Raw genomic sequence first — 72089 nt, 5'->3', positions numbered from 1 at the left:
CTCTTGCTCAGCGGAAAGTCTGAAGCGATTGGAAAAAAGCGCGGATGACTCCTCTATAAAAGAAGGATAAAATAAAATGACTCGTAAAATTGCAGCCGATATCCTTAGCGTCGGTTTGCTGCAGATTTCTTAAACAAATTCTCACGCTGCATATGACAAAGTTTCTTGGGACGGAAAAGCTACTGCCCACAGATCACCACAGCTTTAGAAAGCACCGCTCGAGCGAAACACAGTTTGCCCTTTTTGCACGTGATACCCAACGAACTATGGATGACGGACAACAGGCAGATTCCATATTCCTAGATTTTTGCAAAGCATTTGTCAAGATGCCTTAATGCAGATTGTTAACCATGGTACGAGCATGCGAAATACGTTCCCAGATATGTGAGTGGCTCCAAGACTTCTTAAATAATAGGACCCAGTACATGGTCCTCGACGGTGAATGTTCATTAGAGACAAGGGAATCGTCAGATGTGCTCCAGGGAAGTGTGACGGGGCTGCTGTGACTCTCTGTATGCATAAATGATGTGAGCGACAGGGTGAGCAGAAATCTACGGCTGTTTCCTGGTGATGTATTGGTGTACGGAAAGATGCCGTCATTGGGTAACTGTAGGAGGATAGAAGTTAGACAAAATTTCTAGTTGGTTTGGTGAATGATAGCTATTTCAAAATGTAGAAAAATATATGTAGAGGAGTAGGAATCGCATGACGTTCGAACACAACGTTAGTAGTGTGCTGTTTGACACAGCTGGTCAATTACGTATCTAAGCACAACGTTGTAAGGCTGTGTGAAAAGAAATTTGCACGTGAGTACAGTAGCGTGGAAGACGAACGGTCGACTTCGGCTTACTGGGTGCATTTTAGGAAAGTGTGCTTTATCTATCTAGGTGGCCGCATATAGAACACAAGCGGGACCCATTCTTGGACACTACTGGAGCGCCTGGTTCTAAAAATGGTTGAAGTGGCTCTGCACACAATGGGACTTAACATCTGTGGTCATCAGTCCTCTAGAACTTAAACCTAACTAACATAAGGACATCACACACATCCATGCCCGAGGCAGGATTCGAACCTGCGACCGTAGCGGTCACGCGGTTCCAGACTGAAGCGCCTAGAACCGCACGGCCACAGCGGCCGACTCGTCTGGTTCTCCATTAGGTCGGATTAAAAGAAGATACCGATGCAGTTCGATGGCGGGCTACTAGATTTGTTACCATTACGTGCGATCAAGACGCTGGTATTACGGAGATGTTCGGGTGTGAAATGACAATTCTTGGTGTGAAGGTGACGTTCCTTTCGAGGAACAGTATTGAGAAAAGGTAGAAAAACGACATTTGAAACTGACTGAAGCCAACGTACATTTCGCGTAATGACACGAACATAAGAGAAATTAGGGCGCATACGGACGCATATAGAGAGTCGTTTCTCGCTCTCTCTAATCGCGAGTGGAACAGGAAAGAGAAATGCTTTTTAGTGGTAGAGCTTACGGTGGCTTGCGTAGTATGAACGTAGATGTAGACGTAGGCGGATTTTGATGCACTCTATATATACAGTGTATTTTAACCATAAAGCTTTGGACCACTTTCTACTGTGAACTACGAGGCTTACCGTCAAGGATATAGGCAGGCGTGTGAGCAGACCTGGCCAGCAGGACTCTGTGAAGCTCGTGATAGTCATAGCTTACAGAATTAAGTGACGCCACATGATACTCATGCTGGCGGAAACGAAGCAAGGACCGAAATTACAGCTCCTGTGCAAACGAGCTTCAGTGAGAAGTAGAGCAAAGAGGCAGAACATCTGCAGACATAGTGTGAACAAGATCCTCGAGTCTGATTAGTCATATGTACGAAAACCTGAAACGCCCGCTAGCCTCGCTGGTCAGAACAGGTAATTAGGACTGGAAAGGACCAAATAACGTTGGGGTCAATTTCACCTCCTAATTGTAATTTATTATAATTTAATAACACACTTACAACCAAAGCGGAACATAGCCTAAACTTTACCAAATGCAACTCTTTCACGGCTGAAGGCATCCAAACAAGAAATCTTGAAAATCAGCAAGATGAAAATGCAGTTAAAATAGCAAATAAAATAATTGAAAAAAAAAAAAACATATCACAGCTAGGTGGAAAGCCTCAAGGCAAAGTAGATGGAACAAGCATATGCAAGGTGCAATACAAATGGCTGAAGGCCACAATTAAATTTCAAAATTTTAAAATACATTACCATAATCTTCCAAAGGCAGAATGCCGTAAGATTTAAGCTTGAAAGATAATTTTAAGAATAAAGTTGAAAGGCTGAAAGCCCCCAATTAATTTTCCAAACTTTTTAAAGAAATTTCACCGTATGCCTTAAATTTTAAATAGCTGAAAACAGATAACTAAAAACTGGTGGGGAAGACAGTAAAGACAACGGCACTCATAAGCCTCCAGGGAGGTCGGTCTGCCCTTGTTGACTTAGGTGAGACAGGTGGTGAGCCCAACTACAGTTGACCCGTCGGAACCCAACCAGGGGACAGCCACAGACCGACCGACACAATGACTTGCTTGCCACCAATGAGTACATGAGAGCTCAACACCAAAGGTTACGAACGTGATACTCCACAATGATGTATATACTAGCTGTCAAAATTACACACCATGTTGGAAAGCGACAACAGGTGAGGAAAGGACGCTGCGTGAAATGACGTTAGTGGCCAGGGTAGGTAACCGGAACACTAACAGCCACAAGGCAGAAAATGGTGCACTCGAATTGTAGTCCACCAACACAGTTAATTGTACCGCATGACAGCTAAATTTCAGCAACAGAAACATTCAGTTTTGCTCACAGGAAAACCCCCCCAATAGCGAACCAACGAAACGAACCACCACATTATGAATAGACGTGACTTGAGTAGCTGAAACCACTACTCAACTTTGACGCCATAGGTCGGTGAACCACGAAGCTTGTAGCGATCGGAAAGCGCCACACACGCTCCGACACTGCACAGGGACCGCCAGCGGACCCAGCCGACTGCCATGCGAGGAGGTAACTTCCCTGGTCCACAGCAACCGACCGACTCCCCTCAGAATGCCGACAACATCTAGAATAGTCGTCAATGGAAATAACGCCAACTACGCATACAACCTGACAAACACTTTCACGAATACCTGAACGATACCCAACAGTAACTAAGCACGCATGAAGACAAATCTGGGGTCGATGCACACACACACACACACTGCCGGCTCATGAACGATCGGCGAGCCAAAAAGCGTCGTCCAGCAGGACGACCGACCGACGATCCACCAAGACCGTGGGCCGGCTCACGTGATGCGTGGCGGCAACGGTCCGGCGAGCCATGTCGACGCAGACCTCACTGCTGCTCCAACCCGACGACACTAGTGCCGCACTGCAACTCCCCGAACTGGCTGGTCGGGACTACGTTCCCGACGCGGTCCGAGTGACTGGCCGCCCGAACTCGCTACCTGAACTCGCGACCTCGAACTGCTTACGACGGACAACGACCGGGAAGTTATAGAAGTCAAGCAAAGATACCACGAGCGGGGATATATTGCTACACGCTGTACCGCCGGTCGCGGTCAGGAGAACCGGCAACTCAGTGACATTGGTAATTTAAAGTAACGTAGTGAGGTGGAAGTACGTTAAAAAGAGCGTGTAAAATACATAATGGGGGAACACGAGCCACGCACGGCTCTAATTGCGAGTGGAACAAGAAAGAGAAATGCTTAACAGTGGTACAACTTAAGGAGGCTTGCGGAGTATGAACGTACATGTAGACGTACATGGATTTTGAAGCTCTCTATATATACAGTGTATTTTAACCGTAAAGCTTTGGATCGCTTTTTACTGTGAACTACGAGGCTTCCCATCAAGTATACAGGCAGACGTGTGAGAGTACCTGGCCAGCAGGACACTGTGAAGCTCTTCATACTCACAGCTTACTGAATTGACGCCACATGATACACATGCTGGCGAGATTACAGCTCCTGTACAAACAGGCTTCAGTAAGAAGTAGAGCCAAGAGGCAGAACATCTGCAGACATAGTGTGAACAAGATCCTCGAGTGTGATGAGTCATTTATACGAAAACCGAACTCGCCAGCCACGCATCTGTTCCTGAGGTAGGGACAAATACGAGGAGACAGGGAGCGTGGCCAGGCATAGGAAAGAGTCCTCATTGTACTGGACATTCTAGTCTGAAGAAAATCCTCAACTATTCTATTACCCATGTGACCGAGAAAGTAAGGGATTTCAACTGGCCAATATACTATTCATTTATTACCTACAAAATTGTTATTAAAAATGGGCATTTAGAGGGACATTTTAGCAAGATGAGGAGAATCACCACACATTACAAATGAAAAAAAATCTGAATTGGTTGTACGAGAATGTAAGCAAATAAAACTGTAATCTTGTTCCTAGCATAGACTAAGGATTCAGATACGCGAACCTTTTGTCACTAACACTTCCTGGTGCACACCATGACTTCAACAAACGATTTGTTGATATGAATTTTCCTGCGGCATCAAAGAATAGTTAATTTGGTTATGGGGGGAAGTGCGAGGAGGGAGAGGGAGGTGAAAGGTATTGAGGGAAACAACTGTTTTACTGAAGGTTCCGTGGATGCAGGTTCTACTAGCTATGCGGAGATGAAGGGACTTATACGTGATGTATTAGCGTTGAGTGCCGCTTTTTGTAATATGTTACAGTACTCTAATTGTAATATACATGCTGAAAATTACTGAACAATATGAAAAAATACGTAAATTAGTAACAAACAACAACATGCACACACTTTATTTTACATGTAAACGTTACTACAGATGTTCTGATTTAGGTTTTGACATGTTCGATATGTCTGCAATCATTGGCGATGATGTGACGCAGACGAATACCGATATTCTGCAGGACCCGCTGAAGTGTCGGAACATCAGTGCTGTCGATGACCTCCTGAATGGCTGTTTTTAGCTCAGCAATGGTTATGAGGTTATTGCTGTACACCTTTTCTTTAATGCAGCCCCACAAAAAGAGTCGCACCTGTTTATATCCGGAGTATATGGCGGCCAATCGAAACCCATGTCAGTGGCCTCTGAGTACCCAGAGACAGAATGCGGTCACCAAAGTGTTCCTCCAAGACATCAAACACTCTCCTACTTCGATGGCGTCGAGCTCCGTCTTGCATTAACCACATATTGTCGAAATCAGGGTCACTTTGGATAATGTTGATGAAATCATCTTATAAAACATTCATGTACCATTCGGTAGTCACTGCACCATCAAGGAATATTACACCGATTATTTCGTGACTGCCAACCGGTATGGCCGTGCGGTTCTAGGCGCTTCATTCTGGAACCGAGTTACCGCAACGGTCGCAAGTTCGTATCCTGCCTCGGGCATGGATGTGTGTGATCCCCTTAGGTTAGTTAGGTTTAAATAGTTCTACGTTCAAAGGGACTGATGACCACAATGTTAAGTCCCATAGTGCTCAGAGCCATTTGAACCATTTCGTGACTGCTATTTGCACACCACACAGTCACCCGTTGTCAAGAGTCTTCTCGGTCGCGAAATGCGGATTCTAAATCCCCCAAATCGTCAATTTTGCTTATTGACCAACGCATCCAAATGAAAGTGGGCTTTGTCGCTAAACCAAACCATGCATGCGCGTACTAATTCACATCAAGCTCGCGACCAGTAGCGCAGTTTGAACGTTGTAACGCAAGCCGTTCAGAAGTTATGACGATTTTATTTCCTATAGGTCAACAATAGTCACCTTAAACACTTCACATGATGAGCAAGTGTTGATAGTTGAGAGGATGAAGTATAAGACTCGCTGTAGCGTCTCAACTCAACCAAAATCATGACCTAAAAGAATGAAGCAAGCTTTGCTATTAAGAAATAAATCATTGAGAATATATCGGAACTTTCCTGTTTGAACTTTCTGATTATTATAATTCACTGCATCGGTAAAACAAAGATATCCGATTTATGTGTTTCATGGACACAGTACAGCGAAAACATAGCAACAAAATAATGAAAATAACTCTACGCAAGCAGTTAATGTAGCTATAGTACCATTATTGCTCTTAGGAGTTAAAAGTGGGCTGTAAAGTTATGCAAGCGAATGAAATACAGACCATATGAAATCCGTGTACAGCAGATTATTCACTGCTTAACCACAACGAGGTTAAAAACATACGAGAACAGCTGGGGTTAGGTAATCATTGATAAAACAATAAAGTACACGAACAACTGGTTACATCGCTTACAGATCACGCCCGAATGTAGAATGGTCGAATTATCTTGTCGACAGAAAATAGTTCGAGGGCAGAGACCCGTAGAAAAGTTGGCAGAACCGATAACGAACTATCATACTGTTAAAACTAAGAAACATTCTAATCGCTTCGATGTAATGGTGGTTCCGAGGTGTGAACTATCTTTCTCGAACAAAAACAGATAGATAAGCGGAAATATAATTTGGGAGACGGGAAAAATGTTGAGGCTATGTACTAACATGCTGGACTTTGGAGTTGCGTCCTAGACTGCTACTTTATAAAATTTGGAAATGAAAAGGCGGTTATTTGATGTATCAGATAGATCGGCTGCAATCGCGATGATACTGTAGATACTTTACATACTTTAGGGATCGATGAAACTTCGAAGTGCATCCGGCGAAGTCTACGGTGGTGAAACCGAGAGACCCATTGGCACTCGCGTGTCGGAGTATGAACGCTACGTGAGTCTGGGGCAACACAACAAATCAGATGTAGCTGAGCAGCAACACCATTGTGGCCGATCCGTTAATTTTGAGGAACCGCTTGTGTTTCTCGGCAGCAGTGAATGCAGCAGCGGAAAATAAGATAGGCAATGAAATAACTAAACTCTCTAACGGCATGAACAGCGGAGATGGCTGCAAGTTCCCGACAGCCAGCCCATTCGGCCGCGTGTATTCGCCAGCTAGCACTCGACGTGACCTGGGTTCAACAGTATGAACAAACTGCCGCAAGAGAGTGCTGTGCGGCATTACCGTCTCTCTGCAGGAAAACATTACCTGCGTGTACAGTTTCTGATTAGCTGTTGTGAACCAGTCACCTGTCCGAGTAGCACAGACAGTAGCGTACTGTACACCTTCCCCTCCATATCAACCTTTACCTCCATCTGGCAATGGAAGTAATACAGGCTTAGGGTTAATTTTTTTGTTTAGAATCGGAGGATTAACAGGGTTAGTATTAGCAAATTCATCCCTTGAAACTCTACTTCACGACATTTATAGAGGATGATTCAACTGCCTTCACCACTTGTTTTTATGTAACCCACGACGCCCTCAAATACCACGCTCAGCGCTTTCAAATTATCCCGCTCGCAATGCACAAACTAATAGTCCTACAGAAAAAATGGAAAGGACCTTTCTGTAAGAAATTTAATGTAGATAGATCTTGTACTGGAATAAAAAAGGGTTTAATGGTTACTTTTGTACGTTTTTTATCAATAGTTCTGAAACTACGGCCTCTAGCGAAAACGACTTCCGGTATAAAATTTAACTAAATTAAATTTCCTACAAAAATATCGCACTCATTTTTCCTGTAGGACTGAAAGTTTTTGCATAGCGAGAGAGAGAATCGTGATTGTGGTATTTGAAGGCTTTGAGGGCTGCATAAAACCCAGGGATGTGGTCAGCTGAATCACTCAGTATAGGAAACGACCATAACCAGAAACCAGTACTTAATCGCCCGGAAGAGGACCGCTGTAAAGATAGCCAAAAAATCGGAATTTTAGTTTTAGTGTCTCACAATGACGTTTCCTAATACTCGTTAAAGATGTATGTGTGAAATCTTATGGGACTTAACTGCTAAGGACATCAATCCCTAACCTTACACACTACTTAACCTAAATTATCCTAAGGACAAACACATACACCCATACCCGAGTGAGGACTCGAACCTCAAATGCTGTCATTCAAATTAAGACAGCCCTTGGAAGTCAACGATCGATAATGGTGCTTTTCATTTGGACACAGCTTTATCAATTCCTGAGCTATATCACACGCATTCTGTACAGAATAAGGCAACTGCTTGTGATAACAAACAGAGATTACAGGATGTATTCAACATATTATCCGGCACGTTGTAAGGTTGCTATTTAGCACACCCATACCAACACATGCATCGGAATGTTAGCACAAGCATCAGAAGTTCACTCCCTGAGTTTTGTAAAATCTTCGTTACTGATGTCTGACTGACTTCAGTTTCATACGAGATGAGGTGAATACTGCGCTTTGGAGTGGGCATGTGAAGACTGTTGGGAACATGATGAAGATCAGAAACTGTAACTACAGATTTCTGATTATACACCTTTTTTGTTTTGGAAGGGCGGTTCCACAGCTACGTACCGTCGTATGTCGATGGCTTTGTGCAGTGCGAGCGTTGCACATGCTGAGAACGCGGCTTCCGCTTCATCCGGTGAGGTATTCTGTGTTTGATTTCATGCTGCCGACGTCACACTTGCGTGGCATGCAACTTCGTAAACAAAGTCAGACCACAGAGGGTGGGGCGAGCAACAGCAGAAGCAGACGATCCAACCCTACAGCGGGAACTCTCGAGCCTGTAGACGGAGTGGAACGGCACGTGGCGCGCAGCTCATATCGCTATCGATTGCGGGTTATGTTACGAGTCCAGCGCATCTACAAGGTATTCTGTTCACGTCAAAAGTGAGTGTGTCTGCCGTCAGCATGTTTCACAGATTTCTTTCACGCGGAATACCTATGCTGTTTTCTTCTGTTTTAGATAACTGGCTTTTTAGTAGGAAATTCGTAAGAGAACTAAGTTCGTTATATGTTCATTTGATAATTTGCATTGTGCATAGTGATGACGAAGTAAGATTCAATTTATAGACTACTGAATGCTGCTGCCGGCAGCCCGAAAGTTGATTTGAACGCCACCAAGCGTTTCTATAACGGTTCCTCTTTTACCGACCGAGGTACGGAATCCTAATAAAAAAAATAAACAAATAAAATAAAAGATCACTTAACTGCGGTTCCCAACACTATCTTCCTGCCTGGCATGGAAAAATATTAGAACACGCAGGTAGAGAGAAGACACTCCGCAAAACACGATAATACCCCGAAATTATATGAAAAGTGGATTGAATGATGGCTTTCAAACAAATCACGTTATTCATGTGAAAATGCTTTGCACAGAACTGACTGATGGCGTTGTAGAGAAAGCAAATCGACTTCTGGTCGTTGCCGCAATGGTACTCGTGCGTATACAGCTTGTACGTTAATGAAGTTTAGAGGTTCATAGTACGAATTACAAGGTCAGAGTTGAACTGCAACAACTTCACAGATATTAAAAGCAACTTCCGATCTACAGCAAGCTATAAAGCATGACCATTTTACACTTCCCTTATTGCTAGAAGAAATCCAGCAAAGAAATGGGCAGTAGATGTCGACAACAACATCATTTCATATATTTCTGAAGATCTACGGTGAATCATTCAAATTACGCCTCCTGTTGGTTATCGTGAATTTTCGTTAGTGAGTGACGAATATGCTACATGAATTCCGAACACGCACCCGTATTCCTCCAGTTCACTACCCTCAGCGGCCTCTTGAGTCGTGTAGAAACTTCTTTTCTAGCACGCTGTTCGTGCCGACTCGCTGGTTTTCGAATTCCTCCAATATCGTACTCTCATCGAAACAAGTCCGTAGTGTCACGGAATAGCATTTGCTCAGACACCATTGTTTCTTAGAGTATGCAGTTCATGTCGTACTCGTGAGCTTCCAAGTCCTTACTCCGTGATACGTTTCACATGTATCCTCTGAATTTTAACGCAGTGTGCGAATAATAAGTTATATCAGTGACTTAAGCGGCAACAGCATTGCAACACGCCACTGGGCTAGGGCTAACATATAAAGTACCTTTGATAGGAATTGAGTGAACCGTTCGACATTCTGTTCGTCCCCCTATAACACACAAGTATGTAATAAATTGTGAGCAAACGAAACTGATGGAGAAACTGTGGCTCAGACAAGTAGGTTGAGGGTGTGATTGTTGCTGAGTTTAATAATACTAAGAGAGATCAAGAGATTCATCTACAAACACTGAAGTGAAAGAGCGGTAACCGAGACTAAAATTTATGGGACAGTATTTCACAGAGGGAACAATGCATGACAATGCAATGATTAGCCCACTCACACACGGGGAGGTCCAGAAATCGTGACATGAGCTCCGCAGTCTGGTGAGTCTCCAGACACGTCGCCGTTCTGGAATTTCATTGACTGGAAAAGAATTATCTCCAGTGATGAGCCCCGCTTCGGAATGAGCCCTCTCGAGCAGTGACATCCCGGACAGTGGTGAGATAAAATGGTTCTGACCACTATGGGACTTAACTTCTGAGGTCATCAGTCCCCTAGAAATATCTACCTAAGGTCATCACACACATCCATGCTCGAGGCAGGATTCGAACTTGCGACCGTAGCGGTCACGCAGATCCAGACTGAAGCGATGGTGAGATACCAACCTGATTTTCGCCCGCCGTACGGCCTGATAACCATGAGCAGTTGTCTGTGGTGCCATTTCGTTTGATAGTAGGACCCTTTGGTTGTCATCCGCAGCAAACTTACAGCACAGCGGTATGTCGGAGATATTTCACTCCTCGTTTCTTTGCCGTTCATAGTAAGCTGTCCTGGGGTTATATTTTAGCAGGATAATGCACACGTCGACAGTTTCTACTGCTTGTCTTTGTACTTGCCAAACCCTAGTTTAGCCAGTAGAATCGCCAGATCTCTCCCCAATGACGGACGTTTGGAGCATTGTGGCCAGGCCTCTCCAACCAGCACGGGATTTTGACGATCTGATGCAGGATGTATTCCTGAGGAAGACATCCGACAACTCTATAAATCAATGGCAACCCGAATAATTGGTTGTATAGGGGTCAGAGGTTGACCAAAGCGTCATTGACTTGCTCAGTTTGTGAAGCCCATCCTCTTGAGTATATCACCCAAATTTTCTGAAATTGTAATAATTTGTTTGTATGTACATATACATCAATCTACTGGTTTCCGTCCTATTCGAATAATTCCTTCGTGGTGCGTACTTTAATTTTTTCTTTGTTTCTTTAGTATTACAGTATACAAAGCGCCACCTTGCAACGACGGCGCTGGTTACCAGTAAGGTATAAAATTTAGTCGCTACTCCAGAAGCACAGGAACCTAATTTCATGACGGCCTCTGCCTCTGGCCCAGTGAAAGTGGGCAGCCTTTTGCGGAGAAGTTCAGTGCAGAGGCAGGGAAGACGCAATCACAGCCTGGCCGCTGCTTAAGATTCCGTCGACCGCGCCCCCTGGAGGCTGCGGTCTTCCTGCCTTCCCCCGGGGGCGGATGGTTGGGAGGCGGGGAGTGGCGGGCGTGGGTCACGGTGGTGGCGGCTCGAACTGCAAACGAGCGTCCAGACCCGGCCCCCGCGCAGCTGAAGAGGTCGACCGAGTCCTTGGGGATCGATGAGGTGATGATTAGGGACTCCAAGGCCCGCGGGTTGAGCGCTGCGTGAGCGACGACTCTACTGCGGAGCTGCAGCATGTTGTGCCTCGCTCCGCGCTCTGATCCTCCATGTGCTACTCCGAGAGAGTGTAACAGGACATTGAGGATGCTCCACTGAACAGTTTGAGGTAGGTTAACCTGGTGTCGGAGAAACCACCTTAACGAGATAGCAGGAATTAAATGACGTTACTGTTCACTTTTTTATTTACATTAGTTAACAGCAAGTACCGTCATTGACACAATGAACGCACCGTTTGCAATATACGTTAGAAAATGTGCTGAAACAGACGGCCATCAACCACAATGTAGACATGACATCAGCGTACATGTTTCTGACACACCCTGAGAAACATCCATGGCGTATTTCGAATCACGTCACACGCAGCTACAATCTGGCACTTAATTCCGTATCCAGTGAGGTCTCATACACAAGTGACTTTAGATATCCCCATAGGAAATAATCAAGGGGATTCAGGTCAGGTGGCCTCGCAGGCCATGCAACAGGACCTCCCCTTCCAATTCAGGGACCAGGAAATACTTCTTAGTAATCTGCCTCGTCCTCCTCGTATCCTTGCATCAAGTAAAGAATGTGCATGTGAATAAACAACAAAGTACGTGTACACTTGTATGCATGTTAGTTGTAAATAAGCTGGAAAACAGGAACGCTAGACAAGTTTATTTCCATATCTCCTTCTCCGACCAAGTTGTTCAGTGGAATATTCTCTATTTCCTGTTACATTTCTGCACGCTCTTACGAAAAGAAACTACATATAAAATTATTGCATTACTAGAAGTTACGTACACTAATGATTACGTTTGGCATACACAGAATAATGATTGCGGCATTTGTCGTAGATTGAGGCATTTGTCGTACGTGCGGTGTAGCATTGAAATGCTTCTTGAAGTTGCTTTGAAGCTCCTCGTTAGTTTGCCTTCCCAGTCACTTCTTCAGCTCAGGGAAAAGATTAAGTCACTCGGCACTAGGCTGAAATTTCGTGGCGGCTGATCGAAAATGTCCCGTTGAAATCGCCCAAGGAGCCGTTCAGTTGCACCAGCACTGTGGCAATCGGGCGTTTTCGTGGATCAGAAGATTTTCAGAAGTCAGCATACCTGTTCTATTGTTTCGAATGCGCATGTTTAAGTGACTGCATCTGTGAATCAATGACAGAACATGTGATACAGGAGATACACAGTAGGCTACTGCGCACGCCATCTGCCTGCCAATTGTCCTAAAATATGTTACATATCGCTCAATGGTTTCTCAAAATATTGTCTTTCTAAATTACTAGAATTTTATATGCCTTAGAAACAGTTCTGGAAATTTTACTGCGCTCTGATGGAATAAAAAAGCAGAGTGGTAATAGCAAGAAAACCGTTTCTGGAAAACAGAAAATTTGTTAACATCGAATATAAATTTATTATTCCCACGTCTTTTCTGAAGGTATTTATATAGAGAGTAACCTTGTCCAGAAGCGGAGAGCGGAGTAAGAACTTCACACAAGAATGTAATACAAGTTATTCAAATGTGGTGCTACATGAAAACGTTGATAATTAGGTGGTTGGACTGAACAGCTAATAAGGAGATACTGAACTTACATGGTGAAAAAAGAATTTAGTGGCACAGCGTGAATAAAAGTAGGAATCGGTTGATGGGACACATACTGAGACATGAAGGAATCGCGAATTCGGCAATGTTAGGGTGTGTGGACGGGTAAAAACTGTGAACGCAAATCAAAGCTTGACCACATACGTGAGTACGGAGTACGTCGCACTAGTTACGCAGAAATGAAGAGGTGTGTACAGAACTAAGTACCATAGAGAGCTATCTCAAAGCAGTCTTCAGAATGAAAACCACAAGGACATCAACAGAAGGCGTTGTAGCGTAATTTGGCTCATCTTATCAATCATGAAATAGCATTCTTAAAACCAAGTCATTAGTTCCTACACTTTAATTCGGGTCTCGACAGGCCAATTCTAAGGTAATACAGGAAGGTGTACGACAAATTTTTATGACGCCACATCAATCCTTATGTTTGCATTGCTCCAGATTACCCGAATACCTCGAGGAAAATGATGCTTCAATGGGAGCTGTGAGGCGCTTAATTTCCTTGTTAATGCAGTTCCTTTCACTACCTAATTTTCTTTTAGTGTATTAAATGATTCAGGTTAGGCTTATTCTCAAAATAGAACATACACTACTGGCCATTAAAACTGCTACAGCACGAAGATGACGTGCTACAGACGCGAAATTTAACCGACAGGAAGAAGATGCTGTAATATGCAAATGATTAGCTTTCAGAGCTTTCACACAAGGTTGGCGTCGGTGGCGACCCTAAAACGTGCTGGCATGAGGAAAGTTTTCAACCGATTTCTCATACACAAAGAGCAGTTGACCGGCGTTGCCTGGTGAAACGTTGTTGTGATGCCTCGTTTAAGGAGGAGAAATGCGTACCATCACGTTTACGACTTTGATAAAGGTCGGATTGTAGCCTATCGCGATTGCGGTTTATCGTATCGCGACATTGCTGCTCGCGTTGGTCGAGATCCAATGACTGTTAGCAGGCTATGGAATCGGTGGGTTCAGGAGAGTAATACGGGACGCCGTGTTGGATCCCAGCACCCTCGTATCACTAGCAGTCGAGATCACAGGCATATTATCCGCATGACTGTAATGGATCGTGCAGCCACGTCTCGATCACTGAGTCAACAGATGGGGACGTTTGCAAGACATCTGCACGAACACTTCGACGACGTTTGCAGCAGCATGGACTATCAGCTCGGAGACCATGGCTGCGGTTACCCTTGACGCTGCATCACAGACAGGAGCGCCTGCGATGGTGTACTCAACGACAAACCTGGATGCACGAACTACAAAACGTCATTTTTTCTGATGAATCCAGGTTCTGTTTACGTCATCATGATGGTCGCATCCGTGTTTGGCGACACTGCGGTGAACGCACATTAGAAGCGTGTATTCGTTATCGCCATACTGGCGTAACACCCGGCGGGATGGTATGGGGTGCCATTGGTTATACGTCTCGGTCACCTCTTGTTCGCATTGACGGCAGTTTGAACAGTGAACGTTATATTTCAGTGGTGTTACGACCCGTGGCTCTACCCTTCAAAAGTGGTTGGTTCAAATGGCTCTGAGCACTATGGGACGTAACGTCTGAGGTCATCAGTCCCCTAGAACTTAGAACTACTTAAACCTAACTAACCTAAGGACATCACACACATCCATGCCCGAGTCAGGATTCAAACCTGCGACCGTAGCAGACTCGCGGTTCCGGACTGAAGCGCTTAGGACCCTTTGGCCACCGCGGCCGGCTCTACCCTTCATTCGATCCCTGCGAAACCCTACCGCATGTTGCAGGTCCTGTACGGGCATTTCTGGACGACTGCTGCACAGGCCAGCACATTCTCCAGATCTCTCACCAACAGAAAACGTCTGGTCAATGGTGGCCGAGCATCTGGCTCGTCACAATACGCCAGTTACTACTCTTGATGAACTGCGGTATTGTGTTGAAGCTGCATAGGCAGCTATAGCTGTACACGCCATCCAAGCTCTGACTCACTGCCCAGGCGTACCAAGGCCATTAATACGGCCAGAGGTGGTTGTTCTGGGTACTGATTTCTCAGGATATATGCACCCAAATTACGTGAAAATGTAATCACATGTCAGTTGTAGTATAATATATTTGCCCAATGAACACCCGTTTACCATCTGAATTTCATCTTGGTGTAGCAATTTTAAAGGCCAGTAGTGTACAAATGTAAACTATGGCAGCCTTGGCTAGAATATAAAAGCCCTGAGGTGGAGCAACCTCGTAACATATGTTAAAATGTGATTCTCAATGACGGATTACAGATTTTAAAATACCAGGACGAGCATACATTTTCATTAAGTTAAGATATCCACAGAACCATATACGAACATCGGTGCCGTGTCCTATACATGTACGACCGGTACTTGTTCTCATCGATGTGTAGACCCGAAGATGATGTGATTGGAGCACGAACGTGTCGCCCAATAAAACAATATCGAAATAACAGCTGGTACCATATTACATTTCATCAACCAGTCGCAGTCCCTTCGCCCCACGCTCCGAGCCCGAGATGCATTTACATTTACAATTTTTTGTTGTTGGACAGATAAATATATGCACCTTGACGGCAAATAATGGTACCTTCTGTACAGATGCACTCTTAATTTTATCTCTTGTGGGAATCAGGTGAGCCCTCGAGCAGTGATGACAAACTACAGGGACACTATTTGTGTAGTGTTTTAGACATTGGAAATTGGGTTGGACGGGAAGCATGCTGAGAAATCCGAAGTGGTTTAAGCAACCACCCTATAAGCGGAAAATCTGGGCTCAAGTTCCAGTCCAGCATAAAATTTTCGTTTGTCACCATTGCATTTATTTCGGGGCTGTTAGCAGCTGACGTCTGAATTTCCCTGTCGTCATGTCAATACGGTATAAGAATCATGAATGATATCTCCTCTTTTTGACATGCCCGGAAAAAGCAGTCAGCTACTGTGTGAGGTCTCGTTTGTCAGACTGAACGTAATCATTCCGCACTCGATATAGAAGTTAATAAAAACAAATGTGTGAAATTTTGCGAATCTAAGTCTGTTCTAAGCTGTTATAGATAAGCGAATTCTGAGCTATAAGAAAATAATTCAGTTGTCCGAGGTGATTATTGACAGAATGACATTCGATATGATTTTTCCTGATGCATTTATGTAGCTTCGAGTGATACCTGTTGACTGCATACTCGCTGGGATCAACATTACTCTCTCCATCATTCCGCTCCTGTAGTTGGAAGAACGGCTGACCTGGCAGGTGGTTGGGGCTGTGAGGGTAGCGACGCCCGCATACGAACTGTGGTCTTCATTTTCTGCACAGTCAGACCTCACAGTACGGAAATATTTTGCCTTTTCTCATCTCACTGCGACATTAAAGAACCTATTGAAATTAGGGTGCCAGAAGATGTAATTATCGAAAACAGCAGTCTGCAGCTGAGTCAGGTTTGAAACCCTGCACTGGGCTGAGAGAAAACGAAGTGTTGCCAAACAGTGAGGTCTGCACACGTAGGCGATACTGTAGAGACTGAAGCCCACTGTTTGCAACCAGGTGTCACTCTCCCCTCCCGCTCTCCAACGCCTCAGTCCACCGCAGCGGCTTCAAAACAGCGACAAGAGCGGAGTGAAGGAGGGGTAATTACCAATGTATATACGATGCCGACCGAAGAAGAGTAGCAGTCATCGGGGACCACTTGAAGATGGCAACAAATCTGCTGGATGATGTAATCTAGGAGGACACCCAAGAATCTTGCAACGCAAAAAATGACACAATGATGCAACAAATAACAGAAACGTAATAATAAGGATGTTTCGAACACACCACAACACTGAGATATGGATTTCCAGGTAACACAAGGAAAGAGAAGGGCAAAGAATCAATATCCTGACGATGCCGTAGTCTTCAGGGATGGAGCATAAACCCGGATGTGAGTAGGGTGGGGAGGGAGATTGGTCGTTTCCAATAAAGCATAATGACATTCAGAAAAACCACAGGAAACGTAAGGCAGGCTTGACACGTATAGATTTGAAGCCTCCAATGTGTGAAAGCAAAGTCTTACACCGTAAAAGCCCACCCGATGAAAAACGCTGACGACCATTGTTGGCAAATGGAAGAAAGTAGGACATATGACAAAATCGAGGATTCAGAAATCGTCTCTGAAAATTAAAATGCTTGTACAAAGACTTCAAAGAGATAAGTGCAGACAGGAAAATCGACGTGTGCCATAAAATTAGTTCTAATGTTATCTGAAATACAGGTGGTGATGATTACAGATGTGTCGTTCAGGATCAAAATAATTCGAATGAGCTATTTTGGGAAAGGAGCTATAAATATAATTTTTTATATATATTTTTTGGTCTTTTTCGTATCTGAACTTTACACACACAGAAGAGAGATAACAGTACGCATTATTAATTATGTTTGATATTTTACAAACTTCGCTTTTTTATGTGCTTGGGCAAGGCATCTTTGTCCGTTATGTTAATTATGACCGCGTTCTTGCAGATTCACACACACACACACACATTATATATATATATATATATATATATATATATATATATATATATATATATATGACTTCTTATTTGAGATCAGCACCCGAAGACGTCGATGGTTCGTGCTGGACGACTATCTTTTCAATTTACGATTTACGGATCCTTTCTTTGCCAAGCCAAGACACTCAACAATCTCACAAATAACTAGTGACACAAAGTAAAACATACATGGATTAGTAATAATTATATTCTGAGATAGAAACATAGTTTAAAAATACATTTATATCATGTGATTACGAGTACCAGTGATTGGAACTCATGAATAACATATTGAAATAACACAATATTAATGGCGGTGTGCCACACACGTACGATCTGTACAGGACATATCAAACAAAAAGTAACCTATACTTTCGTCATCTGACGATCGTAATTCTTCCTTTGTTTTCCAGCGGCTGCAGGCAATACTTGCACAGCTGTGGATTTCATCTGCGGTTTTTTAATATATCTTTATCTTTCAACTTATAACTACAGCTTTTTCCTAAATAACCGCTCAGCGTGCAAATGTGCCTTTAGAAAACTGTGCAGAGAAGTCATTCTTTCAATGAACTGTCGTTTCTTACTCCTTGTTTGCCCCACTTACTAGAAGTTAAAGCACACCTAATCACGAATACCTCCTCTCTTGATACTACGTCCCAGTCCCAGGACATAGCACCACCCCTGAGGGTAAAATGTATGAACTGCATCATGTAGGAAGACAAACTATTCCATTACTGCACTAGTTCAGTTCAGGCTGCAGTTTTGAACTGTGTGAACTACTTTGAATCAGAAGATCTAAACCGTTCTCTTAGTTCATATAATTAAGTTCTGGCTCCAGTTGTGAAATTTGCGGAGAGCTTCACAACAGAAGACCAAAACCATTCTGTAGTTCACTTAGTTCCGTCAGGGTGCAGTTTCAAACTGCAAACTGCATTCGATTGGAAGACAGAAACAGTTTCGTTATTTCAGTTAGTTCACATCAGGCTCCAGTTCTGAGCTGTGTGAACTGCTTAAAATTTGAAAATCAGAACCATCGCCTTAGTTCACTTTACTGAGTTCAGGCTCCAGTTCCGAGCTGTGCAAACTGCTTCTAGTAATAAGAGCGAAACCGATCTGTTAGTTCACTCAGTTCAGTTCAGGCTCCAGCTCCAAACTGTGTGAATTGCGTCAGATCGGAGGACCAAAACCGTTCTCTACAACTGCGTGTTCTGTGTGACTTAGGGCAATATCTACCTGCAATCGTTAACAGCAAGCCTATGAACACCACAGCTATCATATGACTTCCAACTCACGTGTGATGAAACATGTCCATTGATGGAGAGTCTGTTTCGGTATCCTCCTCTAGACAAACGGGAATGTACGCGAAGTGGTCCATTTCTCAGCCGCATCTTGGACGTGAATCGTGTCTTCAGTTTCATGTAGGTACGAAGCGAGTGTTACTATACTTTTCATGCTTGTTCTATCCTAAATGCATGCAAGTGGATCATAGGGGAGAGGGGAAGTTTAGGATTTTTTATTAGGTTGGTGTATAAGATGCTCAAATGTTCTTGTGGAAAATGAAACAGCATAGGGGTATGTCAACAAAGTGACCGTGTATGCATGGAATGTGGAAAACTATAGAAAAATATGGAATAAGACATAAAACCGGCAAGATTAGAGGAAACCCTGGGATAATCACGAAAATTTGATGTGAGATACATAACAATTGAAGTAAATACAATGAAATATGTAAAATCACGAAAACCAAGTAAACCTGCGGAAATTGATTGAAGTACATAAAATAACAAGCAAATAACAGGGAACGAGTACTGAGTAAAAAAATAGTATTTCTTGTCCTGGAGGTAGAGAGTAGACTGATGCTACATACTCGTAATAGTGGAGAGAGGAGGCATTCTAGAGACGCAGCGTCAAGGCGAAACGGCAATATTATCTAGGACACGAGCAATAGAGCCTAACATCGGACCATGGCTTCTGTGTGCAAGAGGAAGGTAAGCAGAGGCGCTGGTAAGCTGCAGTAAGACTGTTACATCTCCTCTGGTTTTCTGGTTATGGTGTTTATCTCCTCGTAAGACGACACTTTTTTTCGTATTCGTTTTCGGCTGTCCACGATTATGCCATAGGGCTGTTGTGAACATATAATAATTTCCGAATCGTAACCAGGCTTGAACAACAGGTGTCATACACCTCTGGAAACCTATGTAGTGTTTCTGTTGCAAAGAATCGAAGTTTTCTTTGGTGTGACAGGTAGTAGTTTTATCACTTTACAGTTCATCACCATACTTGATTCGTAGAGGAACTAGCAGGGAGAATGTATGTCATACACTGGGAATATATTTCTTACATTGGAATATTAACTGCGTTGCATTACCCATGAGCAATAGGCCGGAAACCGCACACCTCTAGCATTACAGCATGTTTTCCGTACAGAACTGCGTAACCATAGGAATGCATGTGTTTACGTTCCGCGATCATTTTTCTCTTACCAATACTTTCTCGGTGCTGATCCCAGACACTAGAACAGTACTTTTGAATTGACAGCGCTGTTGATATACATAAAGTGCTTCAAACTACATCCGCCTGGAGCTCTATCATGCATAAAACACGTTCCTTCTTTATAAACGCCTGTTATGTAATCACAACAGTCTCTTATCTGCTATACACCGATAAGGGGTGTTAACCTTCTCGCCAAGCGCGCGTCTGGAGAGATCTTGTGCTCTTTGATGAGCGCCATGAGTAGGATTGTTGGGGAACAGTCTTCGCTGAGCAGCTTGGCTCGCTGTGTTCCTTCACAAGGTGTGAAATGTAGCACGTATAGCATGTACCTGCCGTAGTAAGTTATGTCTCACACGTTAAACCAGCAGGCTGCATCTGAACAGTGTCAAAGGCAGCATGAATACGCTGCTTCTCACCTGCAATGGGCTCTGCGTACACAATACTTTTGAGATGGCTCCATAACCAGAAATAGCACAGGTTGAGATCCAGTAAATGAGCAGCCCATGCAACTGGAACCCCCTGTCTGATCCATAGACCACGGAAGACACAATGAAGATGGGTTCCGGTGTTAACGGGAAGTGGGCTGGAGCACCATCATGTAGCAGCCACGTAATCCTTCGAATCATCAATGGCGCTTCTTGCAGCAGAGCAGGCAAAGTTACCCACAAGAAACGCCGCTTGTGAGGTGAAGTGTAAGGAAGATTGGTCCTAGAATACGTTCGCCAATTATTCTGGCCCACACTTTCCGGCTGCACTTAGGCTGATGATTTGCTGTCACTGTGGGAGTTCAGCATACTATCCCACAGATGACAGTTACGGAAGTTGAAAATAGCGCTCTGCCTAAAGTTGGCCTCATCTGTGAATAGGGTGGATACATAATCATTATATACAATGCTGTATCACATTCACTACTAGGTGAGTGAGCAGTAGAAGTGAATCAGACACAACACTACCAATTACTATGTCAGGAAAAGGCGCTAGGGCATGATGTACGAGGAAGAGTAGCACCCTTTAGAAGGAAACCATGCATAGTGTAAGTGTGGCTGCATGGTATAGCACCTATTAGACCGCAGTCTCCGTAACACAGTATGATTGAATAAATGATCTCTAGCATGTAGACCATGCATTTTTGGACAAAAGTTCATTAGACATTTTTTATTCTGTATCCTCTCATTAATCGAACGTACATGGTCGAAAAAAATCACTGTGTATATGTTTAAGAATTAACAATGAATGGAGAGAGTCTTGGTGGGAACAACACCCTCTGGGGATGGCATGTACTGAAACAGGGTAATTCCCATAGGTGTTGGTGAGGAGGAGCGAGAAGAGGGGAGGCAGGAAAAGAAGTAGGAAAAGCGGTGACATGGAAAACCACTTAACCGAACATAGGTTAAAACCTGTCAATCGAAAGGACTTATTATCACCAAGGGGTCAGAACTTGACGCAATGTTACCTTGCTCTGTACATCCGGCACTGATGTGCACTTCCTGGGGCTTCTAACCACACGCTACTCTTCCCATTTGTTCTGGCGCCTTAAGGAAATTGTAACTAGATACCTAAACCCAGATATGGTGCACACAGAAGGGTCGCAAGACAGTGCAACCCGGCTCATTGTTACTATTCAGACGCTGCCAGTTGTGGTGGTGGCTGCTGCAGCAAGCTTTCCGTAGCTTGGCTCAGGTCTCAGGTTTAAATGGTCTGTCAAATAACGAAGACTTTGTCGACGTCAAGGATTTAATATTGTATAGGAAACGAGGCCAAACTGTTGGCCGTTTCACGAATGATGGCAGTCCGCGCAAGTCGGGACACTGACGGGGATTGCAGTATTGCCGGTTCCAAGCAACAATTGCAGTACGGACATGAGGTGTTTTGCTCTTGAAACATTCACGTTTCCTCCAAATTATGTCTCTCGCTAACTAATTTTGTACTATGTCTCTAGCTTAGCGATGTAGAATAAGTCGCTTACTACCATCATCAATCATGACAGCTCATAATATATGGAATAAAAATTATTTAAATAACTCGCTACATTAAAGTTTAATGTTCAAACTGTCTACAGCGTTCAGCAAAGGGCACTCTAAACACTGCTGTACGTCATTGGCTGTCGGACTGTAGAAAAGGCATGATGTCAGGTGCGCAGGACGCGCCTAAACTCGATCACCATCGCTGTCGGCTCCGGCAAAAGCAGTGGCGTATCCGTATACACCAAGACGGCCAATTGGGCAGTCCCTCAGACTGTCGTAATTCCTGAGCATGGGTGCCAAAGCCTGCTTCCTTTCGGCAAGTTGGTGTAATTCAGTGAATCAGCATCACAGCAAATTGTTTGGTGCAGCCAACGGTCATTTACCTATGTTCTCTTCGTGTGTGTTTTTTCTTTAATTATATCAGGTGCTAATTTCTCCACTCCTCATACTGTTAGAGGAATGGGAACTTTCCGGAGGCAGTATACACTAATTTAAACGTCGTGCTTCGGATGGTTTGGTACTACACAAGTAAACTTGTGAAATAGTCTTCAAGCACTACTTGTGAAACAGCTGGGCAGACAAATTGAGGTGTCACTTGCTCGCTCATCAATCTGCTGACAGACTATACAGCCATTTCCATGTGGTGATTGTTAGGAAGAAGATTGGTGTCCAGGGAATTGGCGACTGTCTCCAGGTGCTGGGAAGAGGTAAGGCAATTTTTCCACAGCTAGATAATGGCGTTTAAGATGGAGACGACAGAGGAAAGGATGGCAAGGAAATCTCAGCGGAACCAAAGGTAACAGATTTATTAATTTCAAACAGCATAATAAGTGAAAAGTACCAAGCCATTCCGCCTGTCTTCTTTCATTCAATACGATAATCGATATTAGCTAGAGGATAATGAGGAATCACGATCTAACTATAATAGTTCTGAAGAGTAAATGTGACTCAGTGACTGTTTTTGCCGATTTCTTAGTAACATCTTGTCTTAACCAGAATTTTAACGTTTAACCCGGTGTGAGACTATTCTTTCGTTTGCTGAGAGAGTTTTGCGTTAGCATCTGTGATAGACGAAGGTCGGGCAGTGTGAGGTTTGGCAAGAAAAAGGGGCTTGGTGTGCAACACAGGCATCACAGAAACAGCACCTGGCGAGGTTGCAGGTAATCAGAACTGTGTTGTCCACATGAAATTTGTGTGGCTGCGCCATACCCTAGAGGACAGCACCTTTTGTTTAGCTTTATAGCCCACTTCCACTATGACTGGGTGAACAGAGCTGTGAGATAACGGAACTTGTATCACGGGAGGCCAGTACTCGGACACGTTGTGAATAGTGTCTTCATCAGATAAAAATCTCCCGCCTCCCAAAAACCATGAAGAGGCCCCAGAACTAACCCCAGCCTTGGGCACAGTTTTTTAACTTTCCCAAGAGATGGGAAGTGAGGCTATCTGCCGGGCAAGAAAACAATCCATTTGGTAAAAATACATGTGAAATAATGAGACCAGATCACTTAGATCAGTTACACCACTTCCGGACAGAAAATGGTTGTAAAATGATTGGTGGTGATGTCTTGTTGGGAAGAAAGAGCAGGCTGCTCAGTTCTAATGGATAAGGAGAAACCTCGACATGGCTTTTGGAACTGAATACGTCTCTGCAGACTCTGGTTGCCCCTGCAGCAACTGAGCGAAGTCCAGTGTTTGTGTCTGCAGATGCCTGATAGTTCAGAGAGTCGAGACGGAACTAACACTCTGCTCGTCTCCTGCTGGTAATATGTGGCGAGTAGTAACAGCAACACTGGCACGTTACGACAGTCCCTGGTCAGTCTGAACATTCAGAATTCCGCCTGAACGTCGGAATTGTCTGCTATTCGCCTATCGTTTCACTGGCAGATTCGTGCATCTTTCCAGTTTGACAGTCAGCCGAAGAGTCACTGTCATCGATTGGTGGGAAATCGTGAGTTCCTTCAGGTCAGCTGTATTTATAGCTGCCCTCTGCATCTTTAGGAACAACCTCTCCAACACGAAGCTTCACTACATTTGGAGTTTTACATTTTTATGTTTTAACATCGTTTATTGTCAGAGAGATGTTTTTCATATTTGTGCTTGTTTGCATAAATTAATCTGTTCATTCAAGCTGGGCTTTATTTGCGTTAAATATTTTCATTTTGATATTAGGCAGTTTTCCCCATTGATCAACAGCTAGGGCATTAGCAATTCATTGCATTTATTAACCCATTTGTGTATCGTAATGTGTCTGTCCCATAATTTTCTGATTCAGTGTTCTACATTCAACACATGTGTGGTTTTGCATAAGTAGGAACAAAATGGGTATGTCTTGAAGAAAAGAGACATTATTTACATGGAACCTAGTTGCCTAATTTGAGACATGTGGCATTCATGGCAGATTGTCAATAATTCTGCCTCCAATGTAGAGACCGTAACACTGTCTCAAGGTTCATTGGGACGTGCACAAGGGCCTGTTGTTGATGTTATGTTCAGTCCAGAGGCTGGTTAAATGTAGCTCCAGTCCATCATGTGCAGGCCTCTTCATTTCAACAGCGTACACCCACTTGAATCTGCTTACTGTAGTCAATCCTGGGTCTCCCTCTACGATTTCCAACCCCATTGTTTCCCTCCTCAATCAAGCTGACCGTTCAATGATTCCTCAGGAGACTTCCTAGCACATAACTCTACAATACATATTTATATATTTCTCCTTTTCATAAAAGCTTTTCTTCCTATTGCCAACCTGCATTTTATCCTCTCTACTTCGGCCATTTTCAATTATCAAGATCCCCAGATGGCAAAATACGTCTACTATTTTTAGTATGTCGTTTCCTAATGTAATTATTTCAGTAGATTGGTTTTATAGTTTTTATTTGCGCATACGAACTACATATGTTGAGCTCTATTTCCTGCTTCATAATTTTAATGATGTTTTCAGTACAGTCTGACTACTGTGTGTAGGTACATAATGATGCATTGCTGTTTGTGTACTTCATGTATTAGTGTTGGTTACAGAGAATGAGGGTTGCTCAATTTATTACCCTTTAAATTCGGTTTGGGAGCTCACTATGTTTGCTTAAATATACAGTCATTTTTCTTGGCATTGACCATTTGCAGTTTTATATCCACAGTCACTTTTATGATTGCGGCTAGCACTAGGTGCCTATGTTCAACCCCACCCTAATATCCCTGTGTTAAGTTTATTAATAATTAGACGAATATATGATTTTACGTTTATCTTTGCATATTTATAAATTCTGCTATCTGGTAATGGATTAGACATGGCGAACATTTTTGAATGTTATGCTTTTTTCTTGACTCCCCCTTTTCGAATGCGGAGATTTGCAGTCTGTTACAAGCAACATGCCTCTTACAAAAACTGGTTGCAGGTACTCATGAAAGCTATGAGGTGACGAAGTATTGGTCACACAATATTAAAATGTGTGTTATTATGTACCATCTGTTTGTAGGAAAGTAATAATAGTTATAATACCAACCGAAATCTTCTGTGGATTATTTTGATTATATGATGTATGTTCACTGGCACGGTTAAATAAATAATTGAAGTAGGTCATAAGGAAAATATGACTGACTGACGTAGCGTACGGCAAGAACTGTTTTGATTAGAGCAAGCAAGCACAGAAGACGATGTGGGCCGAACACAGCCTAATTCAACAGGCTGCCTGCACAATTTACTGTGGCCGAGCACGGAAGGTGTGCCCAAATCATACTTAATGTCTGACACAAAAGACGTTAAATGCGTCTTTATGCATGTACGACTGTGTGCAGCACAGGCTTATCGTCTGTGGTTCACATGTCTCTGTTATCACTCAGCGTGAGGAAGCAACAGCAGAAGTAAGACTGGAACCACTGTGTACACATTGAAGAAACGAGAGAGTCTACAATACAATAAGTCGAACAAATTTCTGTTGGTTGTACATGGAAGCGGAAGATCTGCTGGACACGTTTATGCTGTCCCATAAACATTATTCACTCTCCGATCGAAGTCCACCAGCGTTTGTCTTTCGATAGCCAAGAAAATAGTAATAGCACGTTGGTCCGGTTTCAAGTTTCCACGTTTACCGCACGCATGTTGGAAAGTCACGAATAAAATTCTAATCTCTTGCCTACATGCCGATGCTTAAATACCCGCGTTGGAGTCGTGTAATGCTGCATACACGCTGCAGCAACGTCCTCAAACGGAATGTTTTTGATGGCCACTTCCATAAGTCGACATATCAGAGGACGGTTTGATATAGTTCAAAAAACGAAACGCCTTAAGTTGTAATGGAAGTCATAATCAAAACACGTGTTGTGGCAATTGATACGTGGACAGAGTAGCAGAATCATGAGTATTATATGGCACTTAAAGCACATTTCATAAGCACAAATTGACCTAAGCACAAATTGACCTAAGCACAAATTGACCTAAGCACAAATTGACCTCTTGTGAATAATTTTTTATTTACATTTTAATTCCCGGTTGCTAAACGATGCGATTAAATATTGTGACAGTAAAGAAGGAAGGATGGCTGATTGGGACACATCGTCATACATGTTGCATAGCTTTTTTTTCTGTTTTCTTCTCCCAACGAGTCCGCAGCTCGTGGCCTCGGGGAAGCGTTCTCGCTTCACGAGCACGGGGTCCCGTATTCGGTTCCCGGCGGGTCAAAAATTTTCACCTGCCCTGAAATGACTGGGTGTTGTGTCGTCTTTATCTTCATTATTCATTCCCATTAAGGTCGGAGGAATGCAATGGCAAACCACCTCCGCTGGGACCCCGCCTAGTACGGCGGTGAGGGACTGCCGCATCGTTCCCGTGCGCTCTGTCATGGAGTGTGGGACTTCATGATCAGCATCATCTTGTGGCGAGGGTTCCAATACAATAAAAGCCTTGGATACCCACGAGAGGGTTCCTCGTGCTCTTCACTGTATAAACATACCATTTAGTCACACATTCGGTGAAAGTATCTTGCTACATCACGCCCCAAACGTTGCAGCAACGACAAATGCTGCAAAATGCACTGTAAAGTACTTGAAAAAAAGTGGTTACTGTTCACCTCTGAAATTAACCTTGAAACAAGAAGTGAGCACATGCTGGTACAGCTTGTGCACCATGATGGACTACTTACACGTTCAGTATAACCAAGTTACAGCTTTACTGAAGGAAAAGAATTCCTCTTCTGGATTACAGAATTGTGATAATAAGCTTGCAGAAAGAATGTTGAATTTCCGAAGCCATTTAAAGAGGCCAAAGGTGAATTAGAGCACAAAAAAATACTCCAATCCCGTTAGTTTTTCAATTGCATAAATTTAAACTAATCTGTACTGTTTATGACAATGACAAGTGAGTTTAGTTAGGGCAGTTACAAGTACTGTTTCATTGCGATATGGGGAAAGGATAGATTTGTAATGTAATAGCGTTGTTCACGTATGCTAATAGATACGTACTTTTAACAGGAGCCACAAGGAATTAAAAATCAGGCTCTAATTGTTCTACTTGAGAAGGTCGGCCGGCCGTAGTGGCCGAGCGTTTCTAGGCGCTTCAGTCTGGAACAGCGCCACCGCTACGGTCGCAGGTGCGAAACCTGCCTCGAACATGGATGTGTGTGTTGTCCTTAGGTTATTTAGGTAGAAATAGTTCTACGATCTAGTGGACGGATGACCGCAGATGTTAAGTCCCATAGTGCTCAGAGCCATTTGAACCATTTTTTAAGAATTGCCTCATACAGTCTGCTACTCTACATTTAGGGCATGCGAATATATTCGCGCTCTTTATAAGATGCAATTTACATCTCACTCTCATAAGCTCACACTCACTAGTCCATAGTTGTAAGTCGCTTATACCCATCCACTCCCACATACCATTCCCACCCATTCTTTCAAACCAAGTTATTCTCATTATCACTTTGTGTCTCTTTAATTGTCGCTATCTGCTGTCTCACATTCACAGCATCCTTGTTTCTCTCCTACTCTGCCTCCTCGCACTGTCACCGTCTCCTTTCGCTCTCTCTTAATGCCACTATCTTTTTCATTCCTTCCCAATGCTGCTGTCTCTTCTCACTGTCACTACTCTCTCTTCTTCGTTGTCGTTGTCCTAGACTTTGTCTCAAATTATCACTGGCTCTCACCCACCTCTACTTTATCATTATCTGTATTCCTCTAACACTTTCACTGTCTCCTTCACTCTTCGCCTGCTAATATTTAGTCAATGATAACTGTGTTCCACTGCTACTGTGTCCCTCTCTTTCTCTCATACTGTCACCATCTCCTCCTCACTTTCTATACCACAACCACTGTCAGCTTCCTGCCAGAATTTATTAATTTTCCTTAGCATAGCAGATTATGCACTCCTGGAGGGTTACTCAAGTAAGAATGATATTAGACATTCACCCATCAAATATTAAAAGCCTTAAATAATATAATATTCCCTTTTGTTATTTTTTTTATCTTTCCAAACCATTTGACGTGTACATCATGCTGCACTCATCGAAAAAAGTGGAAATATGTGGTAAGTCCTATGGGACCAAACTACTGAAGTCATCGGCCCCTAAGCTTGCACACTACTTAATCTAACTTAAACTAACTTACGTTAAAGACAACACAGACACTCATTCCCGAGGGAGGACTCGAACCTCCGACGGGAGCAGACGCGCGAACCGTAACAAGGCGCCCTAGACGGCACGCCTACCCCGCGCGGCACTCGTCGGAAAGCTAAGTCTTATGGAATTGTTGGCTTCACACAACACAAATGATTTGGATGATGTTTAAAAAACCGAATGCAAAAGGTTGTGATGAAAAAATCATTCTATTTTAATGACTGTAGAGAAATCACCAAATGAGCCCCATAAGGCTGACATGCAATGGGGAAAGTTTCAAAAATCAGTCATATCGGTACCACATTCTCGAAGCCAAACTCACAAAATCAGTGGGTGGCCATATGTGCATGACTGCTTTCTCATTATCAATTGACTAGTGAACAACACCGATCATTCCCATCCTGCATCGTTACTGGTAACGAGAAATGGTATGCTAAAATAAGGGAAAGATAGGAATGGCTGAGTCCAAGGAAAGCAGCAATTCCACAAACAAAGAACTACGCACATCCTTAAAAAATAATATTTTGCATCTGTTGGAACAGTGAAGGTGTGATGTACTACGAACAGCTTTCCTTTTTAGTGTTCAGTTACATCAAAACATCATTCCACTACATGTTATTGGGTGGAAATGTGCAAAACGTCTCAGGAGGTCTATTTATTTGTTTTCATGTGTGGCAAAAGCAGCTGAATTTAACTGTTTGAGAAGCCCAGTAATATGCTTTTCAATTAGAATTTTCATAAATATGTACACCCAGATATTTAGAGCATTCTACTCTATTCAATTACTCTTCTTCGCGTGCTTAATCAGTTGTTGTATGATTGTTTGTTGAAGAGAACCGAATATAATGTGCATCCTGAAGATTCACAGACGGTCAGTTTTCAGAGACGTATTAATAATGCTTTGTAAAACGTCGTAAGCAGTCCTCTCTGTTGTTTTCACTCTAAAAGGATTTATCATACTAGCAGTATCGTCGGATTTACCATTCCACTATATCTTCAGCAAAAGGTACCAATTCTGCTTGTCAAATGTTAATTGGTAGGTCATTGACATATTTAATGAGTAGGAATGGACCCAAAGTAGTACCTTTTTGGGCTCATTTTGTGATTTCTCCCCAGTCGCTAAAGTACCTATCATTTCCCTCAATGTCTGAAATTTCATCACAACCTTTTGAATTCCGTTTAAGTATCATTAAAACCATTTGTATTGTGCGAAGCCAACAATTCCACAGAACTTGGATTCTCTACAAGTTTAATGTGATTTACACATCAAATGGCTTTGAAAGATCACAAAAAATATGAAATGGAAGTATTATATAATTTGAGACCTTTAATATTTGATGGTAAATGTGTAAATAGCATTCTCACTTGAGTAACCCTTCTGCAGTGCATAATGTGCTATGTGAAGTAAATTGTATCTACTTGAATGTGAGACTACTCTTGAGTAAATAACTTTCTCGAATATTTTGGAAAATGATGCCAGTAAAAAATTTGACGATTATTATTTACGCGTTTCTCTTCCATTCATTATAAAGAGGTTTAACAATTACCTTTTTTAACCTACCTGGAAAAAATCCTGTGCCAATGATCCATTACATGTTATTGGAAACATTACTGATTAAGTTACTTGTTAGCATTCTGTCTGAAATTCCATCAACTCCAAATGATATTTTATTTTATATAATCTCAATAATTCTTTTAATTCCAGTGAATGATGTTGTTGTTATTTCTAAAGGCTTCAAGTTTTGTGAAATGCCGCTTTTAGTGTATTCTTTTGATACTTACACTGAAACTTTTAATCCTGCCTTTGCTGTTGCATTTAGAAAGTAATTAAAAATCTTGCAACTACTTATTTGTCAATAACAACATTGTCATTTATTTTACTGTTATAGTATCTTGTTCACTGACTAGCTGTTCTGTCCCCGGTTGACAATATCCCATATCGCTTTAATCTGATTATCTGTATTACTAATTTCTCTCAGGACGTGCATATTTCTGGACATTTTAATGACTTTCTACTGATGCAGCGTACGACTAATTAAACAAGTAAGTTCCTCAATAAGAACACCGAAGTAGGCAGTCAAGATAAACGCACTCTGTTCACTGAGCAGGAAGAGTCGTTTCCATTAATCTCCACTTCACTGAAAAAGTATAGTAATTGTCTTTAAAGTGCTGTATGCAACACGTCTAAGTTATCCTGCATGTTTTCTGACACGTTTTTTCCTTAGCCAGCGGCGTGCCGAATGCCCTTTTATTTTGACTAGACGTGTGCTCTTTGTTTATGACTGGGAATAACCTATGTTGGGTTCTACGTTATCTCCTCGCTAGCGACTTCTACGGTGCCCCAGACTATCGCTAGCACATTTTCATGTTCCTACGTGAATAAAGCATTTGGCGTTAATATTCGTATCAGAACACTCCTAATGGTATGTTAGGGTGTCAGCCACATTATCCTTATTACGTATTGTTAGATTTTTGCGATAGACGAGGCTGGAGCAATACTGCACCTATTAGTCTTGCACTGCTGTATTTCGGCCTTTTTTTAAACAGATTTAACTATGAAAGAATGTCGAAAGCTGTAAAATCGTTTTTATAGCTCTTAATTTTGTAATACACAATCTGTTATTAATGAAGTGCCCTGCATAACCTTTGACCCATTTACAAATGATATATCTTCAGTTCACAAACTATACATCTCATTCAGCTGATCTTACATGTACTTTCCCGTCTCTGACTGAATTCCACTCTTTTCGGCATACAGTATTTGATCAAAACTATACAGACATCTATTAGTGAACATTGAAATGGGGTTTATCCACTTTCCGCATGTATGACGGCCTGAACTCTGTTTGGAACACTTTCACTGACGAGTCTGAATGTCTGTGGAGGACGGGAAGCCCATTCTTCCTCAAGACCCTAAACCAGAGAAGATACTATGTTGAGAGCTAGGTTCTGGAGCGAAGTCGACGTTCTAGCTCATACCAAAGGTATTACATTGGATTCAAGTCGGGAGTTTGAGCAACCAGTCCATTTGAGGAGTGTTACACTGCACAGACCATTGTCACTGCCTCATGACAGGTAGCATCGTCATGCAGGTACAGTAATCGATACGATTTTTCACAAACACTCTGCGCAGTGCTCAACAGTCCCTGTTTGCTTGTTGGTGTACATTAAGTATGTATGGTCTTTGTTTAGCTGTGGTTATTCTTTTGCTTTTCCATTTCACAATCAGATCAGCAACAGTCGAATTATGTAGCTACAGGGGTTGGCACTGATTGATTTGTTACTTTAGGTGATGTCCAACGCTTAGTCAAGGTTCGAAGACACGAAGCTATTCTTACCAGCTCCACTGACTACACGATCTCCGTGCCCCCTTTTATATTGACTGCTCGCCCTGTAGTGACAAAGTTGTCAATTCCACATTACACAGTAGTCTCCAGAATCCTTCCATCAGTTAGTGTACAGGGAACAAATTATCACGCTCGGTACGCAGATGTAGTACGACAGGTCGCTGATGAAGTTTCCTCCATCATGTGCCGTATGATGGTTTGTCTCGTATATTTGTAGATGAAGGAGCAGGTAGGTGTCATCTTCCGATCGGGAGACGACTAGCACAGATTTATGCATCGTAGTTCATATGACATATAGTACTACCTTGTAGAATATAGCACGTTCCTCCAGAAATATAGTGCACATGCAATACTCGCATTGGCAGCTGCATGGTAAATCTGCCTTTCGATCCAAAGTAGAGTCAGCACAGCAGTTGGTGTCAGGCGCTGCCCACGCGACCAATGTTTTCAGGAAAGTCGGTGACAGTCACGCTCCAGCGGTAACAGTCCGTGTAAGGAGCACGGGGTAAATACGAGACGTGGGTGGGAGGAGGTACGGGGTGGGGGATACTAGGAAGCGCCTCTGCTTAATGGACGGACGGCAGAGGGCGCGCCGTGTCACCGCCATCATTAATTCAACCGCGGGCGCGCTGGCAGCCATTTCCCAGCCTGAGGGGAACCCCCGAGGGCACAGCTGGCAGCGGCACGGCACTCTGCAGGCGGGCCGGCCACCTAGCCGCCTGCGCACTGAGTGAATGCGCGACGCGCCCCCGCCGGATTAAAAGGGAAGGCTATTTTTTGCTGCTCGCGAATAACTCGGCTAATGGACTCACAGAATGGCGTCAAATGACGTTGCCTAAAGATTGCCCCGTCCACCTCATTCTGCTGCTCGTATAACAGACATTGCTTTCATCTGAGGTAGCTGGACGAGAAAGCCCCCAGACGAGATGCACGGCTCGAGGGTTCAGTTCTGGGACGATTCTCAGTCCTCTCACTCCATAAAAAGTCCCACCATCGCCACTTTTAACGAGCTACAGATGCATACGATTTTAGTTATAACACTAAAAATATTTAAAAAAATACTGTGAGAATGAATGAAAGTACATTCCATATCTACTACTACACTACAGGGTCGATTTCAATCATTCTAGACAGAAATATCACTATCAGGAAAGAATCACTGTGGGGCTAACAACCCCCTATCTCCATTAGCAATAGTGGTGGTGGTGGTGAAAGAGGGGTGACATAGATTCATATCTCAGGAATACCTGGAGCAATTTTAATTGAATTTTATATATAGATCACTTTTTATTTGTTTTATTTGTATATTAAGTTGTATAAAAATACTCTGCAGGAAATACATGCCTACCATTTCGTGACACTGTTACGTGCGCATTTCTGTCAAAACTGCCATATACCATAATGAGATACCAGTGAATTGGCAAATCCAGGTTGGAAAGGCCAGTGAGGTTGGTGCTTGGGGAGTTGAAGAGCTAGAGTGTCAAATATTATTCACACACTAACAATATTATTAAAATAGTACAGAAATGCGGTAATAAGTAATAAGTCACATAATGTTGCAATAAATGACAGCATGTGTCCAGTTACTCTTAACTTCGTTTTGCAATCAACGGAATGTGGACAGGACTCAAACCTGGCACCAGTTCAGAGATCTGGACGCACCGTTCTGCAGGATATGTCTATATAGCACACTCACTAGTATTTCTGAAACCTATAAATAGAACACATTTAACAAACAAATATTAACCAGCTCAGAAAAGCGGGTAGCAGTTTGAAGCTCAACAAATATAACACTGCATTGCCCACACCAAGAAATACATTCATAATAAGTTTTTATGATATCAGTATATACCGGTAATCTAAATTCGACAAATAAAACAAAGTTAAAATAACAGGGCTTGTATCTGACACCAGTAGCTATTAACTCTTCAATAATAAATCAGCAACAACAAGCGTTGGCAGACTTAGTACAAGCGTAAGACAGCCGGATTGAAATTTGTAAGAAATAGTGCAAATCACGGCATCCTAATCAGACAGAACTAAGCAAAGGTACAGCATCGAATAGAAAGATTTACAAAACCGAACACACTCACTGACAAGTTCATACCAGTTGTACCACTCAATTCTATTCTTCTCATCTACCCCTGTACTGAGAATAATAAGTGACCAGTTTAAACCTAAGGCGAAAAAATTTTATTCTAACCCACGATACCAGGAACAAATTAATGGGCGGAAGCAATATAAAATGTAATAACAAATAGTGAACTCTTTTCAAGTCAGTCGGAACCAATGACAAGATCGCGTAAATAAAAACGACTGCAACTCAACGGGGAGTGAAGACTCGCAAACAGCGTTAAACAAACTAGACTGCATATTAACGACGGGTCTGTGACACAAGTGCACAGCAACAGGCAATGTTCTGTTACATGCTCAGCAAGATACTATTAGGGCTGACTTCAAATTACAATAGGCCTTCTCAGTGAAAGAAGGCTGAGGGTAATAAGGAATGGTCGACATATGAGATACACCATTCTAAAAGCAAAGTCTCTTAAGTCGTCTTGGAACAACTGCAGGTGCATTAGCACTCAGTATTGACTTCTGTATCTCAAATGTGGAAAATATTTTGGTAAGAAGCCCAGTCGTTACTCTAGCTGCTATTTGTCCACTAGGGATCATCCATAAGAAACGTGAAAAGGCACCAATGACGACGGGTACATATTAATTACCTTCAGTGTGCGGGGGCAGAAGCACTATATAATAATTATATACCTTGCCCACTGATCTATCAGCCTCGTGGAATGAAGAAATCCCTTGCCTGCCTTGGAATTTTGTAAGTTTGCCAACTTACAAGCTTCACACTGATTCACCAACCTTACAAAATCCCCATGGTGGCAAGCAAGTAGTAAGAGGTAAGCGTCAATTCACATTATTGGAAAACCTGACTTGGAATCTCCTTGTGACAGGAGCACCCTTAAGTCAAACCTCTAATAATATTCGTGCAATCAACTTAAAAATGACAATGAACAAACCGTGTCCTCCCTCGTCACCCCAGCAGTGGTATTAAGTTGGGAATTTTAGTATAAGATTCTTGCTCCCCTAACGTCTCCTCAACTCACAATAAATTTAACAAATTCATAAATGGCCTGGAAGAACTAGGTACTGAAATGAATAATTGGTCTCCTCAGATCTATTTAAATACGGTATGAAACATATGAAAACACAGAAATAAAACGTTCATCAAAATGACTTAAAGAACACGAATCAAAATTGAAGTTCACGTATAATGAAAAAGTTGCCAAAGTTATTAAATGGAGAGGGGGTAATCAAGTTAACATGATTATTTCCAGAAAATAATCGTAACGTAAACTCTGTCTGACTATTATTTCTTGACTTCACCGAGATTGTGAACGTCTAGCTGGCAGTTCGGTACGACGTACATAGGCTAAAATACAAGTGCTGAGGGTAAGACGGACTCGGTGCGATGAAGACCAAACTCATCAAAGAAAAATCTGTAATATGTAGCGACGCAGGTACGCTCATCAGTTTACTGCCGAGCTTGTAATGTGGAGGCTACTCGTAAAGTGTGTAACTGTTTAAACTGCAACCAGTACACCCTTGCGCCAAGATGAGTGGAATCTCCCGACAGGCGCCCACCGACAGCCAACACTGTACTATCCTGCAGGCCTTCGCCGAATGCCACAGATAATTCTCATTCACCACTACCGTCACTCGCAGGCACCGATAACGCAAAGTACGATGGGCAACTGCAGCGTTCGCAAGTGAAATGATAGGATTTTCGCAGAGTTTGGAGACTGACGACAGGCCTTTTAAATTTCTCATTTATGTCTATTACTAGTGTTGAACTCAACATACGTTTAATCAAGGTAATTGGTGCATACATGATTCTATCTGGATTTCTTTCATTTATTTAAAATTTGGCAGCCACTTTGTGATTACCGCGAAGCTAGTTCGTTCCCTCGAATGTAGTGTTGACGTTAACGTACTCACCTCGACCTCATTCCCTGTCGTTTGTCAAGGTATTGACATTTTAATTCCGTTGTAACTTGTACGGTACCAATATTTAATCAACATACCGATTTTATGTCCTTGTGTACTTGTGTTTGACTTGAAGCTCACAGAACATTCTAATAAGTAGGCTTTTACAATGACCATCGTTTCATTCAGTAGTCCAATGAACACCCTATTTTTATCATCTTGTGAGTTACCATGAAACTTACTGACCTGTTAAAACTGTGTACTGGAGCGAGAGTCGAACTCGGAACCTTTACCTTTTAAGGGAAAGTGCTCTAGGTGGAAGACAGGAGACGTGGTTTTGACGGAAGTACAGCTATGAGGACAGGTCGTGAATCGTGAATGAGTAACTCACTTACCAGAGTCTTTGCCCCCAAAAGCAGAAGAACCGATTTCGAGTCTCGCTCATGCACAGAGTTTTAACTTCCAGGAAGTTCCATATCAGCGCTCACACCACGGCAGAGTGAAAATTTTATTGTACAACAACCCTGTTTCACGTATGTTACGACCACTGCTGTTTAATAGATTAGTTATCCATTGCGTAACAGATATAACTAAATTCTCGTGATTCTATGGGAGTCGATCTTACGCCTGGTACATATCTTTGTGGCATCCACAGAGCTATGCCGATGTCTCAGCAGTGACGCCACAGTTTGTGAAAATGTTCGACAGTGGCAGATATTAGTACCATATACATAGTTTTGCGCCTCGTTAGGCTGTTGCCATAGTCTATGGGATCTATGGGATACCAAAAAAAGGGCCGCGTTTTTGACTGGCGAGGAAAACGCCCTTGGATGTGGTTCGATCACAGCCACATCTTAAATTTTTAATAAAAATGACAAGTACTGAGGGCCAAAGAATAGCGGTATAAATAGTCATATTTCTTCTGTCAACAGCTTTGTCAAAGAGGACAGAGGAGCGGACAGAGCCTCATGGTGAGATCTTTCCCATGGTATGAGAACAGGCGCAAGAGATTGCAATAATCAACGAGTGTGGTGGGTGTAGTTCAGGACGCAGGTTGTTCTGTGCCACTTCGGGACTGGTTTTCGTACCGTTGCTTTTGGACCCACTGAATCAGGTAACGGCGATCATGAACCAGGTTGTTGATTTCATCATTCCGTTTGACGAAGTTAGTCTTTCTTGTACATATTTGTGATGACTATACTGAGGACATTTCCATTTTCTTAGACGAGAGTATCCGTGCTCACAGGGCTGCACATATAACTTTTCTGGACTGAATATTATTCAGGCACCCAGTCACATCTCACTGGTCTACTAAATCACCAGGTCTTAAATCCCACACAGAATGTTTCTGGGTCTATGTGCACACAGCTTGTTGAATGTTCCTGTCAACAACCTGGCGATTTGGCAGCTCTACGTTAAGATACGTTCATCTGGATACGACGTAAATTCCCTTTCTCACCATACTGAGGCCTCTGGAATGGCTAGAGGCGTATTTCATGGTATTATGATGATTGTTTTCTGGACGTGACAAATTTTTTTTTCAGTGCGTTTATCAGCCTGACGAGTACTAACGATTTTGATAGAAATGAAAAAGTTCTTCAAGTAAAGTAATGTGCACTAATGTTAATGAAGATTAACGGTAAGTTAGTGTTAAGTTCTGTTATGAATCACTCTTGGTACATAGTATGTTGCTGGGCACTTACAGGAAATGCAGTTTTTCAACTATGATTGCGTACAGGCATCTTACAGATTTTACCGCATCCATAGTGATTGATATCAACGATTCGGCTGTTGTACTGCATCTTTCTACTTCCCGTTAATGAATATAACTCATGGTACTGCCTGTGGCTGCCTTGGTCCCATGTGTTAGTGAATTTTCAGGGATTTTTGGATGAGTTTCTCCAGCAGCATTGCTTACCCCTGGTGCTGCTGTAGATTTTCCTAATGACCAAAATCTTTCCAGAACCTTCCAGAAATTTCTCTAACAGCCTGGCAGTCTTGATTTTCATTTTGGCACATGAAGATATTGTCCTCGCTAGCCCTTACCGCACTGCCGTGGCCCCAGTATTCTTTTAAAAAAGTCTTATTTCATACAGGACATTGATACCCTTCCAGATGCACACCTCCCCTCACCCCTTTGCGTTGTGTGAATATTAAAACTTCTCTCCTTTCTTCATAGTCATGCAACACGTTACATTAATAAAATTTGCCCTCCATGACAGACCACGATTTTTTGAACAGTGGTAGCAGCATCTAATCGCTTATTGAAAAAACACTAAAATCACAAAGTCCCAAGCATTTATTCTGTAACAAACAAACTTCTCTAATTACAAAATTTCTCAGAAAAACACTGACAAACAAAAATCATTATGCTCTGATAATAGCTTATAATTAATTTAGAATTGTTATGAGCAGATTTGAAAAATTATCAGTCGCTTCAACAGTTTATTAAATATAACCAGAACGACTAGGATCTATATCCCTTTAGAAATTCTCCTTATAAAAGTACGAGCAACAGAAGAATAAGCAATTAAATACTTTAAATCAACCTGACGTAAACAAATGAATCTAACAATAAACAATTGTTATTCGTCACCTCTAAATCTCTCACAAGTTTATGTTCTCTAGGAAGCTATATGGAATAAAATACAGGGAGCAGAAAGTTGCTGAGGTAACCGAGGCGTTCGCCTGCGATCGCTGCTACCCGCTTTACAGGGACGTTCTGCTTGTTGCTCGCGCTCCGGCTTCACAGAAGACACTCCCTTGGAAAACCGAGACGGAACAGTATGTCAGGCATGGCGTGTCAACCGTAACAAGCTGGACTGTGATACACGCTGATTTTGAAGTGGAACTTCAGCCATCACCTCGCGAAGATGCAACACTAACTTTGTCACAAGAGGTACCAGCCCCGAGACCAGCAGAACGCACTACGCTACAACAGGGTAACAATCGGAAGCGCTACTATGCCTTCTCAAATCACTTGTCATCCGAGTATCGAGCAGATGCCACTCTGCCAGGTGTGTATTTAGGACATGTCCTGGCCATTCACCGCTGGTTCAGTTCGCTGACCATCTACAAGCAGGGCAACTACAAGGCTCCACAACATGTGATTCCGGCAGCAGGCCAGTGTGGACGATCCCGCACTGCATCCGCTACTAGCGACCAGATGGGGCTCAGGAATCTTTGCCTCCTGCGACTTGGCCTCTCACGGGCTCTTTATTCCAAGACTGGTATTCTAGTGTGGAACTTACGCTGTCTTCAGTGCACAGATGTTGCCGTCATAATACAACGGAATGATCTTTCACTTTGAAGCAGTTCCTGAACAGAGGCCATTGCTAATTGAACGTAATACTTATCCCTATCGTAAATTTGTGTACTGACTCCTATCATCATGATTCTTCCTGTGGAACTTATAATCTTTCAAGTACTTTCATGGACAGAGACCAAACACTTGTTAAATTGTGATAAAGTCCACTTGGCACACTAAGTCAATGCTGAACAGATTTGTATTTCTGTGTTGTTCTGAGGAGGTTTCCACTTGTATGCTACGCCGCAGAAAGATGGTGTTTTTCTTTCGTGTAACTTCCAAATATTGAATGGGCTGCCTTACTTTCTACCTAATTAGTCTGACGCTTGTCCATCGGGCAAAAACTTACTCCAAGTAGGACATTTTACCTGAAGTTTCTTCTTATAAACGTGTTCTACATTTGTATAATTTAAAATTTTCCCGGCGAATCAACTGTTGAAAAATATTTCGGGGTTGCAGCCGGTCTTCGTAAACTGCATTTTACCATGGAATAAACTATACGATGACCGGCTGCAATCCGGAAATCTTTTTGAACGTGTTCTACAATGGTTACTGGGACAGTGCGGCACAGTACATATCAACGGTGACAGTTTCGTTTCACCCTTCAATGTTGTAGATGAGCGTTCAAGTTATCAAGTTTTGTTCGACCTGTCTGCGTCACTTATTGTTGGTTCCAACACTGCGTCCTTTTTCTCAACGGCGATAATATATATCGACCTATCATTTACATTCCTAGTGTCGTCAGTGTATCCACAGATTTTTTTTTTACAAACTTTAGTGCCATTTCGCAGATTAAGTTCCAGTGTGCCAAGCAAGTTTTCTCGTCACACCACGGCACCGTAGAAAAAAGACGAGCTGACGCTGCCACGGCATTACTTACAGGGACCTCAACGAGAAAAGAAGATTCTCCTGCAAACTGTGGCACGTCTGGACCCCGACTTACCGCTGCCTTTCGAGCAACTTCAACAACACCAGGGACGTGTGCTTCAGACAACGACCCAGGGGAGGATGACCTTGCCTCGGCAGTATCAAGACTGCCGAGAAGATGGAACCAAGGCCTGCCTTCATCACAATGTTTTAGCAACACATCGTGGTCTCCACCGTCCATGGTGACACATGACGAGCTTTTTCTTAGTCCACACTGGTGCCCACGCCTAGCAAGTTCTTCAAATCTTAATCCTATCTTTCAGTCTATTAGACGTAAAAGTAAGCAATGGTAATAACCAACAAAAATTTGAAATTTACAGAATGCTTCTAACGACTGAAGTCATCGTGAATTAAAATTCATAACATCACAGGTTGGATAAAGATGCAAACTTTAAATCAATGATCAATAGAATCATAAATTTTCCTCTGGAAGAACAAGCCATAAAAAATGAAATTACAGCACTACAATACATAGGACAAAAAAATAATTTCGCCCAAGATGCAGTAATGAAAATGTACCAAGACCATAGTAAACCTAAAGCAGACAACGTACATATAGACATAACACTGAAAAGACATGATAAAACCAAAGTCATCCCGATATATTTGTGCCACCTACATATCTAGGTAAGATATCACGTGAAATAAACAAATTTTTGAAGTAGGCGAAAATGCAGCCACCTTTTCGCAGTACCAGTAGCTTACAAACAAAGCTGAGATCAGGACTAAGCGACGTCCCTACTTTTTCTAATCCAGATGAACACAAGATTTCCTGTGACGACTGCAGTAGCTTTTACGTTGGACAAGCAGGATGACGTTTAAGTATAAGATTTGAAGAACGTACGAGAGATTTCTCAAGCAACTAATCGAGTTTTTACCAAGAGGAAACACAATCGAAAACGCTTTGAAAGTTCTACATAAGATAGCAAAAGGTCAAACCACTGACAGTTTGGGAGAACTAGAAATTTATACATACATAAATAGGACCATAAACGAACAAATGGACCTAAAACATAAAAATTATATGGAAAACAATATTAACACAATAGAAAACACGATAAACAAAGAAAAGAATAGACAACATTAAGATCGCACATCCACATAATGCAAAATATTCCTGGCAAAAAGTATCTCTAACTATCTATAATTTACTTGTGACATAATATAAAAATGGAATCATCTGTCATTTTAGAAGTCAAAAAACAACACGAAATATCCTTAGATAGTAGATACGTGACATATATTAACAACGTAGTAAATAAAACAAATTACGTTCTAAGATGTTTTATGGACTTGTAGACATAAATATGAGATAAAAGTCTGATAGTACTCTTACATAGAAGTCGAATAAAACGATGTAATGTCAACAACAATACCTGAAAATGGCACAAATACCGAAAAATCTTGTCGTGAACCTATGTAAATATAACAAGAAGTAAACTAATTACCGCTTTTTTTGTAAAAGTATAGATGTGTCATTTTAAGACATTACGCAAGCTGTGGGCCAAGCAGAGAAGTTATTAAAAAGCTAATTGACTACGATCTCAGAAACGCTGCTGCCACATAAAACAGGTAGTTACAACTTATAAAGAAAGCAGAGTGTAGTTGTAAGAATCGAAGGACACATACCAGGGAGCCCGTAATGGAGATAGGGGAGACATAGCTGCAGTCCATCACCCATGTTATTCTGCATGTACACTGAGCATTCAGCAAGGGAGACTAAGGCGATATTGAGAAAGAGAAATAAACTCCAGGGAAAAGAAATACAAGCTGCTGGTGACGTTTTAAATCTGTCAGCGAAGACAAACGTTTTGAAACAACAGCTGAACGGATTACATAGGGTCCTGAAAGGGGGGCTGAGGTTACCATAAATAAAAGTACAACAAGGGTAATACTGCCTGGGCGGATTAAATCAAATCACCAAACACACATTTTTGTGCATGAAGGGGGCAGTATTACTTTTTCTTGCTCTTAACGCCAAAGTTCGATGAACCTCTGCATTCACATATCACTCGAGTTAGAACCACGTTTCGAAGATTTTTCTTATTTGGTGTTGCAGTAGACACGAAGCACTGATAGTGTACCACGCATGATTATTGCCTTCAGGTAGCAACTCATGAATACAACCATTTCCATAAGGATGTACGCAATGCCTCAAGGTCGCGCTACCAACGGAGTGACCACACTGGTTGGACTGTGAACACATACAATTCGTGTGAGTAAAATAAAACACCGTCTGCATGTCAGTCAACATGTCTGGTGTTATCCCGTTCGATTGCCACATTCGGCTGCATATGCCACCTTTCTTTTGTGGCTTGTTCTAATCATTCTTACCAAAAATTTACGTGGAAAAATTCTGAGCCTCGGTGTAACTGACACAGCTAATGTTCTAGATGATTACGGATACCTTCTAACCTACAGTGGAATTTATTTCGACGGTATTTTAACAAGGTTAGTATGAATAACTCAAAAACACTTTCTTAGATGAGGTAGTGTCGCTCTTTAGCGTCTCATATCAAACATTACACAAAGTGAAATATAAATTTCTGAGGTTGTTTAGGAGCACTTTCTGAGTATTATGGTTTAATGAACGTATGATCTCCGGTGAACCATAGCACTTCTATTAAGTTCTTACCATCAGGTAACCTTTTATCTGTATACCACTGAAAATATCTGCGCAGCAGTACAAATATGGCAAGTATTCACTGTGTGACTTTAACGCGAAAAATTTGTTTCATTCACTCCCGGTACGTGTTGTCGACAACAATAACGACCACACTGCTCTTTGCACTGAGCTTACATTCAGCAGTGCTTCTTTCTGTGTTGGGTTTGTTTTTTCCACGTTGTGCGTTAAGAGTGATACAGAGCAGTATGGGTAAGTTTAGTGACGGGGTCTTCACCGCTGCACACATCGTGAATGCGTTGCTGCGCTGAGCTACTCCAGTTGCAACAACAACCACATCACAACTGGACCTACAACTTCGATAACTGTTCCTCAGTCACCCTTTCCATATTGCTACGCACCAATGTTGACGCACAAGTGAAAATGCCGGAAATACAAATCCGAGGCATAATCAAGCAGTACCGACTGCAGGCTCGGTGGAGAACAGTATAGTGATCACACTGATCAACAACGAGTACTGCGAGTGAACTGATCAGGTTTGTTTCCAAACAAAATACAAACCGCACACTGTCGACATCTGCACTCTTGTGCAGATAGTCTCAGTGAAATACAAATATAAATGTGGGTGAAAAATGAATGGAAACGCTGTTACTCCGGAACGAGTCACTGTGGTTCACGGATTCCTTGTACGACAGTTTACTTCTAGGAGAAACTGCGAAATTTTCTATAAACTTCGGATATACCCTCTATAACAAATAATACATCAATACCTGAAGAAGGAAGAAGAAACAGATGGAATAAATTTGTTACGGTATTGAAACAAAATTCTCCTGCCCTCGTGGTTCACGACCACAAATGGTATACAGATTTTGAGTTTATTTGCCGTTTACTCCAAAAAAACGTGTTTGTTGTAGTGTATTTTAAATTATGCGAGAGCAGGAAGAGAAACATCTTTTGCTCTAATTTTTATGGATCGATGTTCTCGACGATTGTTGGTAACAGTCATTCCATTACTTGCCTGGAATTTTGCTACTTCCCATACATGTGGAGCTAGTGATTTTTGAAGAAATTTTCTTGCACACATAAAATGTAAGACTCTGTCACTGGATGCTAGTAATGTTTCAAGTCTACTTGTTCAGCCACAGATTTAAGCACTCCATGCTAAGTTACAACTACTGCTGTGTTACAACATCTCTTGCCACAACTCTGGATACAAAGTAAATCAAAGATCTATTTTACACGCAAAGAATGTGCAATACAAAGATTTATTTCATTTAATATGAACTACTAATGCTTCTTTTGATGATTTCAAATTGTGAAAATTAGTTTTACAAAATGAAACAGTTATACTAAAACCATTTCTGTTCTGTATTGTAATTTGAAAAGATGAATAAAAAGCAAATCTTTATTGATTTCACAGAGTTTCGTATATGAATATGACAAATTTATCTTATCGATACTGTGTCGTCTCATAAACTGAAGGGATCAGTATTTCCTGAGAAAAACTGCGGTACGTCAAACATAGAAAGTTTTAATGACTGAAGCGATTTCATAAAGTGACTGTGGTACATCAATTGACATATTGTCACAATAAACATTCGTATAGAAAAACTTAAGAAGCTTTGTATTGTTGCAGCCGAACGTCAAGTTTCTGCCAGGCGACTGCAGCAGTGGGCAGTTAGACAAGATGGCAGGCGCTAAGTAAAACGTATGTCGTACATGAAATGCATTCACATCAGTCTACCGTAACAGCGCAACGCCACTTCGGAACGATGTTCATCAAAGACCCACCAAATGCCAACACTATTTGTCGATGGTATGCGTAGTTTAAAGCTTCGGGATGCCTCTGCTAGGGGAAATAAATGGGTCGTATTGCAGTGAGTAAAGAAATGGTTGACCATGTGAAGCCGAGGTCAGTATGTAGGCCACAGAAGTCGACGGACAGAGCAAGCAGGGAGTAGAACATACCGTGACCTATCGTTCGAAAGATCTTGCGGAAACGACTGTAGCTGAAGCGTTACCGCTTGTAGTTGCTACAAGCCCTGTCTGCTGATGACAAAATCAACTGTCGGGAACAGTTCCAAGGGGTTGTGGAAGAGGATGCTATTAGTGAAAAATTTCTCTTTATTGGTGAAGCAACATTTTTTGTGACTAGTACAATGAACTGGCACAATGTGCGAATATGAGGGACAGAAAATCCCAACACTATCGTGAAAATTCACCTACTAACAGGATAGTGCTCCACCGCACTTCCGAAATGTTGCGTAAATTCTTAAACAGGAAACTGATAAACGATGGGGCGGTGGTGGTGATGTTGACGACCAGCAATTCATATCATGTCATTCACGCACTCCCTACCTACTCGAGTGCGATTTCTTTTGTGTGGGATTATGTGAAAGATCCTTTGTTTACAACACCTCTGGCAACAAACCTACCAAACCGTCAGCTCGCTTCGGCAGTAATTTTGAACAGATTGATAGAGAGATGCAGCGTCAAACTTGATTATCGCCTTGATATCTCCAAAACCATTAGCACCGTACTTACGGAACACTCGAAATATGTAAAAAAAAAAAAAAAAAAAGCTTTGAGGTTTTCTGTGTGTGCACCAAGTCCTTCGATAATATGTCTAATAATATTTTGTTGTTGTTGTCTTTAGTCCAGAGACTGGTTTGATGCAGCTCTCCATGCCGTAGAGTAAAGTTGCATGCCCTCGGAAAAAGTTTCCCCTTCCTTTCAGCCGTTCGCAGTACCAGTACAGCTAGGACGTTTTGGTTAGTGTTACAAGGCCAGATCAGTCAGTCATCCAGAATGTTGCCCCTGCAACTACTGAAAAGGCTGCTGCCCCTCAAATAATATAGCTAGAGCAAATCTTCTAAATCGAATCAGTCATTTGTAATAATCTGATATTACAATCAGACTTTAAACATTCAACTGACAATTGAACTCCAGCGCTATGCTGTAAGCAAAATGGAGCTTAAGAACTCATCTTTGGCAAGGTTTTCTTGGAACGAGTGTCACCATTTGGAGGGAATAGCCTTCAGCCACGTGTGTGTCCAAATGCAAATATTCCAAGATGTGAACTGCGCAGGCCATAATTCTATGCATTCCCTCGAAGCGCTGAGCAGATGGCCGTCGCTGCGAGGGACTAATTACCATCTATATTAATCCCGACCAAAATTTTCAGCGGAAAATTTCATAAGGCGCAACCGGGCACGACGATCCCTCGCACGCGCGCTCACGGCCGCCGGTGGTTCCTCGACTGGACCGCAGGCAGCGCCATTAATAAGGCACGGCGACGGCGGGAGTCGCCCAATAATCCGCGCGACACAGGGATGAAAGGGCGCCGATGAATAATGCAACCCGCGTGGCGCCGTACCACGATAGGGGGTTCCCCGCGGCCGCGGGCAGGGGCGCAGGGCGGCCCGCCCGCTGATCCCTCAGGAAGCCGGCTGCAGCCGCGGCCGCGTCCCAGGAATGGCGCAATCACGTGGCCGCCACACGGCGGCTGCGTGCTGCGCCGAGCCGGAGCAAAATGAAACAAGTCGCCGACTGCACCGGGCTTCAGGGGGAGGAATTGGATCTGCTGCTTCGGTATCTGACATCAATGGATATTCGAGATTCATTCAGGCACTCTTCCATCGTGTTCCGTAAATTCTATCACGAACGAGAGTCTTCAAGCATATGGAACGTGAAGAGACACACACGCATACATAGCCGTGGGGTCTTCTGTCCGACATGTCTGAAAGAAAGGGCGCCGGTTTGTGAAACAGTCGCTTTTAACTATATGAAGAGACACCAACGGCATCATACGCGTTCGGGTTTTGAAATAAATCCGAAGACAAAAAGCGAAAACTTGTGCAGGACTGGAACTCGAACTCTGATTTCTCACTTAACACAAGCGGTCACTTGACAGCGTAGGGTATCCTGGCACGCTTCCCATCCGACCAAACGTCCCATCCTGTCCAACACGTGTAGCATTTCTCTCCATTCTCCTTCCGCTGGCTGCTCACCCTCATTCCCACAGGAATTCGGATGTAATGTGCATCCGCACTGAAGTAAGTATATGTAAAGAAGAACCGTCATTCTCATAGACGTGAGGATACAAACACACACACACACACATACACACGCACACACACCAACGTAAATAGTCGTTTTGTTGCCCCTTCCCACAATTATTTTAGAAATTCTGAGGGTGTTATATGTCCCTTACGTCTTGTTTGTCCTCCAAATCTCTCTTAAATTCTCATTCTCTTCTAAATCGACTTCCGATTCTTCTTCTATCGCGTCACACAAATCTTCACCCACATAGAGGCTTTCGATGCATTCTTTCCGCCTATCCGCTCTCCCCTCTGCGTTTGACGTTGGAATTCCAGCTGCACTCTTAATGTTACCACACTTGCTTTTAATGTCACCGAAGGTTATTTTTAGTTTCCTGTGTAATGAGTCTGTCCTTCCAACAATCATTTCTTTCTCGATTTCTTCACAGTTTCCATACGGCCATTTCGTCTTAGCTTCCCTGCGCTTCCAATTTATGGTTAAAATAAATAAAAAAGGTTCACATGGCTCTGAGCACTATGGAACTTAACATCTGAGGTCACCAGTCCCCTAGAACTTATAACTACTTAAACCAAACTAACCTAAGAACATCACAGACATCCATATCCGATGCAGGATTCGCCTGCGACCGTAGCGATCGCGCGGTTTTTCTCTGTTACCTATGGTTTCTTCGCGTACTGAGGTACTGAGGCAGCCAGTGACAAAGGAACCGATGAAAAAAACAACCCGTATCCGGGTAGTCCAGTAGTCGGAGACTTATAATTTAAACACGAAGTGGACGGTGTCAGATGAACGCTGAGTTCGCTAAGTGGTTTTGTTGTTTGATATTCAATTAGAAGGACATCAGAGATGCAGACAGGCAGCAAGTAAACGAACAGAGTGGTGTTAAATTCGCAAGTGTCCCGGTGAGCGGTGCCAGAGCGTCATTAGGATCCTACAGAGATTCGTGCTTGCTGTGAGCAAGTTTGGTGTCGGCAGATGCGCTTCACTTAGCAGTCTGTGGCCCTGTTTTGTGCTCCTGCCCAACAGCCTGCGCCCACGGAAACAAGCTACCCGCTTAGACCGAAACACCAGGGCAAGAAACCTTACCTTGCAAGAAGGCGAGCCGTACGTATACAATAGAGACAGGCCGGTGTACGCCAGAGTACCACAGTGCCTTGAGACACTATTTCCATTTTTCAGAAAAGCTTAACCAAGTCCTCATGGTTCCGATTTGTCACAATTGGATTCGATCTGTCACCTCTTTAAGCTCGAATATTTTGTCTTTGGCTTGATTGTGATACGGGCTTTGGCGCGCTTAGGGTACCCGAGAAAGCGCCCAAAGGAAAGCATTGGGCTCCAAGCGTTCTCTCTTCAACAATGTTCACCGATTGATAAAAATTCAAACATGTCTTTATTACATAAATAATAAAAAAACAACTTTCAAACGTGTGCGAAATCTAATGGGACTTAACTGCTAAGGTCTTCAGTCCCTAAGCTTACACACTACTGAACCAAAGTTACCCTAAAGACAAACACAAACATCTATGCCCGAGGGAGGACTCAAACCTCCGCCGGGACCTGCCACACAGTCCATGACTGTAGCGCCTCAGACCGCATAAATAACAAGTGCAAAGAGTTACCAAGTGCAACTGGTTAATATCACGACTGAAAGACTCCGTTGAAATTGTTAACCGATCCACATCTGATACCAAAATAAAATTTCAAACGACACAATATTGTTATATAAAACTAACAAGGAACTGATGATCGTGTTTGGTTTGTGGGGCGTTCAACCGCGTGGTGATCAGCGCCCGTACAAAGTCCCAATGTTTACACAGTCCAATTTTTTTTCCTAGTCTAATCTAGCCACTGTCACGAATGATGACGATAAAATGAAGAGGACAACACAAACACTCAATCCCCGGACCGAGAAAACGGCCAACCCGACCGAGAATCGAACCCGAGACCACGTGATGCCGGCCGGAGTGGCCGAGCGGTTCTAGGCGCTTCAGTCCGGAATCGCCCGACCGTTAAGGTCTCAGGTTCGAATCCTGCCTGGGGCATGGATGTGTGTGATGTCCTTAGGTCAGTTAGGTTTAAGTAGTTCTATGGGAATGATGACCTGAGCTGTTAAGTCCCATAGTGCTCAGAGCCATTTGAACCATTTGAACGAGACCCGTGATTCAGAGGCAGCAAAGCTCACCACTAGATCACGAACTGCGGAATAACAAGAAACTAGACAAATAATCTTCTAATTAGGGCCCAACATCTCTTCCAAGAGGTTAAAAGCGACATATAGTGTAATAGGCATGAAATTATTGCCTTTATCAGGGCACTAGCGTGAATAGCATTTACTTCCACAATTTCTGAAGCATTCAATATTGCTTCAGGAAATTGCTTCAAAAATTAATTAGAGAAAATCCAAAGAGTGCCTAAGAATAATATAACTGGAATAAACTTGCCAACAAGAAAAAAATTACAGTATTCAACATTAAATTGACATTTTGAACAACTTTCTCTGATAAACTGTAACAGGAAACACATCAGAGTCTGAAAATACAACAAATACAATTAAGGGATCAAACCTCAAAGACCCGCTGTACGCAATCTTTGAAAATAAACTTATCTAGGGAATCCGCACATTGAGAGAGGCAGACTCTGTATACAGACACAGCGTAGCGTTTCCAGCTTACGTCTTGTCTTTGCGGAAACCAAGAAGCCGGTGGAACCGACCAAACGCTCCGAATGGATCCGAGCTTGCTCACGTAGCTGGTAGGTCCCAAACGAAATAAGTAGCAAATATGGCAGGTTCACCTAAGATACAGGAAATCTGGTTAGTTAAGATGCAAAATGCCATTTCCTCGCATGACTCGCAAAGAGCGGAAAGGCAAGGTTCTGAACTACAATCTCGGTGCAATAATGTGAAGCAAGTCTCCGTGCTGAAAGTTTGCATTTAAGACTGACGAAGTCGTAAATTATCGCCCAAATACAAGGGTACCTCTATTTCAATCACCTTAGTAGTCCGCCCCCGATAGCTGAGTTGTCAGCGTGACAGACTGTCAATCCTAAGGACCTGGGTTAGATTCCCGGCTGGGTCGGAGATTTTCTCCGCACAGGGACTGGGTTGTGTTGTCCTAATCATCATCATTTCATCCCCATCGACGTGCAGGTCGCTGAAGTGGCGTCTACTCGAAAGACCTCCACCAGGCGACCGGTCTACCCGACGGGAGGCCCTAGCCACACGTCATGATCACCTTAGTAGGAAGTGTCGACTAACAAACAGAAGGCAACAAGGAATTCACCCAAGGCGACGCAACAAGTTTGAATGAATACAAGCCGTCCGTCCTAAGGCGCCTTGTCACGGTCCGCACGGCTCCCCCGTCAGAGGTTCGAGTCCTCCCTCGGGCATGGGTGTGTGTGTTGTTCTTAGCGTAAGTTAGTTTAAGTTAGATTAAGTAGTTTGTAAGTCTAGGGACCGATGAGCTCAGAAGCTTGGTCCCACAGAAGCTTACCACAAATTTCCAAAATAAATACAAACGGTATTCCATTGCAATAAACATGTGGAATACTACAAACGACTCAGGACTCCGAGGTGCGTCCTCCACTGGTTAGCATTCCGTAAAATTTAGAAAGCGGGAAAAGTTAAAAACGCTACTGTCTTACAGATTGCATCTCTCCTGCCAGCTGACAGACGGGACACCGTAGACGTCAACCAGCACAACCGCACAGTGACGTAGGACAAACCTTAGCGGGCTAAATGGACAGCAGAAACATTCTAAAATGCACATCAGCTCCTTTTACAGACTAAATTAAAGCCGCTCACATACGATCTTAACAAAAATAGGTCATCATGCATATAAACATTACAATTTAGCCGAGGCATCAAGACTGTAATAGTAATTCAGAGGTTTTCGCTCACACCATCAGGAAGTGAAAGTACAGAACAAAATGATGATCAATTCTCACAGCTTCCCTTCCCGCGCCCCCCCCCCCCCCCCCCCACCCCCCTACTGGATACATAAAAGGAAAGGTGGCTCAAAGAAGCGACACCTGATATTGCCTAGTTTCGTGACTGATACTTTCTAAATATGATTTCATATTCAATGTGTCAATAACGCATTTTTCCCAAAGATGCTGATAACTAAGATTAGCTGTTGAAATGTCTCTATCAGAGACAATTCATGTAGTCCCGTAAGTGGTACATATTATTCCCATTCAATATTGGCATCTTGAATTCACGGAGCGTTTCTTGACTCAACCTGTGAGAAAACTGAGTAGTTAGACAAGTTTATTTCATTCTAAATCAACTGAAAGATGCGAACCATCTGTCCTCTGCATCTCGCTCAAGTTTCTTACATATGTGCATTTTGATGTTCCATTAAAACCCTCAACCCTGCGTACATTATTTATATTTTGGCTCTCGCGTTTCCTTTCTTTCCTTTAGCTCTCTGTGAAAGTGTGAGTGGCTGCGTGTGGCCGAGCGGTTCTAGGCGCTTCAGTCTGGAACCGGGCGACAGCTACGGTCGCAGGTTCGAATCCTGCCTTGGGCATGGATGTGTGTGATGTCTTTAGGTTGGTTAGGTTTAAGTAGTTCTACGTTCTAGGAGACTGATGACCTTAGATGTTAAGTCTCATAGTGCTCAGAGCCATTTGAACTATTTTTGACTGCGTGTGCTTATTTTTTCTTTCAATGGTAGTTAGCAGTGCAGCACCTCGTTATCTGATATAGTGACAACGTGGCCAAAGTCATCCGACCATAGTTAGGTTGGTGACAGATGTGTCTCCTCTCGTTAGTTCTGGCTACCTGGAGAGTTTCCTTGTCCTGAGAGCATGCTTCAACACTTGGCGCTGGCCAGTTGGCGAGTGTGGAACACAGATTTCAGCTGATGAATTGATGTCTTATGTCTTTGTAGTTGCTGTGTATCAAAGCCAGTACTTCGTTCCCTTGTTCTAATTAAATTTTCCCATCTCAGACGGGTGGCAACACTGAATACTTGATAAAACACGAAATATCTGAACAGACCTCAGAGTTCTGTAGCTTTCAAATATTGAACTGAAAGTTCGCATACATCATAAGTTCACCATGGCTAGGATCATAATTTCATCTATTTACTGTAATGTATACAGGGCGTTACATTTATTTTCACGACAGCATATGAAAGAAGTAAAATAAAAAATGTATAAAGCAAATGATGTTAGCCAGCACGGCGACATTAAACAGCATAACTATCTTGATGGTAACTTCATTCATTCCGAAGATACAGTAATACTTTCTTTGTAAATAGTACCCTATATTTCTATTCAGTAGCCCACTTCATCTCTTAAATACATGTCCAAATGCTTGTCACAGTGCGCCATTAATATAAATGTGATATTATTAAAAACTTAAGACCAAACTGACTTTGACTGTCCTGTACTAATACACAGCGCAAGCATCTGGGGCAACTAAGTTCGTTCACTTGCTGGAGTTGACAGCAAACAGATGGAAACACAATGAAAATGCATATTGGCCATTTAGTGACCATAGATGAATAGTATTTCTCTTCGTTACTACACCTCGTAATCGCAGGAAGTTTCGAACGAAGACGGTTGACTCTAAGGACAGGAGTGCGTTTAGCTACAGTGCGTTTTGGTAGTATTTAAAAACATTGGATTTTACTAACGAAATGCTGCAAGGAAAGAGTTTGGTATCTGGTTTGGCGGAACACATTTAATAACTATGTGATCAAGAAATGCAGAAATACAAAGCCGAAGCGAAAGACGTGATCTGTTCTGTATCCATTCAAAGTAATTTTGAAGTTATAAGGTGCAGACGGGTAGAGAGGGTGGGTAGAGATACGGCTGAATACGAAGCACGCGTGGGCTGCTGAGGAGCTATTTGAGCCAAACGGCTTCAAAATATTTGACAGAATAACATGTCTAACGGGAAACCCAACAAACGTACGATGTGGCTACAGAAGTCATGGGGCAGCGATATGCACACACACAACTGGTAGTAGTGTCACTTACGTAAGGTGTAAATGGGCTGTTCATTGGGGGGGCTGCCATTTGTACTCCGGTGGTTCATGTGGTAAGGTTTCCGACTTGGTTACGGGCGCACGATGGCAATTGATAGACTATGAACATGGTATAATAGGAGTTAGACGCACGGGACAGCCTATTTCGGTAATCGTTAGAGAATTCAGTATTCCGAGATCAACAGTATTAAGAGTGTGCAGAGAATACTAAATTCCAGGCATTATATCTCGCCATGGACAACACAATGTCCGACCGCTTTCACTTAACGACAGAGAGCAGCAGCGTTTGCGTAGTTATCAGTGATACTAGGCCAGTAACATGCGTGAAAGTATCGCATAAATCGATTTGGGACGTACGACGAACGTATTCGCTAGGTCAGTGTGGCGAAATTTTGCGTTAATGATCTATGACAGCAGACGAGCGACACTATTACCTTTGCTAACAGCACTACATCGCCTGCAGCGGCTCTCCTGGGCTCGTGACCATGTCGGCTGGATCCTTGACAACTGGAAAACCGTGGCCTGGTCAGATGACTATCGATTACAATTGGTAAGAGATGATGGTAGGGCTCGAGTGTGAATCAGAAGGCCCTAAGCCATGGACCCAAGTTGTCAGGAAGCACAGTGCAAGCTGATGGTGGTTCTATAAAGGTGTGGGCTGTATTTACATGGAATACACTGGTTCCGTGGTCCAACTGAACTGATCATTGACTGGAAATGTATATGTTCGTCTACAGAATTTCATTTTATGGATGGCAATACCGCATTTCACCGGATCACAATTGTTCGCGCTTTGAAGGACGATCTTGAAAATTGGAGTGAATGATTGGGATCGCAGATAGCCAGACAGTAATCCCATCGTACATTTATTGGATGTAATCGAGAGCTCAGTTCGTCCACAAAATTGTGCACCACGGCTCAGTATTTCTGCAAGTGACTTACAACGACTTCTTCAGTCCATGCCACGTCCAGTTGCAGCACTACGCCGAGCAGAAACAGATTCGACGCGATATTAGGAGATATCCCAGGGCTTTTATCGGCCCACTGTATGTCAAACCATTTCCTGTGACTTCAATTTTTTGTAAGTAAACGCCTGAAATGAAGGCTCTGCTTCTTGTGTTGAAAAACGTGCAGCTCATTTTGGTGCCGAATTTAGCCGAGATATCGATACAGCTTAGCTTTGGCACTTCTGCGAATGGTGCAGGACAGCTTTAACTCGACTCTGTTTTAGATCCTACCAGGAAATCCACCTCCTTATGACCGATAAATGTGGCGCAGTGGTCAACACACTGAACTCACATGCGAGAGAACGACTGTTGTAACCCGTGTACGACCATCCAGGTTTATGTTTTCCGTGATTTTTCTAAATCACTCCGGGAAAATGCCGCAATGGTTTCTTCGAAGTGACATAGCTGATTTCCTCCGCCATCCTTGAAACTAACCGAGCTTGTGCTCCGTCTCTAATGACCTCGACGTAAATGGAACGTTAAAACCTAATCTTCCTTCTTGCCGTCACTCAGCATTCGATTGTGCAGAAAAGGGGAACGTCCGTGTGTAAAACATATGATTACAAATGAGTTAATGCGCTAAGCATTTAAAATTAAGCACGCAAAACATTTATGGTTGAAGGGGGAAACCCTAATTATGTGGATTCTATTTATTTAGTGTTAAAGCTCCATACACTAACGTTTTTGAGAAAAACTCGTTTTTCTCCTAAACTATTCGTTGTATTACAATATAGTATTGCACTTAGCTTCAGTGATATTTGTGGATGCTGTCAGCAAACTTGGTAGCAAACAGAGACAATAAGAAAGAAATCCGTATTACTTCAGTACACAGCCTGCTTTGTGCTCTCAAGCTGTATGAGTACAACTTACGTTCTGTTTTAAGAAAAACCATAAGAGGCGATCGAAGTCTAGAATCGGTATGCCAAACATGCAAAATCGGCAAAAACATTGTGACAACCACCCCACCGAAACACCATGTTGATGATACCGTTTTGATGAACAAAGTGAACTTCTGTGTGAACAAGTCACTAAGTGGCTGCTTCATATCCTCGTCCGAAAGGAATTGTCGACCCTTCAAGGCCATTTTTAAGCGACCGAAACGGCGATAATCGGAGAGGGGGGGGGGGGGGGTGAGGAGAACAGGGCCATTGGGTGGGCGCGTGCTCGATTGTTTCCCATTTGGGCTTGCGTTACTGCGTTACTTCTGCGGTACGACATTTGCGATGTGGAAATGTGCGTTGTCATAAAGCAGCAACATTCCATGTCGGAATTTGATGCACCGTTCCACAACTGTGCTTTTTAACAGACATGCTGCCCCGTATGTATTCTTCATTCACAGATTGATGTGTACCAGTGTTGGTCCTTCGGCAGCCGAGAAAAGGGTAACAGCACATTGGTCCTGTTTGGAGGCATTGCGTAATAATGTCGCCATAGTTTACATTTCCATTTTCACCGCATGCACATCGGAAAGATATGAATACCACACCAATCTCTTGTCTACATGTTGGTGCTTATATACCCACACGGAAGTAACGCTACATTACGTGTACGCTGCAGCAAGTCCTTCAGACATAAACTGTTTAATTGTACATTATAGTTTTTCCCGGAATCGTGTGTATGACATATATCCTGATCTATGTGTCGTACAATGATAACCTTTCACATGCACATTCATTGTTGTATGTTGATAACGCCTGCAAAATGTGTTACAAATATAACTAGAAGTGCAGAAATAATAAACTATAACGTCACGTCTGATGCTGTAGTTTTGCTAAATATATAGTGGAAATATGGAAACGATAAGCTTTATTCCTTAATTATTTTATGAAAGATTTGAGAGACGAAAAGTACCAAAATTGTTTGAAATCTTACGTAAAGTTCGTTGAAAGTCGCTATGCATTCTCATTCTCAAATACTGGATGAATATAGTCAGGATAATTCACGCGTTGTGTGTAACAATGCCTCACAAAATCTTCACACTTTCTAGCTTGTATGTTTGAATTATCGTGTCATACTTTCAACGTAGGGCTATGCCGCTTAACCAGTAAATTATGACAAAAATTCGGTCAGTAATTATATGAAACACTGAAAATCAAACGTTTGTTGCTCCTGTAATTCATTACATAGGTAACCTTCAACTTGGAATGTGAGGCCGTTTTAGCCGTTTACTGACATAACACGTCCAGTTACGTTAATGTGACCTCCTCTCAGAAACCTGAATAACTATCTTTTGCAACGTGGACGTGCAGGAAGAGACTCAGTAAAGTTTTGGAAAGTACCGACAGGGTCGTGGATCCATGCCGACTCCAGTGCAGTGGTCAGCTGTGCTGTGACTCTGAGCTGTGCGAACATCTCGACTGAGGTAGTCCAACAGACTCCCGGTTGGTTTTTAACAGGGGAAGTCTTGTGGCAGGGCAGTACGATAAACTCATTCTAGTGCTTTCTGAACCACGCTTGTACTCGCACATTGCGAGGTGTGTAAGGCGTTCAGTTGTCCCGCTGGCAGAAGCCATAATGCCGAGGAAAAACAGACTAAATGCAGGGGTCACGGTCCTCAGGGATTGATGCATAGTTGTGTTGCTCTCCTGTGTCTTTATGAGTTCATAAAGGGAATGGAATGAAAACATTCCCCAGACCATAATGCTTCCTCCTCCAGTCTGGCCTTCCTACGAACTTTGGAAGACTTGATACGCCGAGGACCACCTGTTCGATGGAGCATAAAACGTCATTCAACTGAAAAGGCCATATGCCGCCTTTCAGTGGTATTTCAGTTCCGGTAGTCACGAGCAAATTCCAGCCTTCGTCGCCGATGAAGAACACTCAGCATGAGTGCAAGAACCAGGTGCCTTCTGCAGAGGCTCACACGCAGCAACTTGTACTGAACAGTGATTGACGAGACGCTGTTGGTAGCCCTTAGTTCAGCTGGGCTGTCAGTTATTCAACAATAGTACGTCTCAAACTTCCGGGCAGATTAAAACTGTGTGCCAGTCCGAGACTCGGACTCGGGACCTTTGCCTTTCACGGGCAAGTGTAAGGTTCGCAGGAGAGCTTCTGTAAAGTTTGGAAGGTAGGAGACGAGATACTGGGAGAAGTAAAGCTGTGAGTACCGGGCGTGAGTCGTGCTTCGGTAGCTCAGATGGTAGAGCACTTGCCCGCGAAAGGCAAAGGTCCCGAGTTCGAGTCTCGGTCGGGCACACAGTTTTAATCTGACAGGAAGTTTCATATCAGCGCACACTCCATTGGAAAGTGAAAATTTCATTCTAATAGCACGTCTATTCGCCCGTATAGATCTCTACAGCAGTCGTCCACCCCCGTCGCTCTAAGGCGTGTGGTGCACCACAATTATCGCAGCCCCAGGTTTAGGTAGCGCCATTTTGCTATACACTGCATTACATCAGGTGATGCCGAGGGGAGAAGATTAGGAAACGAGACAAAGTAGACGATTTTTGCGATTTGGCCAGTGAGCTAACTGACGATGGCCGAAGTAGAGAAGATATAAAATGTAGACTGGCAATGGCAAGGAAAGAGTTTCTAAAGAAAAGTAATTTGTTAACGTTGAATATATTAGGAAGTCTTTCTAAAGTATATGTCTGGAGTGTAGCCATGTATGAAGTGAAACGTAAGGAGTTGAAACAAGCAGAGAACAGAAGCTTTTGAAATGTGGTGCTACAGAAGAACGCTGAAGATGGGTTGGGTAGATCACATAACTAATGAGGAGGCACTCCATGGAATTGGGGATAAAAGAAATTTAAGGCACGAGCTGACTAGTGCAACGGTTGGGTTGACAGAATATCTTCTAATACATCAAGGGAGCACCACATTATTACTGGCGGGAAGTGTGGGGCGGGGGAAGGTAAAAATCGTTGAGGGGTGCCAAGAGAAGAATACAGTAAGAAGACTCGAAAGGATTGGAGATGAAGAGGCTTGCACAGGATAGAGAAGCTTGCAGAGTGCATCAAACCAGTATTCGGACTGAAGATTATAACAACGAGAACGTATACTTCTGCCACGGCGGCACGCAAAAAGTTTACAACTTTATACGTTATACAGGGCAGAAAACAGTCGTCCTTTTTTCTTTGCAGGTTGTATTTGGCAAATTCACGTTACAGCTAGTGTATAGCCATTATCGTACTAAAAAATACAACAATTAAATGGTCAGGCGAATTTATAAAAGTTACAACTTATGGCGTAACGTATATGGCTTATACATTTGATAACATACCACTATTATTTCGTCTCGATTCATGTCGGATCCATGTTGTTCGGGCGTCAGTCACAGTTCTTTGAATACTAGTGAGTAAAGAAAGTAGGCTGTGTGGAGAACACATCGATTGGTTATATGTCACCCTCTGTATGACCTACGTAATATGTAATATTCAAAGGAAAGTAAAAAGAACTGCCGATTTGCTTGGAAATCACATAAAATAAAACATAAGTAAAATTATTTACGTTGCTGTCCGCCTTGTTTCCACATTTGCTAATAAACATAGAAAATATAACAAAATTTTCAGGTATACTTGTTGTGAGTCAGTTGTGTTTTATTCTTTAAACACATACGTAATGTCAGGTAGGTAAAAGCTATTTTTTTAAATTTATTTTTCAAGACACAAGGAGGCAGACGGTACATGTAACTATTTGATCTGATTTAAATGGTTTTATCTTGGTATTATTTTCCTCTTTATTCAAACATTATGAGGGTATGATGTTCCTCCTATTTAGTGAGTAGTTCGTAGATGGCGTCGAAGGTCAGCAAGATGGGTGGTTGGTGTGATTCAGTTATAGATGTAGAGAGTACTAGTCTCTGTCTCACTTCATCCAGATTTTGATTATAAATACAATTAAACCAATGCAGTGAATTGCTGTTATTAACAATGTATAAAATGTTATTTTTATTTTATGTATTTCCCATGCAAATTGGAAGCTTTTCTTACTTTCCTCTGCATGTTAAATAATTCGTAGTTCATATAGAGGGCGACATACAACCAATCGGTGTGTTCTCCAGACATCCTCCCTTCTTTATACAGTAGTATTCAAAGCACTGTGACGGACCGAACAACAGGGAACTGACATAGGACTAGAAACAGTGGTGTTTAATTTAATGTATAGGCCATATAGGTTATGCCATGAGTTGTAACTTTTTATACTATCGCCTGACCATGTACTTCTTGTATTTTTTAGCACTGATGATGCCTAGACGCTGGCCGAAATGTGGATTTGCGAAATAAAACCTGCCGGCCGGTGTGGCCGTGCGGTTCTAGGCGCTTCAGTCTGGAACCGCGTGACCGCTACTGTCGCAGGTTCGAATCCTGCCTCGGGCATGGGTGTGTGTGATGTCCTTAGATTAGTTAGTTCTAAGTTCTAGGGGACTGATGACCACAGATGTTACGTCCCATAGTACACAGAGCCATTTGAACCATTTGAACCAAATAAAACATGCAAAGGAAAAGGACGACTGTTTTCTGCGCTTTATAATTTGTAAATAATGTAACAGTCGCTGAGTGCACCTACTTTACTAATGGAAGGTAACGTGATGGAGTTTATAACTTAGCCGTTTCGGAAATGCACCAACCCTTGACACGAAAGCAACTGATCATACTCTTTTTAAAGTTAAAAAAAAAATTCAAATGGCTCTGAGCACTATGGGACTTAACATCTGTGGTCATCAGTCCCCTAGAACTTAGAACTACTTACACCTAACTAAGTACATCCACACATGCATGCCCGAGGCAAGATTCGAACCTGCGACCGTAGCGCCGTAGCGGTCACGCGGTTTCACACTGAAGCGCCTAGAACCGCTCGGCCACAGCGGCCGGCTTTTAAAGTCAGAAAACGGCAACTGCTCTGGCATTGCGACAGGGACTGCCCTGTTTTCCACTTGTCCCCACTCCCCCTCCCGTCACTCTTTATATACTCCCCTCCCCACCCCCTCTCCTACTGTTAGCGCTGTCACCTGCATTCTGAGTGATTATTCCCTGTTAACGTCGAACATAGAAGGTGGTGGTTAGATAAAATTACGCTCCTCAAGCGACAAGCCAGAATGGCAGGTAATAATGAAACACTCCGTTATAGGCAGGCAGACGATGAGGCGGCGGCCTTTAGCGCCATGCGGGCGGTTTCATTCAAATATTGCTCTAGCCGACAGCAGGGCCAGCGGCGACTGTGGTAGGACAGGCACGCGCTGCGGTAACCGGCCGTGCATAGCTGAGGCGGCGCCGCCCGAGGTCGCGCATCGACACGGCGCCAGTAATGGCTATTAGTGTCGACCACTCCAGCCGCTGTCCGCCGGGATTGCTGCTTAACAATGCAGGCGATTGCGCCGCGCCGTAGCTGGACGGGACGTGTCCCCGCGCGCCCTTCGATCCGCCGTGTCGCCGCGTTGTCGCATCCGTGTCTGCGTACTGGGCCGGCGGCACGGCCCGCATTAAATTCCTGTCTCAGTGCTGCAACCGGGGCGCATTTTCACTGTCCTACATTCGCTGAGATCCATTTGACCCAGATATATTACTGGTATCTACAACCTCAGCAATGTCCATTTAGTGGAACGGTCTGTGACCGGGAGAACAATTACCTCATTATGCAGGATGGGGAAACACGAAAAACAAACAACTAAACGGTACAATTCATTCGCTTCAAATCTTAACCTGTTAATAGAGTATCTCTGGAAGTAGTTCCTTTCCTTTTTTTCTAATTATCGGCTGAATTCCCTTTCGCAGCCTGTTGGTGTCAGTGACTGTTGGTGTAGAAAGTAGAACATGGGAACTCCACCACAATAGGAGTACTGTTGTGTCCTTCATTTAGCAAAAAGGGAGTCGGTAACTGCTGCTCAGCGCGCACTTCGTACTCAGATTCTGGAGGACCACCCAGAAGAGTCTCCTTTTATGGCTGGTATCAAACTTCGTGACCCATCACCTTGGAATGTTTTTAAGACACCAGCTTAAATATGCTATGATTACTGAATGGACTTTTGTGGTTGTACTGAACTTGAATTACTGCAAAAATTAGTCGGTCTGGAACCGTTCGCCCGCTACGGTCGCAGGTTCGAATCCTGCCTCGGGCATAGATGTGTGTGATGTCCTTAGGTTAGTTAGGTTTAAGTAGTTCTAACTTCTAGGGGGACTGATGACCTCAGATGTTAAGTCCCATAGTGCTCGGAGCCATTTGAGCCATACTGAAAAAATTATGTTGTGAGGCTTTTTCTTCTCAAACACCTAGTCTTCTTTCAGAATAAAGGAACATAAAAATTTTACAACGTACGACATTTTTGTTATTCTACGTCCACACGTCTTACATCTCGTTCTTCGCATGCTGATAAAATATCATGTCTTTTGTTGTGAAACTCGTCATTTATGGAAAAAATGTAGTTCTTGAGGTTAAAGTGCTTTTCGTTACAAATTCTCTTTTTTTTTTTTTGGGTCATCTGTCTACTGACTGGTTTGATGCGGCCCGACACGAATTCCTCACCTGTGCTAACCTCTTCATCTCAGAGTAGCACTTGCAACCTACGTCCTCAATTATTTGCTTGACGTATTCCAATGTCTGTCTTCCTCTACAGTTTTTGCCCTCTACAGCTCCCTCTAGTATCATGGAAGTCATTCCCTCATGTCTTAGCAGATGTCCTATCATTCTGTCCCTTCTCCTTATAAGTGTTTTCCACATATTCCTTTCCTCTCCGATTCTGCGTAGAACCCCCTCATTCCTTACCTTATCAGTCCACCCAATTTTCAACATTCGTCTACAGCACCACATCTCAAATGCTTCGATTCTCTTCTGTTCCGGTTTTCCCACAGTCCATGTTTCACTACCATACAATGCAGTACTCCAGACGTACATCCTCAGAAATTTCTTCCTCAAATTAAGGCCGGTATTTGATATTAGTAGACTTCTCTTGGCCAGAAATGCCTTTTTTGCCATAGCGAGTCTGCTTTTGATGTCCTTCTTGCTCCGCCAGTCATTGGTTATTTTACTGCCTAGGTAGCAGCATTCCTTAACTTCCTTGACTTCGTGACCATTAATCCTGATGTTAAGTTTCTCGCTGTTCTCATTTCTACTACTTCTCATTACCTTCGTCTTTCTCCGATTTACTCTCAAACCATACTGTGTACTCATTAGACTGTTCATTCCGTTCAGCAGATCATTTAATTCTTCTTCACTTTCACTCAGGATAGCAATGTCATCAGCGAATCGTATCATTGATATCCTTTCACCTTGTATTTTAATTCCACTGCTGAACCTTTCTTTTATTTCCATCATTGCTTCCTCGATGTACAGATTGAAGAGTAGGGGCGAAAGGCTACGGCCTTGTCTTACACCCTTCTTAATGCGAGCACTTCGTTCTTGATCGTCCACTCTTATTATTCCCTCTTGGTTGTTGTACATATTGTATATGACCCGTCTCTCCCTATAGCTTACCCCTACTTTTTTCAGAATCTTGAACAGCTTGCACCATTTTATATTGTCGAACGCTTTTTCCAGGTCGACAAATCCTATGAACGTGTCTTGATTTTTCTTCAGCCTTTGCTTCCATTATTAGTCGTAACGTCAGAATTGCCTCTCATACAGACCTACATATCTGAGTCTTTTTTGCACTAGAATTGTCCTAGCACATATTCTGTGTCCGTCTTTCGTTTCTTATAACTTTCGTCATTTGCTGAGCTGCACACAATGCTTTGCATACACAGAGCTCACCCAGATTTCACAGTAGTTTAGCTGTGTCCTCCTAAATCTTACCCCTAATTCTTCCAGACTCACGAGGCCAGCAAAATCACTTTTAGGCACACAGCACCACACATTATTATTGAAGGTCTCATTGACATTGTGAGGCTTCAAATGCAAACATTTCATATCTAGCAGAAACCACTGACCCTTCAGACACAGCTATTTCACACAGTCCCCAATAGCTTTTACATATTTACTATATCTAGAAAACAAATTTAACAGAGTAAAGTCAACATTGTAAGCCTTTGGACGTTTTCCACTGCATCTGAGGCCATACAACCATCTGCACTTGCCTCATACATTACCTGAACGTTTGTGATAAAGTATGAAATGCTTTTCCAAATCGCACTTTTGATTTTTAGTCATTTATTTCCAAACAACACCTATCCTCGCACCAATATCCCCATAACGTTTAATTTAACCATCGGAAAAACAGGAAGACACAGTTTCTGAAACAATTTGTGCTAGAACTTGTACAACAAAAATGACGTTTCCATGATGTCCTTATTTACACCATCATCAAGCGTTTCAAATGTTATTTTTCTTTTGGATACACTAGAGGGCATGGTTAGTCCCGAACCATTCTTCTGGCTCCCTTCGCGCACATACCTGTTACCCACAAACTTGTGTTTCTCAAATGTAGATTTACGTTTAGTCATCTTTTTTACGCATCAAAGAGCAATATAAACAATCGTATTACAGAAATCGCTGGCAAGGCTAGTGCCAGAAACAAAGGACTGATTTGTTTTCTGAGATGTAACGGTAGTCACTTAGCAGGGCAATTAACAGCCTTCAAGAGTGCAGAGTTCCCAAAATACAACTGTTCAATTGTGGCAGTGTATGCAAAGTGCTGAACACTGTGTCACATATTGTTTGAAGGTATTAAAATCGTTTGTTTCTAAAGTATGATATGCTAAAATGTTCATGACAAACCAAAATACATTACGAAATAGAAAACAGAAAATGTAAAATTTCATCCAATTCGGCCTACTTCGTCCCCTTGTACATAAGGCTTGCATTTGCAACAGCTAAAGTGCTGGTCGCCCTCCTGTCATGGAGCAGAATGGTGATCGCACTCCAGCAGAACTCCAGCGGAGCCCTCAGAAATAAGCACGTTGAGCGAGCCTTGACGTTCCGAGTCTACATGGAACTGTTTCCAATTTCCTGCGTAAACGCTTGTGGATGAAACCGTACGGATTTAAATTTATTATCGCACTGGATTCATGCTGCAGGATCTGGCTTCTGCACTGAGATCTTTCCGAGGATGGACAATGAAAACGACACGTCAGAACATTAATTTTCTACGTCTACATCTGTACTCCACAAGCCACCTTAAGACGGGGTGTACTCCTTGTGTACCAGTGGCACTCCTTTTCCTGTTCCAGCCGCATATAGTTCGTGGAAAAAATAATTACTCGTAAGTCTCTCTATGTGGACTCGAATCTCCTAATAATCTTTTTGCGAGATATACGTTCGAGGAACCAATATATTGGCTGACTGTTCTAGGAATGTATGTTTTCGGAATTTTAACAGCAGATCATAACGTGATGCAGAAGCCTTTCCCGCAGCGTCTGCCACTACTGAGCGTGTCGCGACGCTTTCGCGATTATTAAGTGAACATGTAAAAAGCACGCTGCTTTTCTTTGAGTTTTCTCTATTTCCTCTATCAGTCCTATCTGATACGAGCGATATTCGAGTATTGGTCGAACGAGTGTATTGTCAGCTGCATCCCTTGTTGATAGCGAAACAAGAATATTGAGTTTTATCTTACGTGACAGTGACGTTCCACAATTAAATTCCAATAAATTAATCCGTCTAGCCTGTCTACAGTATACCCAAGCTAGAAACGACACGACAAGTATGTTTGAAGTTAGTTTCAGTGGTTATCATATTAAATTCCTATTTCGATATTAAATTCTTCTTCTGGAGGTCTGCTTAAATTTAACAACAAGTCTTACTCAGTAGAGGTTGGACAGAGAGCATCTGAGCAGAAGGGAATAGCCGGTAGCCGACCGTTAGGTGTTCAAATATGCTGAAGGGGCAAGCCAAGGAATGACAAGCCAGGAAGAACCTAAGACCAAATTTCGTGCGCGCTATACTGCACCAAAGGACACCATTAATAGTCTGGCCTAATTCACGGGATGTCATTGTATCGTGTATTTAATGTGAGCAGTGCACTGGCGCTAGAGAGGCATGCTGCGAGTAGACAATGAGAGAGCACAGCAAGAAGTACGCGTTATGGGAAACACTAGATCCAAATTATTACCATGACAGATATCTCGAGCAGAATGAGATGGGAGGCCATACGGTGCTTTTGTGCTTGAGAGCATAGGACCAGTACTCAGAAGGCTGGCACCAAATCAATTGCCTTGTCGTTGAGTCTGTTAAGAAATAGTAATTACTGCTACCACTGGATAAAATCTATAATTGGAGAACAGAAATCGCTGTGCTTATGTGCTAAAAACGCGACCTGGGACGGATGGTGGGAGTCAGAAGCTGCTAATCTGAACTCCAACACTGAAAGCTCAGACTGGTTAGTCATGTTTAAACTCGGTGTAGAAGGTAGATTGTTGCTGTATTAGAACCGACCAAATCGGTCGCCACTCGGAAGAATCACGGTCACTGGTGCTGAAATACATGCGAAGGTAAAAAGTCTGCTTCTTACTTGACGCCATCTGTTCCATTCCATTCTTGGCTCGTCTGAGGACACTTCGGCAGAGAGGGAGGGACTTCTTTTCTCAGGCAGAGCAGCGATTAGTACAGGCCAGATGATTTAAAATTTTCAACCACCAAAATCTCCACTCACAGGTGTTTGTATCGCTAACTATGGTCTGCAAACCACATGACAAGGTGAGCGTCCAATTTTCAGATAGACTTTAGGGCTTTATCTGATTCAAGTACATTCAATAGTAATTTCGAGTTAAACACGTACTCTGTTAAGATAGTGGTAGTTTTTATTAGTCAGTCATTGTCCAGTAGAACATAATTGTTGAACTTTCGGAGGAACTTAACTGTGCATTTTTTGGAGGATTTTGTTGCGTTGTGTGCGTAGGTTTATCCAGTTTCGTCGAGATCTTGTAGGTGCTATTTAAGTGTTACGAATATTCAAACTTAATTTCATGAGAGTATGTCGTACGTACCGTGTGCACAAGCGAGAAGTTAAGCAACGCTGAGCGAACTTAGGAAGGAGTCATCAAATAATTTAAAAAGAGTAGATAGTGAGTTGGGCATGGGGAGTCAGTAGGAAAGTATTCGACTATTTAATTTTAAAGAGCAAGCGAAAACAACATTGTGCAGTAGATGTAGAAGAGGAACACAGTAACCTGCAGATTAGGAGTGATGTCTTAGGAGTAGAGAGAGAGGACAGTGACAATTTCACAGGCAATAGAAACGTCCAAAACCATCAATCACGAAACATCAGTGGAGAGAGACGTAAATCGTGAACGGAAACCTGAAGTTCGGGGAAGATTTGAGTGAAAACATTTTCTATACAGTAGATCGTGAAGAGTGATAAACAGTTCATAGAAAATATCGAGTAAATAAAAAAAAGGAAGACAAGAATGACTAACAGTTCAAGAAAGAGCGAAGGGAGAACACCGAGCAGTTCAAAAAATTAGACAAGAAGCTTGAACACTAAGATCAGTTAATGCAGAAGGTTGACGAAGATGTGCATGACCTTGGTAACTAATTAGAGACTCTGGCACAAAATACTAAAGGAAGAAATGTTCCAATAAACTGGTGCGTCCACGAGAAGTTCAGAAAGTTATTGTAGCTTAAGACAACACAGAGTCACATCACTTGCAGGAACAGGGAAGCGTTAGCTGGATTACAAAAGTAAAAAGGTAAGTGGAACAACTCTGAAAGTAATCGAAACGATAGTGGTATGAATATGAAGAAAGCAGAAAAGAGGCGAAAAGACGAATTAGTGCAACTAACAGATAGTCTTCATCATATTACAGGCGTGACCAGACATTCATTTCTACCCATAAACTTAGCTGCAACAGACAGGAGCAGTATGTGAAAACGTTGATGAGGGAGATTCATAAGCTCTTCGTTTCTGTACAAAAATACTCTGTTTCGCGGTCCCAGACTATAGTGCCTAGAACCACTCGGCCAGACGGCTGGCTAATACGAGGACGAAGAGATCGAAAATGTAGAGAGAAATCTATTAGGACAGAACAGTCCTGTGTTTGACATCTTTAATTTGAGGGAGTTTGTTAATGAATTGTTGAAAGCAACTAAGGTAGAAGAAGAGAAGCGTGAGAATGTGTGTATGATGAGGAATTCTGAGGAAATGAAGTGCTTTATGGAAGTAAGGCGAAGAACGAGGAAAGAGTAGACAAAGTCATCGCGTACAGCTTGTGGGGTAATATGTTTAATGGAAGCTCAATGTAGAAAAGCAGTATACGAGTAAATCCAGAGCGTTAGACTGTGTTAAAAAGTGCAGAAACTATTTTTGTGTTTTCTAGAATAATTATTCAAAAATGGTTCAAATGGCTCTGAGCACTATGGGACTTAACAGCTGAGGTCATCAGTCCCCTAGAACTTAGAACTACTTAAACCTAACTAACCTAAAGACATCACGCGCATCCATGCCCGAGGCAGGATTCGAACCTGCCACCATAGCGGTCACACGGTTCCTGACTGAAGCCGGTAAAACCGCTCGGCCACACCGGCCGGCTAGAATAATTGTGTTGCAGTTTAAGTTGTCTGCGTAACATGGTAACTTAGGCGAGATAGCGTAAGCGAATCAAACACTGATTTTTGAAAATCAAATGGGCTCAGTACGAAAGTTCAGTTCTCCAGGGAAGATAAATTCTTATGGAAATGAAGGAAGAGATGTAAGAATGTAAATATCTATACATCAGGTGGGCCATACCGATTACAAAGAATTATACAGGTTAATGTTGTTGAGCTGGAGACGTTAGGATTTTTGTGTATCGTCAACAGATGGAGTCATGGAGACTGTGTGGGAGACATGAAAACAAGAAGCATTGGAAAAACACTGGATGAAGTTAAAGCAAGGGTAAAGTTTCCATTTTTGTGGTGATTATTTTAGTAGGGCAGTCATTAAATAGCATTCTATTGGAGGTATTGGGAATTATATGGGTCAATCACGAGGGAGTGCTGTGCTGGAAGTACTGAAGAAGAACTGATCCATTTCAAGACAATGATGTGCTGTTGACTTAAGATGAATGAGCTAGTTGTTAGGTAGTACCGATAAAGATTTTGAGTAATGATACAATTGTGAGGTAGTACTGAGCCGATAAAGATTGTGTGTAAATGCTACAGTTGTGGGGTAGCACTGCACTAAGATTCTTAGTTGATAAGAAACAAAATACGCGATTTTATGTGAAGATACGTAAGTCTAGAGACAGAGCGGGATGTGATATTTTTGTGTGTTTTACTATATTTTGATAGGATGTGCATCTGAGCTGTTGGAGGGAGCCTATACTGAAATAACAGAAACGATATCTGTTGTAAGAAATGAGACTTAGGTACAAAAAAGGAGGACTACAATGAATATGTGGGCCATGTAATATGTGGAAATTATGGTGAGACCAAAAGCAGGGTGAGGAGGTAAGGACGAATAGACGTGATAAAACAAACTAGAAAACACATAAAATATGTTGTGAGGGAATTATAATGCGAAACATAATACAGCTATTTGCATGTTTGGTATGTCAACGGATAAATCATTTGGCACAACATGTGATAAAGATTAATTGCAATACATAAATATAATCATACAGAGAAGAGTGGCAGTTGAATAGAAAACGAAAGATAAATCATCAGCGATGAAGCGAGATTGAATAAGAAGATGGATATGGTCTATTAACAGCAAAAGTAAAATGATTACAGTAGATGAAATAATACAGTAATTCATTGTAAAATAGTTGTTAGGTAGCACGTAACAGTATGGTGCGTGTAAGGCATCTGCTTCTGTATCAGCATACAACTCCGGGGCAATGACATAGTGCATGAGTCAATGAATGACCATTGTTGTTGTTGTGGTCTTCAGTCCTGAGACTGGTTTGATGCAGCTCTCCATGCTACTCTATCCTGTGCAAGCTTCTTCATCTCCCAGTACCTACTGCAACCTACATCCTTCTGAATCTGCTTAGTGTACTCATCTCTCGGTCTCCCTCTACGATTTTTACCCTCCACACTGCCCTCCAATGCTAAATTTGTGATCCCTTGATGCCTCAAAACATGTCCTACCAACCGATCCCTTCTTCTAGTCAAGTTGTGCCATAAACTTCTCTTCTCCCCAATCCTATTCAATACCTCCTCATTAGTTACGTGATCTATCCACCTTATCTTCAGTATTCTTCTGTAGCACCACATTTCGAAAGCTTCTATTCTCTTCTTGTCCAAACTAGTTATCGTCCATGTTTCACTTCCATACATGGCTACACTCCAAACAAATATTTTCAGAAATGACTTCCTGACACTTAAATCTATATTCGATGTTAACAAATTTCTCTTCTTCAGAAACGCTTTCCTTGCCATTGCCAGTCTACATTTTATATCCTCTCTACTTCGACCATCATCAGTTATTTTACTTCCTAAATAGCAAAACTCCTTTACTACTTTAAGTGTCTCATTTCCTAATCTAATTCCCTCAGCATCACCCGATTTAATTAGACTACATTCCATTATCCTCGTTTTGCTTTTGTTGATGTTCATCTTATATCCTCCTTTCAAGACACTGTCCATTCCGTTCAACTGCTCTTCCAAGTCCTTTGCCGTCTCTGACAGAATTACAATGTCATCGGCGAACCTCAAAGTTTTTACTTCGTCTCCATGAATTTTAATATCTACTCCAAATTTTTCTTTTGTTTCCTTTACTGCTTGCTCAATATACAGATTGAATAACATCGGGGAGAGGCTACAACCCTGTCTCACTCCTTTCCCAACCACTGCTTCCCTTTCATGCCCCTCGACTCTTATGACTGCCATCTGGTTTCTGTACAAATTGTAAATAGCCTTTCGCTCCCTGTATTTTACCCCTGCCACCTTTAGAATTTGAGAAAGAGTATTCCAGTCAACATTGTCAAAAGCTTTCTCTAAGTCTACAAATGCTAGAAACGTAGGTTTGCCTTTTCTTAATCTTTCTTCTAAGATAAGTCGTAAGGTCAGTATTGCCTCACGTGTTCCAACATTTCGACGGAATCCAAACTGATCCTCCCCGAGGTCCACATCTATCAGTTTTTCCATTCGTCTGTAAAGAATTCGCGTTAGTATTTTGCAGCTGTGACTTATTAAACTGATAGTTCGGTAATTTTCACATCTGTCAGCACCTGCTTTCTTTGGGATTGGAATTATTATATTCTTCTTGAAGTCTGAGGGTATTTGGCCTGTCTCATACATCTTGCTCACCAGCTGGTAGAGTTTTGTCATGACTGGCTCTCCCAAGGCCGTCAGTAGTTCTAATGGAATGTTGTCTACTCCGGGGGCCTTGTTCCGACTCAGGTCTTTCAGTGCTCTGTCAAACTCTTCACGCAATATCGTATCACCCATTTCGTCTTCATCTACATCCTCTTCCATTTCCATAATATTGTCCTCAAGTACATCACCCTTGTATAAACCTTCTATATACTCCTTCCACCTTTCTGCCTTCCCTTCTTTGCTTAGAACTGGGTTGCCATCTGAGCTCTTGATATTCATACACGTGGTTCTCTTCTCTCCAAAGGTCTCTTTAATTTTCCTGTAGGCAGTATCTATCTTACCCCTAGTGAGATAAGCCTCTACATCCTTACATTTATCCTCTAGCCATCCCTGTTTAGCCATTTTGCACTTCCTCTCGATCTCATTTTTGAGACGTTTGTATTCCTTTTTGCCTGCTTCATTTACTGCATTTTTATATTTTCTCCTTTCATCAATTAAATTCAATATTTCTTCTGTTACCCAAGGATTTCTAGCAGCCCTCGTCTTTTTACCTACTTTATCCTCTGCTGCCTTCACTACTTCATCCCTCAGAGCTACCCATTCTTGACCATATTGCAGTTAAAATACTAAAAAAACAAAAACTGTGAACACAATCCGTATTTCCTACGAATAGATAAGAGTTATTCCCTGATTATTTAATCAAGGAACTTGCAACACCTAGATCATAGTTGATCTATCAACATACAAAATTAATACTTACGATGCATTTGGATTCATGGTAATTAAAGAGCACAGAAACTTAAAACAGACTTTGTGAATAAATGTTACTTCCTAATTTTGATGCATTAAGAATAAGTAAAAGGAATACCATATGTTCGAAGAATGCAACGTCGTTTTTTATTATTTGTTTGTATTGCAACCTCTGTTCAAGGTTACATGGGCTATGGACCGAGAAGGGACACGAGAGAGAGAGAGAGAGAGAGAGAGAGAGAGAGAGAGAGAGGGGGGGGGAGGAAGGGAGAGAGAGTGGTGACCTTGACTATTCCTAAGGTCCAGGAAGCGAATTGGCAGCTTAATGACGTTGGATGGCATGCAACGCGATCCTGTACTACACTGCACGCCAAAGAGCAGCCTTCCAGCAGAGTCACTTACCAGAAGTTGCGAGCCGCAAGATCACTCTCTTGTCACTGGGGGCTAACACCGGAGGGGGCCACCTTGGAGCGCTGCTGCAGCTACGCCACGGGCACTCTTTCAGCTCACTGCCTACCCCACAACAGCAAACGAGTCATGTATTCTTCAGCAGATATGGAGGGTAATCCTATTTGCGTAGGGTTTGCACATGGACATTGCGCAAATATTCATTACTTGTCGCCCATGTAATTCAGTGAACTCATCTTCACTTGTTTCATATATGAAATTATGAGAACTGTGAACACTGAACACGAGGCACTGTGCAAGAGACAAACTTTATGCAAGACGCAGAAAAACTGTAGACACAGTTGGACACTACTTTGTAATGTAGCCAATATACACTGAGGTGACCAAAGTCACGTTATACGTCCCGACATCGTGCCGGATCACCATTTGATTGGCGTAGTGCAGCAACTCGACGTGACACGCTGCAGAAATATTGAGCCATGCTGCCTCTACAGCCGTCCATAACAGCGAAAGTGTTACCGATACAGGACTTAGTGCGCGAACTGACCACTCCATTACGTCGAATAAAGTTTCGGTGGGTGGCCAAATCTTTCGCTCGAATTGTCCAGAATGTTCTTCAAACCCGGTGACATGACGAATTGTCATCCACAAAAATACTATCGTTGTTTGGAAGCATGAAGTCCATGAATGGCTGAAAATGGTCTCGAAATAACCAAGCATAACTATTTCCAGTCAATGATCCGCTCACTTAGACCAGGGAAGTCAGTTCAGTCCGTGTAAACACAGCCCACAGCTTTATGGAGCCACCACTGCCTTGCACACTGCCTTGGTGACAGCTTGG

The sequence above is a fragment of the Schistocerca gregaria genome, chromosome 6 (assembly GCF_023897955.1).
Source record: "Schistocerca gregaria isolate iqSchGreg1 chromosome 6, iqSchGreg1.2, whole genome shotgun sequence".
Lineage (NCBI taxonomy): Eukaryota > Metazoa > Arthropoda > Insecta > Orthoptera > Acrididae > Schistocerca > Schistocerca gregaria.
The sequence above is the reverse complement of the archived record's forward strand: the minus strand, read 5'-3'. Positions refer to the sequence as shown.